General features: G+C 40.9%; 1 long non-coding RNA gene across 1 annotated transcript; it reads right to left on the reverse strand.

Annotated features, from left to right (window-relative positions):
* Positions 1-31,233: 31,233 nt before the first annotated feature.
* On the reverse strand, positions 31,234-54,118 carry LOC118685840 (uncharacterized). Its single transcript, XR_004980050.2, has 4 exons — positions 54,003-54,118; positions 34,845-35,002; positions 32,409-32,607; positions 31,234-31,609 (listed from the first exon to the last, which is right to left on the reverse strand). It is a non-coding gene; the product is annotated as an uncharacterized LOC118685840 (long non-coding RNA).
* Between the last annotated feature and the right edge of the window lie 17,971 nt (positions 54,119-72,089).

Here is a 72,089-nt window from a genome sequence, read left to right on the forward strand (position 1 = left end):
ATTTTACACAAGAGGGTTTACACATCTTGAGAAAATACTCACCACCAAGTGTCAGCAAGACTGCGAATCCTGTTTGACTATTGAAAATCTAACTCTAAGGCACAAAATAATGGGAAAGCAGATACCAATATTGTGTTGCTCATGTGTTCTTTAAATAAGATTTGGAACAAATCAGGCACCCACTGAAATGAAAAGTGAGTGAATGAAAACCTTCAAAACCTGAAAGGGCTCCAAGAGAGCCAGAGAGGGGCTGTTGACAAGGGCAAGGGGGAATGGCTTTATACTGAGAGTGTAGATGTAGATGAGAAATTAGGAAGAAATTCTTTACTGTGAGGCCCTGGAACAGAAGCTGTGGATGCTCCAGCCCTGGAAGTGTTCAAGGTCAGGTTGGATGAGGCTTTGAGCAATTTGGTCGTGTGGGTGGCATCTCTGCCCACGGCAGAAGGGTTGGAAATGGATGATCTTTGAAGTCCCTTCCAAGCCAAACCATTCTGTGATTCTGTGAATAAGTCACAGGGCTGTAGATTTGCAGCATAAGTTATTGGGTAGCAGATTTTCCACTCTCTGTTTTCCATTTTTATACCCCAATTTCTGTGCTGTGTTCTGGAGTGTTGGTTAAAAGAACACAGACAGTGCAATTAAACCTATGATGAGTATTGATTTTTCAATTTGCTGCCTGAAGTGGAAATTAAAAAGGAAAATTGTCCCAGTCTGACCTGAAATGAAAACATATTAATTTTTCTCATGGAAAAGAAACCAACCACTGTGCCTGCTGCACCCCTGCTAAAACAAAGTACCTCCAGCCTAAACAGAAGAATTCCATTCAGAGTGGAATTTTTTTAGTCTGCAATTGCCTGTTTGAGCTGTTGGTGAGACATACATTTAAGAAACCTGAACCTTTCTATGCTCCCTAGATTTTAGTATTCTTGTCCAATTGATCAAAAGAAAAGGAATTAGTGCAATCTCTGGTTATTCTGTGTATGGATAATAACATGCTGCCATTTTGCTTTTTTTTTGTTTATTGAAGAAACAAAGGTTCAGGGATCGTCCAGGACTGTGTGATAATGTGGGCATTTAAGTCCTTTCGAGGTCATTTGTCTGCAACCAAAAGGAGTAGAAACAGAGCTCTGTGTCATGAAAATAGCTGTCCCACAGGGGATGTGACAGAGGGACAGACTGCAATGTGAGCACGTTCTTTTACATTTTACACAACAGGGTTTACACATCTTGAGAAAATACTCACCGCCAAGTGTCAGCAAGACTGGTGAAATCTGTGTGACAATTGAAAATCCAACTCTAAGGCACAAAATAATGGGAAAGCAGATACCAATGTTGTGTTGCTCATGGAATGTGTTCTTTAAATAAGATTAGGAAGAAATTTGTTGGTTTTGCTTGATTCTTGGAGAATGGCAACACTTGACTGATGGAGAATTGTTCACTGGTTATGCTATCCTCTGGTGATGATAAATCTTTAAATTATTACCTATTTTCCTATTTGTTTCTTAAAGGATGGTTTCAGAAATAGTCTGGGATCTCTATGAAAGTAAAAGGCAAGGAAAATCAGATTAAATCTCCATGTTACAAAGTCACAGTACAATCTAGGTTGGAGGTCTGCATGGATTAAATCAGTAAGTTAATGAAAACATTGATACCTTTCTCTCTAGAAAAATGATGCATTATCAGCAGTTAATATATTAATAGTAAATGCATATCTCACTGCTAAGGGTTTCAGATGTCTCTTTATCAGGTAAGATTTCACATCCAGTGAAGGGACCTTTGAGTTTTTTCTTTTTCAGGAGAATGGAAATGTATATAAATATCTGACTAAATATTTCCTTTCTAGACTTGGGGGAAAAAAAAGGAAAATTTCCCACAAAACCAAAGTATGTCTTTGATAATTGTGTTTATACAGAGTCTGAACAGTAGTTTTGTAAGAGAGATTTTCTTTTACTGGACTTTTTCTGTCTTGCACATTTTCTCCTTTTATGAAGTGTGTTTCTTTTAGACATCCTGGTCTCATAAAAGCAGCTTATTTAGAACAGACCTGGCCATCTGGGACTGCTTTGCTATAGGCTAAGCTTAACTTATTAGGTATTGTCATCCAAAGAAAAACAAAGAGGCTACTAATGCATTTTTCATCTGTTCTGTGTATTTTATATTCTCTGAGCAAGAAGGAAGGAAGGAAGGAAGGAAGGAAGGAAGGAAGGAAGGAAGGAAGGAAGGAAGGAAGGAAGGAAGGAAGGAAGGAAGGAAGGAAGGAAGGAAGGAAGGAAGGAAGGAAGGAAGGAAGGAAGGAAGGAAGGAAGGAAGGAAGGAAGGAAGGAAGGAAGGAAGGAAGGAAGGAAGGAAGGAAGGAAGGAAGGAAGGAAGGAAGGAAGGAAGGAAGGAAGGAAGGAAGGACATAAAATGAGTTGTCTGGAATTTTCTCACTTCAGGATGAGCTAAATTCAGTCAGCTTCATTTGCCTGCTGAGGGGGAAGAGGAGAGGGGGTACAAAATGTAAAGTGTCTGCTGAAAGCTCACCCAAAAATGTGTTGCCTGTGAGAACCAAAAGGGTGAGATACCACACCTGCTGGGGCATGTTTGACTTGAGGAATACTTGCCAGCATCTGGAGCAGTAATGGCTGTTGGAAGGAAGCTGTGATGTCAGTTTCAGACAGAAAGCAAATTCTCTTCGGTGCTGCAGCATTTGGATGACATGGAAAAGTGATTGCTACTGGAGCTTAAGCAGCACTTTCCTGGGTATTAGTGTGATTCTGGGGGAGCTGGCTGTTTTTTATGAGTGGTTGCTTTCCATCACCTTGTCCTCTCTGCAAGATAACTCAAAGCGATTTAAAACCCAAATACCCAGGAAAGCACCAATGTGATTTTTCCTAGAGATCATGAGCATTCCCTACAGACCCTGCTGGCAAAGCCACAGGCAGAACTGGGGACCAACCACATCAGTTCATTTTTTCTTCTCTTCTTTGCAGGACAATAGTTGTAGCCATCTTTCTCAATGTACAAGAAATATTTTAAACAACCTATCCTCTAGAAACACAGTTATTTCAAAGTAGGAAGAAATAAAGCAGGAAGTATCAGGTTATTCAAGTGGGATTTGAGTAAATGTCACTGACCCGCGCTGGCTGGGCCTGATGCCCTGGTTGTCCTGCACATGCTGTGGGATCACATCCAGATCTGCCCCATGACCTTTCCTGGCACACTGAGGTCACACTGACAGGCCTGTAGCTCCCAGATCCTCCTCCAGGCCCTGCTGGTAGATGAGTGCCACATTTGGTGACCTGGGACCTCCCCAGAGAACCAGGACTGCTGGTAAATGCCAGAGTGGCTCAGTGAGCCCATCCATGACTCCCTCGGTCCTCCTGGGTGGATCCTACGCAGCCCCACAGACCTGTGTGGGTCCAAGTGATGCAGCAGATCTCTGACCATTTCCCCTTGGATTATGGGGGCTTCATTCTGCTCCCCATCCCTGTCTCCCACCTCAAGGGGCCGAGCACCCAGAGAACAACTGTTAAGGACTGAGGCAAAGAAGGCGCTAAATACCTCACCCTTTTCTTCATCCTGTTTCACTGGGACTCTCACCCCATGCAATAAAGGATGGAGATTCTTCTTAACTCTTCTTTTCTTGCTGATGTATTTATAGAATTAGGCTTTTTTGATGTCTTATTGCACACAGGTGATCTGCTTATTGCAAGAGTTTTTTTCCTCTCCTGAAACAGCCAGTAGTTTCTTAGATTAAACCTGTGAGACTTTAGAGCTTTTTATTTTTTATATTTTTTGCTAACAAAATGGCCTAAGTGTATATTGTTCAGCAAGCCACCCAACTTGTCCAACTCTTTACTTTATAACCGACTTTTGGCCTTTGATGTGCTGAAATCAATTATAATTCACACTAGTGACATGGCAGACATTTTTAAAAGTGTAAAATTTAATGTATTTATAAGGCTATCTGCATTCAGGCACTTTGTAGAAACATGGGTGTGAGAATCCAGTCTGAAATATATTTTCCCCTGAATCTTATCAGGATCTCAGACATAAAATTCCTTCATTTCTACTGGGACTTCTCGCTGCTCTCCCACATTCCCTGGAATCATTTCCCAGCAGTTCAGAAATAAGGTACCATTTCCTGCAAAACTGACCTTGGTAAAAAATATCTTTTGAGAAAAAATTAATTGCTTGTCCCTGATGAACCCCCTGGTCTGAACATTCATTGCCTTTAGGAAGTGGGAGGATTGTGGAAGGAAAGTATCTGCTGTTGGATGCAGCTGAACATGCTATGCCTGAAATAAAACACCGAGGGAAGATTTCTTTCTGCTTTCTCACTGGGGAGGAGAAGTTTTTGAGAAGGCTAAAGACAATACTGAGATTAGGCTGCTGTTGTTTCAGCTCAGTGGCAGACGTTGAAGCTTTGGCTGAGAGCCTTCAACAGGACCAGATGTTTTAGTCCTGCACTTCCTTTGCAATGGGAAATAATGAAAACTGAGCCTTGCAAACGAAACAGGACTTTGCTGGTTTAATTAATTTGTTGTGTCGTTGTGATTCATATCATTAGAAAATCTCCTGGCCAGGGCTTCAGACCAGCAAAACAGGAGCTCGTGAGGGAGCTGCTAATGGAGGTTCACAGGTGCCCTCTCATCTTGTTTTCAGTTCTCCAATGTCATCTTTAGTAGCTCTTACCCTGAGAAACCTATGGGAATCCATCAATTTTCCAAAGGTAATTGCTTTCTGGGAGTTCTTTTGGTGTGGTGTGTGACCCTTCCATTTTACAGACCAGTCTATAAGAGCTCACAGAGGACTGGAAGTCAAGGCACAATGCTCAGAGAAGCTCTGAGCTCAGAGCTCTGCCCTGGGTGTGACGAGGAACATCACTGTGCTATCTGGGGGACCTGGGTCAGTCTTCACAGGTTTTAGCTACCAGAGCATCCTTTGTGCAAAGCGCAGAGAAAGATGCCTCCAGGTGTGACTTAGATGTTTTTTGTAGGGAAATCCTCTTTTGGAAGTGTCTCTCTCTGTGTTGGCTGTGTACAGAGTGTGGGCAGCTCAGACCATAACCACAGAGTGGGATGAACTCGGGGACAACCCTTCTCAACAAAACACAAGCATTCTTTTTTCCCCTGTTCTGCCCTGCACCTGAATATAAATAGCTTTCTTCCTCTGGCAGACTGTGCTTTCGCACACTGGATTTTTTCATTGAGTGACCTCAAGGATGAGAAGTTGTGCAGTGGGTTTAAGCACCTTTCTTTTCAAACACAACCAAACCAAGGAGGTACCTGAGATAGTTGGAAACAGAGATGGCAGTGCAAAAATTCCTGAATTTCTCCCTCAGAGCAATGTTTGTAATTTGTCATGACTTCCTGAGCTTTGTTGAAGCTACAACTAGAAAGAGCCATCACAAGCACCTGGTTGGATCCCTCTGCTCTCAGTTTTGTCCAGAATTTTTGTTTCTGCTCTGAAACATTTCCCTGCTGGGAGCATCAGCAGTGCTGCTTCCATGGACCAGAACCTTGGTCCCACCAGCCTGAGCCTGCCTGTGATCACCAGTGCTGATGCTCTCCACAAGCCCATAAATTCAGCACAAAAACCTTGTGCACCCTGGAGCAATAGCAGCAAAAGCAGCAGAGATGGGGCCATTGTGAATAACTGAAAGGTAACATAAAAGAAATAGATGACAGAAACTTTGTACTGTGCAGAAGGCAAGTAAATTTCCTGTAAAAAGTCAACGTTGGACACAAGATGAAATTATATATATTGCTTTATCTCTGCAAAAGATGACTTGTATTTTTTTTTGTTTGATGTTTTAATGACCCATTTGTAGTTTCACCTCTATTTCACTGTGTAGTAAAACCATCTTAACAACAATACATTCCTTAGAAAGCCAGACTTCTGCAGGTTGTATTCTCATAACAGAATAAAAAAATACAGCATTTCACTCCTATTAAACATAGTTAGAAATATGTATCTATTTCATGAAGTCAAGTAACATGCTAAAAATATGCCTCAGAATATCCAAATTGCTAAAATCTTGAAATAGAGGCAATAAAATGTAACAGATTTGAAAGAGGGAAAAGGCTGTAAATGAAAACCAGAGAAGGCCTGCAGTAGGAGTATATGAGCACCCCCAAAGCCAAACTCTGGCAAATGTTAACCAGTTCAGTCTAACAGGCTGTCTCTTGTGATCCTAAGCTCAGTACTCTGGTTAGGGTCTGTTTTGTGGCAAATATGAAGAATGGGATTTCTAGCAGTCCTTTAGCTCCCTTCCTTGAAACCTTCAGCTGGCTTCAGTAGCTGCAGCATTCAGTGGAGACTGAGGCTTTTGTTCTCTGCACATACTTGGTCACAATGGATATTTTTAAGGTGAGGATGCTAAGGACAATCAGTTATTGAGGCTTTGGAGCTCCCCTATTCTACATATAACAGGGGGACAGGTTCACATTAAATACAGAAAATAGTCCATAGGGTAAAAGGAGGGTGGGATGCAAATTCTTCAATTAGCTCTGCGTGTGATGATTATATCACTCGTTTTATTTGCCCGCTTTCCTGAACACTTATTTCTGCTTGGAATTTGCTTGTGGGACACTCAGATTCTCTGTGGCATCCCATGAGGTCCAGTAACAAGTAACACATTGGAAGAAGGCTTTTGTCCTGGATGTGAACACAGGGGCCCATAGACAGAAGCAATTTGGTTGTGTAAAGATTATATTGTGTCCTGCCCTTTAGGCACTAACATAATAAAAATTCAGTAATAATAAACAGCAGTGTAGAGTTTGGTAAATCAGCATTGACAATTTCCCAGGGTATTTAGGGGAAGGAGGGTGGAGAACAAAGATTGATCAGCCTTGCACTTATGTATTTTAAGGGGATAAGGATCGAGATTTGTTTCTCTTCTGTCCTTTGTTGTGACAGAGCAATCATGTTAGACTGAGTAACTTCTACACACATCCAAGTGCCTTGTTTCTCTGAAGATTGCAACATCTGGTGGACTCTTCAGGACTTGGGAACCCACCATTTACTTTTGCAATTCTTTTACTCAGACTCACCCACTCTGTTAAATAATTGTGACATATTTCTTGTTGGGATGTCTTTATCTAACTTTCAGTCATTCTGTGTTACGTTAAAAAGTCTTTTGATATCTGATATACTGTCTTTGAAGAAAAAGTGTAGTCTTTTTGACACTGAAACCACATCCCCACCTTGATCTTTTTGAGGACTTCAGAAGAGTGAGTGCCTGACATTTCTCTGCAAGGCACATTTTCCCAGCTCTCAACCATCAAGACTTGTGTGTGCATCCATGCTCTGAAATTTTGTGAGTGTGGTGTTGAAAATATGTGTCCAAGATTTGGTATTACATTTTGTACAAAAATTGTGTTTCCGTCCATGCATAGGTAGAAAAATAAGAAGCTCAGATACAATATGTGTTAGGGACATGAAGACAAAAGGAACATATTTGTGCCTGTTATACATTAACTCTTTAATCTTAGAAGATTTTTTTCCCCACCTAAATTTTGTAGCACTAGATAAAAAGGCATCAGTCACTGTTCATTTTTAAAGAAGAATACTTTTTTACATTCTTTTCCCACAAAAGTTTTGATGTTTTATGACTTGCATCTTTCCACTCTTTTTTCCCCCCAAGCAATTTGCTTAAACGATGTTTTGGCAGCTTGTGGTATAATCAATGTTTTATTCGGATGGCTGACAAACAGTTGGGAGAAAATGGGCCACTGTGAAATACTTTACATGGTAATGTTTTCCTGAAGAGCTGGGCACCTGCCTGCTGGAGCCCTCTGTGATTCCCAGGAGAAGGCCACAGAAACAGGAGTCAGACTGCTGATTAAGCAGCATTTAAATAACAGAAGTAAAAGCCTCACATTTTCACATTGCATTTCAAAGAAATAAAGAAGGCCATAAAACTGCCCTCATGGCAGTGAGCTAGCCCCATGTGTGGGAACATTACAGTGCTTACACACAATTTGGGTCAGAACATTACTGAAAATTGCAAAGCCATTTACATCCTGTCTGGCAAAAAAAGAAAAAAAAAGAAGAAAAAAGAAAAGCTGCATTTTTCTACTTAATGTAATCCAAAACATTCCAAACCACAGACAAATATAATGGCAACACTGACAAGAATTTACTGACAGTGTCACTGGGACATCATTGATGATTTAGCTGCAGCTAGAAGTGATTAAATATGCTGCTTCTAATAATTTCTCAAGGTATGGTGGCTCTATAATATTGCACACAGGGACATTTCAGCATGTGTAAAATCTTATCCCTACTAAGGGCATGTCAAGGTGAAAGTGATTTTTTCTATACAGAGCTATAAGAGATGTGATTCTCCTTGGCAAACAGGAGCAGCAAGACTGAGTGGGGGATGTGACTTTACCTCCATTAAATGCTTTAATTAGAAAGACCCTGGAATGCTGTGTCTGTACTATCCATGTTTTAGTAGAGATATTAGGAGATGGGTGAGAGGTCAAGGGGGAAAAAATAGAAAAGGTTTTATTGCAGCAAAATGTTTTTCACAGCCAAAGAAAATAATTTGTAATGAGAGATTTATGAAGCAAGTTCTTAGGTTATCAGAAGAGGCCTGAACACAAAGGTCAAGAGATGAAATAATTTCAGTCTCTATGTTCTTTCACACAGAAAAGTACTGAGACCAATCATACTTCCAATCTTATGGACAGAGACATGGCCCAGTTGAAGCCAGGCATATTTTTACAGAAGGACAATTAACCTTTGTGAAAATTTCCCATGCAAAATGACTGCTTTCTCCACCTCCTGCCATTCCTGGGAAGTGACTGAAGCCAGGGCCTGCTGGAAGACCTGCAGTGAGCAAAGACATCACTGGACCCACCAGTGGGACAAGAGAGCAAGTGTCTGTGTCATATGGACGCACTGATGCAACAATGTTCTCCTCTCAAAGCCCACAAATGAAAAATGAACCGCAAACTTTCTGCCTCTGCAGAGATCCAACATTTTTCAAGTCATGAGGGTGACTCCAATGTGGTGGTCAAACCCACCATAGGTCTCGGTCCTTTCCCTTTTGGGAGGAACCCCATGTGTTTCTCATCACTGCAATGGAATCCAACATTTTAATACGGAGACCAAATGAATCTCAAGAGAACTTTTCTGAATGCAAAAACTTACACATGTATCCCACTCTTCATGCATTTATGGATTAACTTCAACATGGGGCAAAGGTGCTACATTTCATTTGTCACTTCTTTACTGATCAAGAGCAGTCCCCACACCCAAGGACTATGACTTAATTCTTGACCTAAGGACTTCTGCAGTGGCTGAGGCAATGGAAGAGAGAAATCCATAATGACCTGTTTGTTCAGTAGAAGAACAGTAGTTTCTTTCTGTCTGCAACAGAAACAGAAAATCTTTGTAAGTATACACGTATACAAGGCAACTGCTTCCAACCAAACAGCTTGAGTGCCAATATTTAGAGATGGGACACAGGGCTGCCTTTTATTAGTCTGTTAGAACACCAATGCAGCTCCTAAATAAGACTGTTATTTTGGCTGTGAGATCTAACCAGAGAAATTGCCTGCGCAATGAATACGAAACTCATCCAATTTCTACATGTGAATAGGGAGTAACTATAGCTCAGAAGGAAAACATCCATGTAAGTGTCTGAACTTTGCAAGTGCCTATTTTATTTAAATATTTATAGTACTTTGAAAAGTGTTAGACCAGTGTCACACAACCAGTTTTTCATGTGTCTGCCTGGGATGTTTCTGGACTTCACAATGTCAAGCAAACAAAGAACACTGAAAACTAGATCCTTATTCACTTTCCCTTCTGCTGAAAAAAATATTAAATAATCTGAAGCAGACTTTTAAATGACAAATGAGATCTTCTCAGGGGAACTGTAATAGCTCCTTTACCATGTTCCAGTCTGAAATCAACAGAAGCTTCTTGGCTCTAGAAGAACATATTGCTTGTACCACAAGCACACCAGCAAGACACCAAAATGTGCAGCTGCTATGTTGGATTTTCAAATTAGAAGGTAAGACAAGCTGTTTGGAGAGGAGTGTTAACTTTGTGTTTAATGGGTGAGAACTGAGACACTGAGAATGGTTTGTCCCAGTTTTTGGCAAAAGGCTGTGGCCAATCTGGGATGCAAACACAAACCAGAGCTGGGTGCCTGCAGTGTGAGCCTTGTGGGCTTCTCGCCTTGTCTCCCTGCAGGCTCCATCTGTGAATGTGTGAAAGTGTTGTCAGGTTTGTTGGGTAAGGTCTGTCACTCTCCTCCCCTCCTCTCATCCCACCCCACCACTGGAGGTGGGCAGCTCACCCAGTGTGAGGGATTAAGGTGTACTCCATCCAGTGCCTTCTCTTAAGGTCATATTTAGCATTTTCTGGGTCCCAAATCACAGGGTATCCATGGTGCAGTACTGTACAGCGTGGAGCTCCAGGGCAGGAGAAGGTTTGCATGGATCCACACAGAGTTAGCATTGACTGTGCCTTGCACAGCTGTGCTGGTATGACACTGAGAAATGGTTGGACAAGTCATTTTATCACTGTGGAGAGATGTCCTGGAGCAGGGATAGCTTGGAGGTGTTGCCCTGTGATCCAGACTCAGCCTACATTTGCTCTGACGTGGTGTGAAGGAGGGAAAACACTCAGTTAAATTGCCTTAAAGCCTCACAAGTCCTTAAAAGGACTCATTTTAATTTGAAATACTTTGTGGAATTAGGAATTGAGCTTAATGTTGGCATTCAAACACTGTGCACATCGGTGTTATTCATGCGCAGTGATCCTGAGTTTGGGGTGGAAAGTTGCACAAATATATTCTTATTACAAATTTGATATGCACTGCAGCCACAGCAAAAAATACACAGCTTGAGAGACTCTTTGAAAACGTGGGCACGTGTGTATAACTTGGCTGAAAGATCACGAAGGTGTTGGTACAATAACTACTATAAATATTTGAAAGGTGTCAACATCAAGGTCTTGATTTTACACACAGATGTCAGCACAATGTTTCCATTGATTAGCTGTTCTGTAATATAAGCCTGTGTATGGAAAACGTATGCTAAAAAGAGTCTCATACAGATCATGCCAGGATTTCACTTCCCCTGCTTTTGTTGTATCAGTCTACTAAACCCACTAGAAGTTTACAGATATTTTTATTGCAAGTTAAAATCAGGAGCTTACTGTGAAAAAAAAAAAAAGAAAATAAAAAGTTATGGACTGACTGAGGCTCAGAACATGATCATTATTTGAGGCCATTATTTCCTGGATAATACTCACTTCTGATTAACAAGTCAGCAAGCAGCTTTAACTAACCCAACACTATTCAGGGTGTTAATAGGCCTTGTATGTGGATCCTGGAGTCTGTTCTGTCTAGAGAGCTACTTGCATTGTGTGGGTGTGCTCAGACCTCTTAGGAACACTTAGAAATTCCAAATCTTGGTTATTCCTCATGCTTTTGAGCTTCATTTGATGCTGTTTGTCTCTGTAACACCCGTAGGTACGAAAAAACCACCTGTCACATTTATGGCCAAGGCAGGAGCACAGATCAGATCTGAGACTGGGTTCTTGTGTTGCAGCTCAGTAAAGCAGTTGACACGTGCTGCCTCGTTTGGTGGTGGAAAAGGTCCTGTTAGTCCCATTAACTTTGTGAAGTTCTCTGTTTGAAGTGAGCCAAGTGCCATATCTAATGCTGTCCCTAATAGAAACAGGTCTTCAGCTGTGCTGTTAGTTATTTTTACCCTGTGATGCTCACACACATCCTCACCATCAATAAAAAGCATTTTTAATGGGAAACACTTTCCACATGCCTGTAATTAGTGTTCCCTTTGTTATAAAAGGATTGGTCTGAGAAATCTGGAAGGAAAAAATTAGGTTGAAAAAGATGCAAGAATTAGTGCATTTCATGAAGGGTGATCAATTATTTGCCTATCAGAAAAAAATCATTAAAATATTGCAAAATAATTAAAACTTTCCATTTGTACATTTAGAAATTGAGCCCACTTTCCTTCTACTTTGAACCATCTTCAGATTTCTAGTTTTTTTACTTTGTGTATGAGTAGTCTTTAAAAGTTGAAATTAAATGAAGTTTTCTAAAAAATATTTTGGTCAAAAAGAAAGGTAATTTTTGAGATAATTTTTTGCTCATGTAAAATCTTGCAATATTTGAGGGTTTGCTCTGATTTGGGCAGAAGCATGTCTGGAATTTCCAAACTGCTTCACAAAGTGGAAGTTTGGCGCTTCTGTTTCCATTCTGCTTTATTACAAAATTACTTAGTAAAGCCCAGAGAGAGGAACCAATGCATTTTTCGGTTCAGTTTCCACTTGAATTGAGCCATGACTGAAGCTGTTCCAGGACAAATTGAAGAGAACTTCATAATAATGGTTTTAGTTAAGGAAAAAAAAAAAAGAATTAGAGATTCAAACTTTTTATAAGTCCTATCCTTAAAAGACAAAAAAAACCCTTTACTAGTAATTTAGTGCTATCAGTCAACAATGATCTCCATCTAGTGTTATGAAACTGTAGATGAGGTTGAAGTAAATTCAGTCAGACAGTTTAATTTATTCAGCACTGAAATTATGTCCTTAAAATGAAATATTAAAGAACAAGTTATTTTGGATTGGGTTTTCTTTTCTTTTCTTTTATTTTATCTAACAGTAGTTAATACACCCACAGATTTGTACCCAACAGAAATAGTATCCAGGTTTTACCCATGCAGGGGAAATATTCCATAAAGGCATTTAATTAAGTTGCAAATAGTCCAAGGGTTGTTAATATTTACCCTGTAGAAGATGGGCTTCCTTTGTTTGCAGACCTTGATGTGAAAATTATTTTGACCTCACTGGGAATAATGGGGGTGATATTTGGTTAGTGGTGCTGGCACAGGGATATAACACAGGTGCCCTTTTGCTGAGCTGGTGCCTGGCAGGGTGACGTGCTGAGGGTGACAGGGTCTGACTTGTCCTGAAGAGCATCAGGCTCTGTGTGAGGGATGAGGAATCCAGGGACAGCCACAGGCAGATGCTTTGCAGCTGCAGGCTGCAAAACTGCTTGGATCACAGTAGCAGGCTTGAATTTAATGGACTCTTTTGAGGAATGTTATTTGTCTGTTAGCAAGAACATTCTCAGCTGGCCTCCAGGTGAGACCATGTTGGGCTACAGCAGAGAAAACCCCAGGTAGGTCCCCAGTGGCCTCTGTATTTTGAGGTGCAGAAGACAAACTGAATTTGGCATTTTTATGTGTGCTGTGTGTTCTTTCAGGTTGTTTTATTACTCTTGGAAGTGCCTCACCTTCCCATAAAAAGCGGAACTCCCTGGGCTTTGTGCATGTGTTGAAGGAGAGCGAGAGTATCACCCATCAGGCACTTCTGCAGCCTCCATGCCCAGCAAGGGGTTCCTCCCAAAGCTGTGAGCTCTCACAGCAAGGAGGACCATGCTCCTGGTCCCAGCACGCCACCATGCCCTGGGGGACTGTCCTGCCACACTCCTGGGGCTGTGGATTCAGTGGGGTCCAAGGCAGTGTTGTAGCCAATGATGGATGTGTGTACTCTGAGATGTGTGGAGAGAGGTACCAACCTCTTGGGTTCAGTCCAAAAGAAGCTGAAGACCTTTCCTGGTCATCAGAGCAATGAGAATATCCTTCCAGTCAGGGTAAAATAGGTAAAACAGTCTGCAAACAAGGCACAAGGGATAGTGGAAGATACTGTGCATGGCTTGGACCTGTGTCCAGAGATGAATGGATAAATTCTTCTTATTTTGTGCAAGATGAGGATAACCAGGTGGATAACCAGAATAACCAGATGAGGATAAGCATGTCTCTGATATGGCTGGCTGAAAGGACAGAAATCTCTGGTGGTGAAGCTGAGATGATTCCACATCTAACCATGGCTGAGTACAAACCCAAATGTGGAACTAGCATTTGCTTTCTTGTATTTTTGGTTAGTTTTTTATGGTTTTTTTTCAATGCAGTATGAATGCAGTAATTCAAGTTTCCTTCTGAATCTTCAAGATTGCTTTCTAAATCTCTGCAAACTGCAGCAAGTACCTGAAAATGGTGCCAGTCACCATAAAATATATGTAGCATTTGCTCCATCTGAATCTGCTCAGAGCTTAGCCATTAGGCAACCCAGATCTTAGAAACACCTTCAGAGAAGAATATTAGCCCCTTTCCAAGATTAAATGTGCACTTAAAATGCTGTTTTCAGATGGTATTTTGGTCTGGGGTTGAACTCCACAGCTAAATGTGGTGTATTCTCTAAATAAGCATAAAGACTGGACAAACTTGTTCTGAGGAGTGATAAATCCTGGCAATAAATACCATTCCTGAGGAGAAACCGAGACCTTGCTGTTCTCCAAAGGAACAGAAATGGCAGGTCACTGGAAAATGTAGTAGAAGAAAATACATGGGCTGCCTTGGGAGAGGGGGGAAGGTGGCCCCTTAAATCCCTTCCTACTCTTTACTTCTGTGACTCATCCAGACCTGCCTGTAATGGGCTGTTGCATCGCCACATTGTTAGTTTAACTTCTTTGTATCCTGAACAGCCAGTGGGTCGGTAAAAGAAGTTCTTTGTGCCTTCAGTGGGAGAGAATGGCACGAGGGTTGTTCTTGGAACCAGCCCAGGGAAAGTGTGGGGGGAGGCGGGAGAAAGGAGTAAAAAACTCCCCAGTAAGGGGAAAAGAAGGAAAAGTAAAAAAAAGGTGTCTGTTTCACAAACCCTGACCTTCGGCAGAACTGCCATTTCCTGAGACTGCACAAAGCATCCTGTTCTCAGGGCTGGCACAGAGGGATGGAGCCAGACCCTGGCAGTGCCCCAGAGCTGCCTGCCCCAGAGCCAGGGAAAGGCTGAGGGGTCAGTGAGTACCTGAGATGTGTCGAGAGATGGTACCAACCTCTTGTGCTCAGTCCTAAAGAAGCTGAAGACCTTTCCTGGTCATCAGAGCCATAAGAATACCCATCCAGTCAGGGTAAAATAGGTTAAAAAGTCTGCAAATGAGGCACAAGGGATAGTGGAAGATACTGTTCATGGCTTGGACCTGTGTCCAGAGAATTTAATGGTCCTGCCACACCACCTGAGCAGCAGTGCTTGGCTTGGCTGGGAGTGAAAGGAGGAGCTGCAGTAACCATGGCCTTTCACGTGGCAGCTGGAAAGGGCAGCAATTACAGAAGCTGTGCTGTCTTTGAACCATGTTACAAACTGGCATGAACAGCAACAGGACCTGAGGGATGGTGTGAAGTTGTGCAGGGAAGGTTTAAGTTGGATATCAGGAAAAGGTTCTTTACCCAGAGAGTGGCTAGGCACTGGATAGGCTCCTCAGAGCAGTGGTCACAGCCTGAGGGAGCACAAGGAGTATTTCAACAATACTTTCAGGCACATGATGGAATTTTTGGGATTTTCCTGTGCAGGGCCAGGAGTTGGACTTAATGATCCTTTTGTCCCTTCTAGCTTGGGATGTTCTATGTTTCTGGGATTCTTTGGTGCTCCATGGGTGAATCTGCTGCAGAGAGAAGGAAAAAGGTTAAACTACTTGGAGTATAGAGAAGATCTGGGGCTATTCCAAGAGGAGCAGCCAAGTCAGATGGGGACCATCTTTCTGGTAACAGAGTCCAAGCAGTGAATAGTCAGGGAGGAGCCTTATCAGTTCAGAACAACTTCATTCTCCCTGCCTGGGGGAACAATGCATTTATTTGGGTCAGCAGTGATAGTGCTGACACTGGGAAGGAAAGGTGGGAGGGAATGGCTACATGCCATGTTCCAACAGCCCTTCTTCAGTGCCAACAATGGACAATAGTGAGTTTTTATCACCAACACTTTTCCCAGAAAACTTCAAGGGATGTATTTCATCCTAAATGAGTCTTGAAGTGTTATAGAAATTGAAAGCTTTGTGGCTAAGAGGGAATTGGGGTTATAATTATGGAACAAGCTTTATCCCCAGAAAGACAATGGAGCCAGGAGCTGTTGCACCTTGAGGGCAGCTGGGTCTATCTTTTGTCCTTCAATCACTGGGTGAAATAATGTGCTTGAATGAGAAAATGAGTGGAATATCATCAGGAAGATCTTTCTTTCTCTGACTGTTTCACAGAAAAGTGATTCTTTTCTACAGGAAAGCAGGAGATTTCTTTGAGGGATGGACACAGGCCTTGTCTTCCCTTGTGCCTGGAGATTCTGGATAGTGAGATCCTTCCAGAACGTGAGGTGTCTCTGTTCCGGTTCCAGCTCTGACTCAGAAAAACAAATTCCTCATTGCTTGCAAGGCAAAGCAAACAGAGAATAGTTCAGATGTCTTCCATGTTCCATATTTTTTCTTTTAGTGTGAAACTTGCATTTTTCCATGGCTCAAATTAATGGTGAACATCTGCTTGGCTAACTTATCTGAAACACTGCAAGAGAGAGGGAAACATCTTGAGAGGTGTCATAATCTACATCCATCATGTATGCAGTGTTGCTATGTTGTAGTTTCATAGTTTTTGCCAAGCTTTTCACCAAAACCCTGAACTGACTGGATACACCCAACGGCGGGATCCTTTCCCAACTTCTGGATCTTAGGCTGCAGTTACCACGTCCTCATTATGCACTAAAAAGAGACATGTCTGATTGTCTGCCCAGGTCTCTGGATGAGGGTAACATGGATAACAAGGCAACTCAGTATGGCAAAATGCTGTGGAGCTCACCCTCCCTGCAGCTGAGACACATCCAAAGTCAGCACAGACAGAGACTTGCAAATCGTCATTGGCACAGATTTGCTGATTGTTAGGAGCAGCAAAAAGTGGCTATGTCTGTAAATGCCAGATGGGAATTTGCCTGATCCTTCCTCTATTCCTCTCCTCAATTAGAGAGACTTTTCTCCTCATTAAAAGCCTCAATAAGCTGTTTCTTGAGGGGAAAGGCTCTGTGTGTGTGGATCTTTTTTTTTGCATGACTCCAGGGCATCTGGACAAAGGAAGTTTGGTGAAAGCCAAGCTTATTTTGCTATTTGTTTTCTAAGTGTGTTGAGTTGTTAGTGCTGTGTTAGCAGCACGTTGGTTCAATCAGTCTGGGTGTCTTGGCTTTAGTCTGTCTGAAGAGTTCTGCAGCTAGTAAGTCATGTCTCAAGGGAGTGTTTTGACCAAAGCCATTAGTGGGTTGAGATATGTCTGGGAGAATGACTGAGGAAGGTGTGCAGTAACCTACAGCAGTGCACTCACATGGGATAGGGAAGACCTGGTCTCCAGACCTTATTCTCTCCTTTGGCCATATAACTCTTGCCTGACAGGTTTATTGCAGCACAGGTTCAACAGGACAGATAGACCATGATCTCTTTTTTCCTATCAGCCAGGCTATTCTGTGTCTTGATAGCTCCTGCCAAAAGGAAAATAAATGATGGCTTGAGTTAATAAGTTTAGTGAGAAAACAAAATTTCATACAATAAAGCACGCATGGGCTCGGTGGTGGCTTTTTCTTAGACATGTTCAGGTGCTCACCTGGAGTGGTGCTCGTGGCTTTGATCCTAAGTCAGCAGAGATCACCCAGACTTTCAGCAAACAGGGAGAGGCAGGAATCTAAACATGTGAGTGTATTAAGAATCTTCTAGGTTTCTTCCTGCTCTGCACGTCAGTCTTTTGGGATTCTAAATCCAAAGACACCAATGATTTTACTTGGAACTGATCAGTGACACCCCACAGTTCATTAACAGGGTTTCCATTATCCAAGTTTGAGTTTTCATATCCCTGGTCTGCCATGCAAGCTCATGTCACAGTTCCTGTTCTGCTCAGGTACACACACAGGTCCTCTGAGCTGTGTTTTTGTCACTGCAGCCTGTGCTTCCCTTGCCCAAACTGCATTTCAGCTGACACTGATGCCAGCTAAACCAGAACAGAAACATTCAGCTGAGTATCCTGGCTCTTAGTTTGGTCCTTGGCACTCTTCTGCAATTGCACACTAAGAAGAACCAGAGGGTGGGCAGGGCTGATCCATCCTCATGCAGCTCAGTCTGCTCTCACCAGTTTGCCCTGCTGGCTCAACAGCCATATCAGAAATCACATATTGGTGCCTCTTTCATCTCCAAAAACACATCATGATCATTAATCATAACATCCCTGTTAAGTACCATTAGGTTCAATGGTCAAAATGGAATAACTTGCAGACACTCTGTTATCCAAGACAGCAGTTTCCCACTGTGAAGAGCTGAAAATAACCTGGCACATAGTGGTAATATGTGTTATATCAGTGTCACCTTAAGAGACAGATCCTGACCAATATCTTAGGATATGCATCAGTTTGGTGTCAGCATCCAGAATTATGTTTCATGTCCAGAGTATTAAGACCAGGTGCTTGAGTATTTGAGAGCTGAATTGGTGGGAAGACCATAATGAAAAAAAGATATTTTTTAAAACTATACAGATAGAATAGATATTGCTCTTAATTTAACTAGGAATAACACACTGATTACATGATTTCATGCAGTCTTACATGTGGAGAGTTGTTGCTCAGGACCAGAGGAAAGCTGTAACACCAGAAGGGTGAATGTAGCTGAGTATCAGTGCTCAGCCTGGTCCTCCTGGGAGGCTGAAGTCTGATCTAAGCCAGCTCAGGTCACTGCAGCACCATGTGCAGCAATATTCTTCAGTGAGGGAGAGACCAGGGACTCCTCTGAAGCTAAAATAGACTCTTGATGCAACATGTCAAAACCCATCCTGAACAAAACTCCACAAAAAAGGGGTTCAACACTTGCTGAACTGCAAAACGTTCGCCAGCTGGATTTAGCTCACTTTGGGCTGGCTGCTTTGAAAATCAAAAATCATTTTCTTTGATCCCAGTCCGAGCAATTCTGTTGGACCTCTGCTGTACAATGAGCTCGAGGTCAGTAAAACATTTTTCAGTTGTGGTGGAAGCATTTAAGTTGGAATTTGTTAAATCAGGGGCACAATTCCATGGGTAGAAATTGAACTCTACGTGTGACATTTCTCTTCTTATTACACTTTAAAGTATTAAATGGTGCAGGTTTTTACTTCCATTAAAAACAAGTTGCCAGATTTAGCATTTTGTTACTTTGAAGTCCCTCTTTTATTCTTCCCCAAAGGGCTTTAACTTTCAGACATGGTTATCCTTAAAAATATATTTTAAATGTTGGTTTTGAAACCTTACAAAGGATATGGCATTGGAGAAATTCAGGACGGAATGACTTTCCAGGGGCAACAGTCAGGGAACAGCAAAATATCTCAATTTTTCTTCCACCCCCACATTTCCCTTCAGTTTCCAGTATATTTAATTTGCTGTCAGCTCTTTCTAACTCCTGTACAGAGTTTAATGCTGAACTTTTAGATAAGCTTTTCTTAGGATTAGTTTCTACTGAAACTGGTTCCAGAGGATTTGCCCATTCCCAGCAGCAATCTGAGTTTCTGCTCCTTCACGAACAAAACCATGATTCATATGTTAGAGCAATGTTCCTAAAATATTGAAAAACAATCCAAACTCTTATAGATCAAAGTGTGATTTGTGATGGATAAGAGGAGTGCAGGCTCACTGTAAGTGCAGAGAAATGTAAAGGACACTGCTACACCTGATTTGCAGGACTGTTCTCCTCTGCCCCAGCCACAGAGTGCCCTTGAATCTTATTCCAGCTTCTTCTACATGTTAGGAGGACACAAGACCAGTGATGATCCTCATCTTGCTTGCATTACCCTCCCTCTTCAGAGAAGTCAGAAATCCTTCACTCTGTTTTTCTTACAGATTATCCTGGCTTAGCCCCAGCCTTCTTGCTTCTGCTGGAAGTGTGAATATAACTTTTGTGGAAATGACTACCTCAAAAACCAACTGGAATATGTGTGTTTGTGAGCCAAGACATTCTACACAGTCTGAAAATCTCAAGTGCCTTCAATGACATGGCCATAAAGGCAGTCAGAGAAGGCTGGAAGTGCCATGCACTCCTGGAATGTTTCACAGTGATCAGCTGCAGGCAGAGATTTCCCTTGCAGGGACCTCAGTGCATGTTCCCACTGGAAGATGACCTGGTAGAAAACTTTACTGGAAAATTCTTACCATCACCTTTCTTCCCATATCCCTTTTCCCACAGCCCTTAAATCTTTGGGGGAAATAGAAAACTTTGGAATTATTTACTCAGTGACAGGTAAAACATTGTCTCTTTGCAGCTACCAGTATCATTTTCTGTTCAATATTTATGAAAAAATCGAACAAAAAACCACAACAACCAAAAACCCCAAATAGTTTCTGATTACACCAAAACAGGAGAAGAAACATTTATAGAATCATGGAATGGTTTGGAGCTGTGGATGCTATAGATAGAGTTAATTTATATTTCTTTTAAGATAAAATAAGGTTCTAGAGGTACATAATTTTAATTATTTTAAACTCCCCCAAGTAACATAGAGAAGGGAATTAGCCTGCTTGTTGCCATTCTCACTTGTGAAATGTCTTTGCAGACTTACAGCGTATTACAATATTTTTGTTGTTTCAAAACTGATATTTTCCACTAGTTGAAACTAACCCCCAATTCAGAGAGCAACATCTCTTCTGCTCAGAGTTGCCAAATCAAATTCCTTTTGCAAACTCAAAAGAATTATGTAATCTCCTTCTATATCCAATTTTCCTTCCTCCTGCTAACATCCTCAGTGAGGCTCTAACAATGAGCCTTTCAGTGTCAGCATTGTTTGACATGCACAATGTGGCACATGCAGAACTGTCCCTCTTGCCTTGGCAGTCCTTCAAAGCCTGGGCTCTTCCCTGACTTCATGTAAAGTTTAAGGCAAAAGTAAATAGGCCACTAAGTGTGCCTCACCTGATGGGCACCTTTTTGGGGAGTGGAATTGTCTTTCTCATGATGTTTTCTCCTGATTTATCTCTGCTTCTGAGATGTCACAGATCCTAGGAGCCTCACTTAAATTTGAGTCTTTGACTTTGGCAAGCTCACTGTGATACTGAAGATGGCAAGAAATGTTAAAGGAAGATTCACATTAAAACTGTGCAGAAGTAGTTCAGAAAACAATATAACATTTTTCAGATTGTGCTTTGTACAAAGTCCCTTTACTGCTTTCATAGGGAAGATGTGATTATTAGCAACATTTTGCCTTGCTTGAATATCTGCAATGCATCTCTTCTGTTCAAGACAGCTTTTTACATATGCAGGAAGTGGAGAAGTTGCTGAGCTCCTGGTTTGCTCACATGCCTATTCTGGTGACAAATATTCTGGTCTGTCCTTGGTCTTTTTTAATTGATCCACCACAACTGTGCAAGTGCCTGAAATGAGATTTTCATGCTTAAGCAAGGATTTTGAGTTACTGAGTGATGTGGAAAATGAGAAGAGTAAGAGAACTGAGTAACATGGGGGGTGTACAAAAGCATGAACAAGAGGCAAAAGGTGAAATGGCTTTTCAGAGGTGAGAGGGCAAACAGAGAGCCCGAGGAAGAGTAACAAACATCAGAATTTTGCACTTGGAAGAGAAGATAAAAAAACCCCATGGGAAGAAGTAAAGGAAGGAGATAGAGTTAGGGAAAGGTTAATTTTGCCTGAAGAGTCGGAAGAGTTGTCCCAGAAGCAGACAGAGTCTTGGCCAAGCCAAAGGTTCTTGTACCAAATCAAAAGAGAAGGCTCCTGTCAAGTACTAGGGACAGTCTATACTTCTTTAGAGACAATATGATGCCATCCCAGAGCAGAGCTGAAGATGTGCTGTCCCTACTCTGAGAATGTCTCCTGCATATGAACACATATGAAGAGTATTCTTCAACAAAACTGATCTTTGCCTGCTGCCCAAGGTGGTCAGGGGACTTACAGAAGTGTTGAATGAGTGTCCCTGACAGGAAAAGTAAATGCAGTTATTGTTATGAAGAATTGCACCAGGGTCCAACTGCAGTTGTCCAGCCTCAAGGAAACATCTTTGAATAAGGTCAGGGTTTGCAGAATGACATGCTGCTCCTTATCATTCAGGATATTTTCATCAGCCAAGGAAATACCAAGATCTTTTATCTTCTTCTTATAGACTCAGAAGTTATGATTGTGTTGTTTGGATGATTATCTAAGGAGCAACAGTCAAGATTTCTTCTGCTCCCTGAGACTCAATCAACAAAGAATTACTCCTGTAAATTTACATGATGGTTGTGGAAAAAAAAAAATTCACCCCCTACTTAATTTAACTTTGTCCATTCTAGAGGCTCTGCATGCTTAAATACAGGCTCAGAACAACTGACTTAAAATGAAATTGCTCATGCTAAGCCTTTGACCATGTAAGTCTGCCACTGGCTGGAAGCATGGAAATGGCAATGCTGACGTTTTTCTTCCCTGTGTCCTCAACTACCATAATCTGCCATGCAGGGGGAATTCCATTTGCAGTTGCTGAGAACAGTCCCCATCAGATAGCAACAACTGGCTAATGAGCTATTTCATAATCTCCTCGTTCCCAGACACCATCCCAGAGAGTGTGAGGAAATGCTTCTGATAAATTTTCCTCCTCAAATGCATTGTTGATGAACACCTAATGGTACCTTGACACAAGACAGTTGATAAATGACAGTGGGTACTTTCAGATGCTATTTCCATTTTTCAACATGGTACTTCTGCACTTTTTCAAAGGAGCAACCAGGGACTTGTTAACCTTTGAAATGAAAAATACGGATACAGCAAAGTGGTGGGTTTAACCTCTGAGCAAGTATGTGTTAATTTCAGTTCCTGAAAGTGTGCTGCATTAAACTGTTCTTGACAGATTTTAACAGGAATTTTGGACATTGTACTTTAATAAATAAGTATAACCTTTGTTATTTTAAGTGAAGTGGTTTTCCTTAGTCGAGAAAGCCTGGCGTTTTCATTTGATTTATATGATGCTATGTTAAAAAAAGGTAGTAATGATACGTGTGTTATTCGTGTACTTGGAAGTCTCAAAGGATTTTAAATATATCTTGACATGTATGCTTATAAATTCTATCTAAGGTAGACATTTTGGCAAACTGGATATGGAATTAATGTTCCTGAGACTTCCAAACACCATTGATCAAAAATACTTTCAAAATTCTCCAGAATGCCAAACTGATTTCTTTTGAACCCGTTTGTGTGGTCAATGCACCATCTATCAAATTGTCTTCAGCTTGGAGTCGTGGTCTGTGGGCCCAGACTGCATTTCATTGCAAATTCTTCACACCACAAAGGCTGGATTCCATCAGTTTGAGACGGAGCAGTTGAGTGTGAGTGTCTAATGAAGAAGTGAAACGTGAGTACAGAGCTCGTTGTTCCAAATGTGCATCTGTTTATGAGTTTCTCAGGGGGGAGTTTTTACACTCAATCCAAAGTGTGAAATGTAAAAGCTTTTTCAAACAGTGTGTTTACTTTCACCAGTGAGCCGCTTGGTCTTTGTGGGGTGGATTTGGGAGTCTGTTTGGGAGAGACAGAATCAAACACAGCAGTGAGCTGAGAGCAGGATTTTGGGTTTGCTTCCCCTTCTGTGTATGGTCTTAACTCCTCTGGGACTTTTGGTACAAATCTCCCACAACTGTTAATACTAGAGACTGCTTTGGGCACAAAGATTAATTTCTCCTTACTATCTCTGTGTGCTGACAGCTCCAAACGTGGCCTGCAGGTGAGGGTGTAATTCCAATAAACATTGCTGCATTCTGGTCCACACAGCTGGCTCAAGTGGGGGCCACGAAGGTCATTTACCTCAGGAAAAACAGATGACAACCTAATATTTCTTTGGCAGAAAGAATTACTCTGGATGCAGCAATAACAAACAGAAGTCCTTGCCAGGCCTTTCTCCCTCCCAAAATGTGCCCTTGATATCTCTCCGGGTGTGCTGCAAGGGCTTCTTCACCTGCTGCCTTTTTGATGCTCTCTGCAGCTTTTTGAGACCACAAGCTGTTACTAGCCCTGGTTGCTCACGTCCATACCATAGCATGTTCCCTCTGTAATTTAGGGATGATAGAGATTTAAATATTTATATTAGGGTTTACTCAGACACACCCCCGTCCCCCAAGGCCATTCTAGTGTCCACTGATCTGGCCAAATATCATTCAAACTTTCTTCTTGCCTGATTATCTTTTCAACATGTGGAATGGGTCTTTCTGTCTCTGGTGGATCTCCTTTGTTTCTCCAAAATCTGTTCATTTTGGTTCCTGGAGCTAGTTTCTTTCCAGTAAAACTGTTTCAGTTTCTGAAATGATACTCTTGGCTCCTGTGGCAGAAACCTGAAATAGTGCTGTGACACTTTTTTGGGTGACCCCACAGCATTCAGAGCCATCTTCCAAACTTTATTCAGCCTGTTCTTCCTCATAACTCTGCCCACACCAAGCAAAATACCTCTTCTAAAAGTTCACTGTTTGCATGTGTGAGAAACCTTCTATAAACTGAAAATTTCTTCTTCAGCAGAAATGAGCATTTTTTCAGTTTTGCCATGTAGAAGGCTTGTTCAAGATCCACACTTCTGTGTTTCTTTTCAGGAACCACATATGAGAATTTATGAAGGACCTGAGTTTACCCAGCACTTTGGAAAGTGTTGTGATATATTTTACTGTCTTTTTAGAGTGTTGTTTTGGGTTTTTTTCTATTCCAAGGAATGGAATATACTGTTCCCAGTATTTTTTGGGAGGCTTGATGCACGTAACCAGATGAACTGCTATTGAACCTTACTATTACACGATCAGTTTGCTGGTACAGAGGCAAGCATGGAAATTCTAGATATACAGAATTTAATAAAACCGATGAAGCACTTAGAATTCAAAGTTTAAAAGGCTCAGGGGCCATCTCCACTATTAGTGTACCTGTGTTTGCCTGTTTCTTTACAGAAGTACACGTGCTAGTGCTTACAGTGAGAGGACAGCATTAACATATGAACAGAAAGGACTGGGAACAGAATTTGATTTTTTTCTGGGAATAAATTTCTCAAGGAGAACTTGTTACTTTACCAGGCAGTGCCAAAGTTTGTATCACATTTTCTTTATGATTTGTATGTAAAGTCAAAAACCTGTGTAAGCAAAAAACTCCACAGAAAACTGTGTGTTGAAAAACATTTGTAGAGGTGAATCTTCTATAGAACCTTTTTTTTTTCTTTCTGTAAGAGGAGATTTTTTCTTCCCAATGGGTTTCTTAGCAAATACCTGTTTAACCTAACTCACACTTCTTTGCTCTCAATTTCCTATTGACAGCACACTTGCTTGGCCATCAGAAAGCAGCAATGAAAATACAGCAATGAAAATACAAAATGTCTTCTTCTCAAAGACATTAGAGAGTTTTGTGGTGTTATCTGGATTTCAAAAAAATATCCTAATGCTGGGAGCCTTAGCCATCCAAACCTGATCCATGGGTCTCACAGATGGGACATGCTCCTTTCCCCAGGGTTAAAAGTTTTCACTTTATTTTACTACAGCTCTTGTTCTGGTGTATTTTCCCCTTGTTTGGGGCATTTTCTATTTTTAAGACCAGCACAATACAACAGACAAGGTGTCCCACGTTCCCAAAAGTGAACAGGAATCCCTTAGGTGGACTGTCTGTCCTTCAGGCTGAGTTGAACTGTGATGCCTTTTCAAGCCAGCTCCTTCCTGAAATTTTCTTTTCCTCTGTCCAGCTCCCTGGGTAGAAGAGAAGCTTCTGCTGAAGACACATGATGCTTTGTCTGGCCAGCCGGAGATATATAATGGTCTTGGCCATTAAACAAAGAAATTTCACAACAATAACTTTTATCTGGTCCGTTGTCTAAATTTGCTGCACTTGCCAGTTTTTCTCTTCTCTTCTCTCCTTCAATTTCTCACTTAAGAAAAGGAAAAAAATAACAGAACTGAGCAGAACTGAGTTTCATTGTTTCCCTGTTAGCTCAGAAGAGCTGTGAGCCAAGTTTGAATCCCTTTGCTGCAGACATTCCAGGGATGGAGCATCAGGGCTCATGGATACCATCTTCCAGCCTCTCTGCTTTCTCCTCCCACTAAGGGGCTGTTAACTGGAAAGCAGGAGCACCACAGCAACTTATTCCATGTCCTGAGGTGTCCTGGGCCTTTTTTCTGATTTAAGAGACATGTTTGAGTTTGGGCAAGCATCCCTATGTCAGTGTTTGTATCTTAGTCTGAATCCAAGCCCGTGTAAACTGAGATTGCACAAGACTCCTTGGACATCCATCCTGTTACTCAAGGTCTTCTCTCATGCTCCCCACCCAGCTGTAGCCCCTTACCTATCTTTTACCTCAAACAGATTGAGATGAATTTACAGGTAAAAACAGTCACTGTATGCAGCAGCTTTCAAAGTGGGATGCTCAGGATGATTCTGTTCAGAGATAAACCCCAATCAGTCTTTTGGGATGTGAGGTTGGCTGAGGTGTGTGTGCCTCCAGAAAAGTCTGACCCAGAGCTGACACATGCCTTCTGTCTCATTTGATCTTCACAAATAGAAGCTGGAGTAGGAAGAGCCACCAGTATTGAGAGGACTTTCTGAGTGAAAGTCCTTGGGATAACATGAGTCTGTGTTTCACTTATTTAGAAAGCTGTTTTTTAATTTTTTTGTTGTTTATTTCCAGGTCCTTGAGCCCATGTGTCAGCTGAAATACATTAAAGATTCCAGTGGAAAAAGGTCTCCCAATTTTAATGAGAAGCTTTGTGATCCATCATCTTTTGTTGCTCAGTGTTATGTCAATTCAAATTCCCTCCACAGCTGAGTGCCAGAATCTATGGCAGCCCAGCAGAGGTGGAAGAATCATCTTACAGGGTTTTTTTTTTTACTCTTCTGCCCTAAACTTCTAATATTTGCTATAGTTTAAAAAGGATGAAATTTTACATTAATTATTATTTTGTCTCAGCGCAGTTTTCTGCAGTTTTTTCTTCATATGCAGATCAAAATTGTATTTATGTTAGCAGGGTTTTTCAATCTGCTCAGACACACTTCATTCTGCCCCCAAAGACATGGTCATATTTCTGCCTTTTCTGGGAAGCTACGGAATTTTGACTCAGATTCTTTATAGAGGGCTCCAGCAATTGTTTAGATCTTGTTTTAATTATTTTCTGGCCATTGTTGAGCTTTGTGAGTACCTCCATTGTTTGTTCCAGTTTGATTGCAGATATCAGCTTATCTTTTCTCTTCTGGGAAATTTGATTCCTCTGGTGATATTTGCCTGCCTCATAGCCAGTATTTCTGGTGTGCTAGATTGTTTTCACTGGAAGGAGAGATTGGTGACCTGCATTTCTCCAATGCAATCATGTGGCCTCGTGGAGAATGTTTGCAGAGACCTGCAGCAATGATGTAGGAGGCATTGTCTTTGTTCACAAAGCCACATTCCTTCTTGAGTAATTCCACCCCTTTTTGGTGTTTTTGTATCATAGATGTTCTTTGTGGTGTTTTCTGCCTGCCACTGGTTGTTTCTGTCACTTTTGTAGACACATCCAGGTCTGCCGTGCCATTAGCAAAATTTTAAAGTTTTAATTCAGTTCCCAGCCAAACCACCAAAGACAGATCTATAGGACATGTAGATTAGTTACACAAACAGTAGCTTTTGTTGTTAAACAAAAGAACTTTTTTTTTTCTCTCCCATTTATCTTTAATAAAATGTTGCTACAAACCCATCCTTTTCAGAGAGGTTTGGAAATATCCATATAACCAAAGATAGTACCCTTTGAGACTGAATCTTTTAGCTAAATAATGAGATATTTTGACTCCCTCACAAGCCTTTATATAAACCTATTGGGTGGCTGATAGCGCCCAAGGCTTAATATGCCTGATTTTTCCCACTTGGAGAAACTGAAATAACAGTAATTAATTATTCAACAGTCATAAAACTACAGGTAATAGTGTCTATGAGGTGTATTTGGGTCTTTCACTGTAGTTAATTCAAACTGCAAAACTAAATTAATGAATCAGAATGGTGACAGGCACACTTTTTAGGTTATAAACAAATATAGGCCTTTTTTTTCATTTTATTTGAAATGGAGGAGACACTGCAGACTTCAGTGGTGGCCTCTTTCTGAGCCTTCAAGTCTTTCCTCATTGAGCTTGTGGGAAATCTGTTTGTCCATATCTCTCCTCCATCTGGAAGAGAAATATTCGAGGAAATCAGATTTTGGGGACTGGACCTTGCATGTGTTCCTCCCTTCCATAATGAGCAGGTCTGCTCTGTTCAGGATATGCAGGATAATTATGCAGCTATCAAAGAGGAATTAGCTAAAACTTAGCCAGGCAACAGGTGAACAACAGTGTCATTAAACAACTGGGGAAGTTTAGAATTTTAAAGTAACACCTTTCTTTTAGTGAAAATGTGAGTCTCTGTGAGGTAGGAAAACCAGGGGTGCTCCCTCAATAGTGTTTTCTCATATGCCAGCAAGAATAAAAATAATTAATATATGGCTTATTTTCTAATGGCAATAGGAGTTATATAAAGCTCTACATCTCTGTGCTGACCTGAGGGCTTGGACAGCTGTCTGCTGGTCCTTGGCAGATCCTTGATTTTGCAGAAAAGCTGTGGTGTGACTTCCCACCAGGTGGGTGGAGTGTCCATTGAGAATGCTCACTGAGGTCAGCATGACCTGGGCCATGGCAGCTGCTGCACAATCCCTGCCCAATGGCCCTAGACAGGCTCTTTGTCACTACAGCTGGTGGGGTTTGTGCTTTTACATGACAGGTCCTTGTCATGGTGAAGGTCTTTAATCTTGACCCTTGTTTTTTGTCCAATCTGAACAGACATTTTTTGCTCAGCTAGAGAAATATGGAGGATGCTGTTTTGCCTCCAGTTCATTGATAGCTCTGGTGCCACCCTAATGCTCTTCTTGAGGCTCTAAACTTCTTCTCTAACCTCTCTCCTCTCTCCTGTGAATATTTTAGATATACTTCCACTTATTTTTGTCCCAGATTTTCAGCTTTATGTTTTTTCCCTTTTCTAGGATGCTCTTTTTCACTGATCTGAAAACCCCATCTTTGCCTCTACTATTCTCTGTTGCTTCTTCAATCCCACTCACTCACTTATCTGTTACTGGGATGTCTCTGAAAAATCCTTCTTTCTCCAGAATTATCTTTGAAACAAACTGCCTCTGAACTATCACTGTCTTTTCCCAAGGGGCCAGGATATATCCTTGAATTTCAGTCCATTTATTTCTCTCTCTTTCAGCGACATTTTTTGTGGTAACGTCTCCCAAAACACAGATAAGTTTTTCTAAACTGCCTTCCCTAATTGTTTTCAGATATAAATTATCCATCTTAAAACTCACAAGTCATTATTAATTGAAGGAACTTTTGGCATGTAAAATATGATGTTTAAATGCTGAGAGGAATCTGGCAGAACATTACTGCCCTACCTTTCCAAATGTTGCAAGATATTCTTGGCTTATAGCATATTATATAACAGAGCCTTTAAACACAGATTATCTTTAGAAACAGAGTCAGTGATTATTGTCAAACCACAGTGATGAATTAGCTGAAGCTGATGAGATGCATTTGCAAAAGGAGCCGACCAAGAGTAGTGAGAAGCAGTCAACCTGCTTGGGGAATAACAATGTTCCTAAAGATAAGTAAACAATGCATGTGGTCCCTCATTTATTGTTCTCTTGGAATGAATTTTCTGACTTCAGAGTAAATAAAAACTCTATTTACATTATGGCTGTCTGCTTTTCGTAGGGCTAACTGAGGACTTCTGCCTGTCAGTATAGCAAAGCAATTGGCCCAAAATGGGCAAGATAAAATCACCTTTCTATTGGAAGTCCTGCCATACAAACAATTTCTGACTAGTGGAATGAGTGTTGCTCATGTTTTTCTAGGACTCTTACTGGCATCAGAAGACCTGTCCTGTAAGCAAAGTTAGAGGAACAGACTTTTTATGCCTTGGTTTGCTCATGTATTTTAAATAGATGCTATCTCTGAGCACTAAGATTTTAGACTTCAAAACCATAAAGAATGTGTCTTGGATGAACATTCTCATGCTCTTGTAGGGATTTTGTGCACCTTAATCGGACTGATTCAAACCTGTTAATATTTTCCCCAGTTTCTTACTTTACTTATCATTACAGTCTCATGATTTCTGGAAGAAGTAAACTACAACCCACTTCTCCTATGAATATTTAATAATTCTACATTTTGTGAATATTTAATCTGCTGATTAAATATGATTCCAGACAAAACTCCCATTCCTGTTGGTGAGATTTTGCCCTATTTGTAACTAGCAGCTTGCCAAAGAATGTGGTGGATTCTCAGTTGCTTATAGTCTTTAAATCAGACTGAATGTCTTTCCGAGAAAGATGCCCTGAGTCAACCACAATTTATTGGAAATAATTTAGGAATTGCTGGGCAGCCTCCTCTGGGGTATGCTCTGCAGATGTCAGAGAAGGTGACTGCAAAGTTTCCATATGATCTTAAAATCTACAAATATATGGCTGATATTTGAAATACCATGGTCTTAAAGAAGTTTTTCTTTTTTTCATCTGGGATGTTTTAAGATCTTTGATGTGCTAATGATCCAAGTTGTCTGGCTAGATGATAAATCTCAGATGAAAGAAGTAGATGGTGAGTTAAGACTTCTTTCTCACCTCTGCCTGGGAGCCATGGCACATCTTAGTAACTTCCTCAATAAACAGTATGTGTTTTCAAGGGATTGGGCATGATTTTAATTGCAGCTCTGTTAGAAACTGTTTTTCTATTTCATGAAAGCTCTCTTGATTTTTCAAAATGTTCTCCTCTCCACATGGCTAAATTGTACCCACCTCACGCCCCCTCCCAACATAAAGCTGAAGGTTTGAGGTCTGGGATTATAATGTCATGTCCTTGTTTTGGGTTAACAGAGCAGGAGACTTATCTTTTGTCTTCTGAGATGTTCTGAAAGAGTTGGGCTGGGGACTGTGGAGTCTTCCCTGGAAAAATCCATCTTCATCTTGTTTTGAATAGCAGTTCAATCCTGGACCATGAAATTTTCCCTGGAGAAACTGGCCAGTGCTTTCTGGTGAAAATGTCACATCTGACAATTTGATATTTCTTGTCAGATAACTTTCTTCCCAAATATTAAAATACATTGTTAGAAAATTCATGCTAAATCTACTAGCAATGATCATGAATAAAGCTATGCTGGGATATAGAGATCACTGAAAGCCATGGTGCTTCAAGAATCTCAGAAGCTTTGTGGACCACCAGATGATAACAACTCTGAAGGCCAAGATGAAAACACTACCAAATAGAACACAAATTGTGTCTTCCCCTTTAAGTGTTCAGCAGTTTTTTAATGAGTATGTTTATATAATTTGAAATAAGGATTTTCTGTCAATGCTAGTGTATACACAGGAGGGAAAAAAAGGGAAAAAGAACAAAACTTTTTCTTCTCAAAATCAGATTTATTAAGTGTAAACAAATTTCGTTCCCAGTCTGTCTGAAGCTGGCAGTGCTAAATTTTACCTTTGCAGAAAGTATTTAATATAGTGTGTGTAAATATTATGTTAAAGGATTCATGTCCTGTTTTAAACAGTGGCAAAAAAATTTCCTTTCAGCCTTTAGGTTTTCCACTAATTTATTTCATATTAAATCAGAGCAGGCTAAAAAACTGCTGATCAGATCTTTACTGAGCTTTATTGTAATGTAGTTTAAGTGGATGCAGACGGCTGGTTTTTCTTTTTCTTTATTTCTTCTTTTTTTCCCCCCCTCCATGTCTGAAATATTATACAGTAGACTGAAGTTCTTGTGGCATTAACATGAGAGTCTCAAAACGGGCTGAAAAATAAATATTATAAAAATATGTCATCCAAATCAAATACTGTGTGAATAAGGGAAATTGGAGAGGTTACAATTGTGGTTCAAGGTTTAACATGCAAGGTACCTCAAAAGTTAGCTAAATACATTTCAGATGGATGTGAAATGCACAGGAAATGTGTTAAGTGTCTTCTCTTGGTGAGATCTTGAGCATGGCTCAAATAACACCCTCAGAGGTCAAGTTCCCACATGGCAACCTATGGGGTGATGGGAATGGGCTCAGATCCCCCTCTTCCTTAATCAGCAGCATCCCCCTGGTAAAAAGGCCTGACAGTGCCCCATGATCATCCTCATGCTCATCAGCAATCAAAACCCCAAGGGTGCACAGGAGCAATATGTGGAGCCTTTGGGTTTCCTTACACTAGGGCAAAAACTTTGGCTACTGACTGCTCATGGTGCTTAACTGTGTAATTGTCTTAATTATGCTAAATTGCACTGTGTAGTCCCTTAACAATTATGTGGGTTGGCAACAGTATTAAATGACAAAAATGACATTCATGTAGTCACAGCATTGCCCTGCAGAAGCATAAAAGTCAGAGAATGCAGGAGTCTGTGCAGGTTTTCCTTGAGGAGCCACCCTCACCACTGCCCACTCTGGCAGCTGCAGGAGACTTTAGCATTGGGGATGATCATAATATCACTAATTTTGTAAAAAATCTTAGCTTATGGGACACCTCTAGCAAAATGCTGACTTTGAAATGTTCACTAAACATGAATGAATGTGAATGTTTGGGCAAAAAATTCTTATCCCATGGTTCACCTCAAAGGGCTGACGTTGGCTATCAGAACTTGAGTGAAGGGGCTTCAGCTAGTTTGGAGTATAACTTTGAAATCTTCCCATGACCGTCACAGAGCTGATCCAATCCAATATTCCAGGACAGTTTCCATGAGCAGATTGCTTTCAGGGTGCAGTTCTGGTCATCCATTTGTCCACATTCCTTTGCCATGGACACAGACCCCTGAAACAAGTCTCTACTGTGAAAACTGAGGAAGAACTTGTTCAGTAATAATGTAAGAAATGTAAATTTACTGTTTCTACAGACGTTATTATTATTATTATTATTAATAATAATAATAATAATAATAATAATAATAATAATAGAATATAATCACATTTGGGCAGCAAGCTGTGAACTGCAAATGTGGATTCTCTGTCATCCACAACTTTCCATAGGACTTATCAGAAACCAGCATCGTACAACCTTCATGGAGCTTACAGGGAGTTACAGAACCAAGAGCTATCTTTTGTTTGAAGTAAATAAGTGTTTGAAGTAAAAAAAAGCCAAACCAGCAAAAAACAACAACAACAAAAAAAAACAAAAAAATCCCCCAAAAAACCCACAAAACAAATAAAAAAGCTGCACATGGAGTTTTTAAATATTTGACAAGCTTCAGTGTGAAATAATATCAGGAATGAATAGAAAAGAGCTTGTTTTGATGGAGTTTTCATGTTCACGTTCTTTAAGGGGTTATGCAGGATCCTCTGCAGCTAGAAAGCTTATTGAATGTCTATTTTTAAAAAAGATGCTTTTAAGTTATGTGTATGAAATAGCACAGCCACATCAATGAATCCCATCTTAAATATTAGTGAAGCATTTATGCTTGTTGTCCTAAAGTGCTGCTAAAATCCAGAGCAAGGCCCTTCTTGATTGACTACATCTGCCACTGAACCCATTTGTAGAAGCCAGGAGTAATTTATATTATCTCAAAGTAATAACAACTGGCGGAGAAATATTTTTTCACATAACCATCTGTGGAAAAACCCATGCATTCCTCTTTTTGTACTCTGGACTAACCTATAAATTAATTCCTTAGGTATTTATAAGGATAGCTCAGTGTGTGTGGGATTTGCTAATAAACCCTCCTGAGTTCTAGTTTGGGTTTCCTCTGGTGAGGTGAGCAGGCATATCCCAACTAAGCCATCTGGACAGACCCTGCTCAGTCTGAAGAATCTGACACTCCTGTAAGGTTTAAGCGTTCCTAGAAAATTTTGGATTCCCTTACAAATTGTATTTACATTTTTTAATAGTGTGAGTGTAGCCAAGATGGGCTCTATCTGGAAGAGGTCTCCCATTTATCAACTGAATACTTACTCTTTGAGCAGTGAAGAGGGCAAACCCTAGAAAAGCAAAGAAAATCTGTTTGAAAGGAGGAAAGAGTGGTATTTTCTTAAGCTGGCATGCCTTCTTGCATTTGAAGTCATATCTTATAAAATATATGGCCAAAGTTCAACATGATGTGGTTTGAGCTTGGCTCCCTTTGGTAAATAAGAATATGTATTCAGTGGATGAACTTTAATTTCAAATTCAGACCCAAATTCCCTCCAGAGTCTGGGGAATTGTCCTCCCAGGGTTATGACCAATAAAAGGAAAAAGGGGAGACCTGTATGCAAAGCTCCAGGATCTGAGATTTTGGCTTAAGGACTTCTCTATCATGGACAAATCATTCCATATACAAACTCCAGAGCCACAATCGACAAAGACTTACAAAAAATGTATTGCAAAAAGGAATGCTCTTGTTTTATCTAGGAGTTAGCATTCTAAAAATAACCCCAGTCTGTCCTCCTGGGCTGACACTCAGTAGTGCTTCAAAATGCACTTAAATAAAACTTTGCAGTTAAAGAAATGTCTTCTCAGCCAGAATTATCTATAAGAAACTTGAGGAATTTTCTTGTGAATAAAATATTGCACTGTAAATATTTGGTCTGCTTTAACTTGGCACTGCTCCTGCTCTGAATCTATTCACAACCTGGGGGAAAAGACACATTATCATTTTGAGCTGTGTCTCAGTATTCCTGATCTAGTTTCTTCACAGAATATGTTACAGCAGCAATTATCTATAAAATTGCATGTGATATTTTGATAGAAGTGTAACAGTGTGTCAGCTCTATTTCCTTTCAAAGTACCTTTGATGTGGACATAGAACTTAGTAAGTGCAGCTCATTTAAAGTCAGAAACCTTTCTCTGGTTCCAGCATTATTCAGCTTCCATATTTAATGTGTCCACCCTGACAATTACTGCTGTCCAAAATGAAATTATAATTAAAAAGTGAAGTTACTTGTTGAGAAAATGGTTTACATCAAAGAACACATTCCTGCAGTGCATTGTAGCTATGGGTGGGGGGGGAGTGTGTTTGGGGAGCCTTGCCAGGGTCCCAAGCAAATCATCTCCATGCCTCATCTCACCTGCAGTTTTACCTGTTTGTGTTCCTTGTTTTGGGTGTCTCCTGCAGGCTGTGGTTCCCTCTGGGCTCCTGGCAGCTTCAGAAGGATCAGTTATGGTCAGCCTCAACACTTGGGGCAGTGGGTAGTGAGGTGCACTTTGTTTTTTCCCTCTGGAAGGAACAACCTTCAGCCTAAAAGAGAGCAGAGGTTTACAGTCTGTGCTCTCTCTTGCCCTACCACTCTCAAACTGTAATTTCAAAGGGTTCAAAGTTTAATTTATTTGTTTACAAGAGAATTCCCTTAAGAGAATGGGCTGGGTTCATATCTCACATCCATGCAAATGTGGAATAATGGCTTTTGTCTTGGAAATCAGTTTATGCTGCTGCAATAAACCAGGAGTTGGCTACTGGGTTCTTTCCTATCATCATTTTAATTCCACTACATACTCATATGTGCTCTGCAGTAAAATTAGATAAAAAAACATCTGGCAAACAAAACCATTACCAAACAAATGTTGCCCATTGGCCCTGAATTCACACTCAGGATATTGAAAACAAATGTTCTGGTGCTATTGAGATCTTGACATGTTTGTGTTTAGCTTGTTGGGTCAGCTGAAATTGCTCGTGTTCACTGTGATCCCTGATGAGAGATACTTTGAGTCACAGATTATTTAGACTATTCTCAGTATGGGGTACAACTCAAAGCTCCTTAACAGCATGACTTTCATAACAATGATATAACCCAACTGCAGGTCCTCTGACCTGACAACATGCCCCCCACTTCCAGGGAATCCGTGTAGCTAAACAAAATATTTGTGAACTAGTGGGAAAACAGGAGTCACCTGTCATGAATCTGTCTTTATTTAAGGACAGACAGCACTCTGTGGCCTGTTTTGGTTTCCTGGCCTATTGTATTAGGGATTTCACAGAGTTGCTCAGAATCACAGAATATCCTGAGTTGAAAAGGATCATCCAGTCCAGCTGCTGGCCCTGCACAGCCCCATCCCCAGGAGTCACCCCCTGTGCCCCAGAGCATTGTCCAGACACCCCCTGAGCTCTGCCAGGCTGGTGCTGTGACCACTGCCCTGGGGAGCCTGCTCAGTGCCCAGCCACCCTCTGGGGGCAGAACCTTTTCCTGATATCCCACACAAACCTCCCCTGACACAGCTTCAGGCCATTCCCTGGCTCCTGTCCCTGTCACCAGAGAGCAGAGATCAGTGTCTGTCCCTCCTGTTCCCCTCACGAGGAATTTGTAACTGCACTGAGGTCTCCTCTCTGTCCCCTCCAGGCTGAACAGACCAAGCGCCCTCAGCCTCTCCTCACACGGCTTCCCCTCACGGCCCTTCACCATCCTCGTGCCCTCCTTTGGGCCCTCTCTGACAGTTTCATGTTTTTGTTATCTTGTGGCACCCAAAGCTGCCCCAGCACTCGAGGTGAGGCCGCCCCAGCCCCGAGCAGAGCGGGACAATCCCTCCCTTGCCCGGCTGGCCATGCTGGGCCCGATGTCCCCGGGACAGGGATGTCCCTCCTGGCTGCCAGGGCACTGCTGGCTCACCTTCAACTTCCCACTGCCCAGGAGCCCTGCAGATGTTCTTCAGTATCTTCCAGAATAATCTTCTCCATAACTTTACCAGGCATTGAAGTGACACAAACAGGCCTGTAGATTCTGGGGTTCCTTTCTTTGCCTTTCTTTCACCAGCTTCCCATCAGTCAGAACTCTTATTCTTCATATACTTCTTTGTCTCCAGACAATCCACCTTTTCCTTCATCTCTATCCTTTATGTGGTGCTTTGGAATTCCAAACACACTGCCTAAAGTTGTCTGTACTCATTAATATCTGACTCTGTATTGGATTTTTACCAGACACCTCTCACCTTTCTGGATGAGAGTCACAACAATTCTGGGTGTTGTTTGGTTTGGAGTTTTTGTCTTTATTAGAATAATTTCTCTATTCAGGAAAGACTAAGTCAGTCTCAGTAGACTTGTAGGGGCCTTAATCCAAAAAAGAAAAACATGCAGCCTCAACCACTCATAATCAGTTTAATGGATCCATTATTCTACCAGTACATGCAAATTTGGTCAAAATGAAACACTTTAGAAAATGTATTGATTTTGTCAGCACTTTAGTTTAAGAAAATAAAAAGGGGAAAGAATTTCCGTCCTGTTGAATGTTCTGTTTTTAAAATACTGCTATTTTGGGCTTGGTTTTGTTTCTGAGAAACTTTTCTTTGGCATTTTAGCATTGTCTTGTTGGGTGTTTTTTTAACAAAATCAAAGTAAAAATCAGAAAATAAATGGTTTTTTTGAATTCTGAAACCTGCAGGTTTAATTTAGAAGGAAAATAATGCATATCTAGTTCAGCAGCAATCAGAACTTGTTTCAGCAGAGATCTACTCTAAGCCAAAAAGCTTAAGTAACATCCTTACCATCTCCCATCATCCAGCTCTGTCTGGGGAAAGTGGGACTGCAGGGGATTCAAATAACAAATTAACATGGAATCATTATGAGTAATTTAACTTTTGAAATGAGATCTTTCTGCATGAACAATAGATCCATCTTGAGCCCCTTCTTTCCCACAACTGTCAAACATGCTTGTTTTTATGAGGCCTGGGATAAAACTCAGTTTGACTTCTCGATTAACATCTTCTTTGTATCAAAGCAAGTGAATGTATTCTGAAAAATTACTATGTACATGCAAAACCCAAATGGATTTTTATGCCACATTTTTGCTTTCTCTATGAATTTCTCTTTTCCTCCCCTCTTATATCAAGATTTGAAGATTTTCAGGGTAAAGGATTTTATCTGGAAAACTCCTATCAAAGAAAACATGAGGGTTTTTTTAATTAAAATCTGTTGATGTTGACAACATTTGATGACTTCTGACTGATCATTCCTAAGTGATCAGTTGTAATTAAAGCATTTGATCATTTTTTTCAGACTCCACTGGGCCAAGTAGGCAGTCATATCAGCAATAATGGAAAGCACATATCTAATTTCTTCTTATGCCAACACAATAAAATCAGTCATTAATTATAATGTTAGAGCAAGATAGTTTTATTATTCTTAGTAACATGACAGAGCGTGGGAAGCTAAAGGACAAAAAAAATTACTATATGAGAAGAGTTTGGTGTCCCTAAAAATCAGAAATGTCATAATTAGGAAAGTCCAGCAAGAACAAGGTGGTTTGTGTTATCCCATTAATGAGCAATTAAAGTGTAATCACATGGATGTAAATTAATATGATTAGGAGTGAAAACTTACCGTGCCCCAGAAAGAATTTTGTTTCAATTCATAAAGGAACTGGTTGTTTAATTATGAACACACAGAGGATCAGCGTTACAATCAGATTCACTATGTATTTTAATTCATGAATCAAGCTTTTGTGTAACTGAAAAAAAGAAGTTGTGATTTAATTAGTGGCATGAGAGTTGGACAACCCGATCTCATTAGGACTAATCACTTTCCAGGAAGCGCCGGGCGCCGTCTCGCACAGCATCTCCCAGAAATGATCACTATTCTGCAGGACTGAGCTGTGTTTAATGCCACTGTTGCAGGAAGCTGTCATTAGCTGTGTTAGGGAGGACAAAATGGGGACAGAAGGCTGCTATTCTCAATATGAGTGCAGCAATACAGCCTCTCACAGGTTCCTCTTGCTCATTAATCTCAAGATTTGCCATCTCCTCCAGTACAGGCTCGAAGAACAAACTGGATTTTGTTAAGAAGGGAAATAACAGAGGATAACTCCAAACAAACAAGGAAGTTGGGCAGGAAGGAGTCAGATTTGGAGAAGGTGATGCACAGATGTTTTTAGGAGTTAATATATCCACGTGGGAACGGCCATCAAAAGAACGATGCAGGGCAACAGAGGGTGCCATTGTGCCATTGTGCTACTGGTGTAAGCCATGGTGGGAATGGTTTCCCTCCCAGAGCTAGTAGATAAAAAACAATATATAAACATTTATTTATTTATATGATATTAATATAATATATTTATTTATAAATATTTCAATTTTTTTTTCATGGCAATACAGGCAGAAGGGCATCACATGTTTTCACATAAATATATGTAAATATATTTGTATATATGTACAAATAAATAAATATATTTTGAGGGGGTGAATAAATATAAAAAAAGCTCAAGTCCTAGGTAGGCTATGATAAATGTCTTCAGAACACATTCTTTCCTAGCTTCATCTGCAATCCACCCTCTAATTTCTTGATCTGGCAACACATAGGCTCCCAGCTGAGCCCTGTCCCTTCCCCTCTCACAAGTGCTTTGTCATTGGAATTATTTCCCCACAAATCTACTCTGGCTCGTGGTCTATCAGATCAAAGTACTCAGTCATTGACAGCATTTGTTTATAGTAAAAAATGCCATAGCTTCATATCCAGATTTAGCCCCTGTCTCTCAGTGCTGTCAAAAAGGGACATTTTTAGATATCAATGCTCATTCCTGGTTCTCAAGTTATCAGAATTTACAGTTGTAATGTTCTTATGAACTGAGTAGGCTATTTTTGGTCAGAATGATAGACCAAAGCAATTAGGGCCCCTTACTTTATTAACAGGATGGTAAAAAATAGTCCTAATTAAATATTTTTCAGCTCTCCTAAACATTCCTAAAATAGCCCTTTCTGCAAGGGAAGGGGCATAAGCAGAGGGTGTGAGAGGGCGGTGCGGGTCTCATGGCACTCCTCTGGCTGTCTGCATAATTCATAGCACTTGTTATGTGCCCTGCCCAACATTCATCTGATAAAACCCTCTCCCCCCTGCCGTGTGCTCCTTACCCATGTCCCAGACAGGCACTTGCACACTCCGTGTGGGATTTGCTTCACGCGGCAGGAGACGCTCGGGGAGTAAAATCACCAATGCCCTTTAGATCTCTGCAAAGCAGGTCAAGGTCTTAAAAGCTTAAGGGGAGAAGCTGAGCCGTGCAAATGTTGGTGTAAAAGCTCCATTGTACAAACAAGAGCCGCGTTCCAAGGATGCTGTCACCTTGGATTTCACTAAAAACCACACCCCCCTGCTCCTTTACAACTGCTGAACTATTTAGACTGTGAATCCTCAGGACTGGCAACCTTTATTTTGAACCTGGGGATCCTCCGGGCTCACAATCCCTTCTCCTACCAGGGCACAGACTTAGGTACATGTTGTGTTGTTGAAATTGCAGATCTCAACACAAGTTTTGGCTTCTCTCTGCGTTTGAAAGACAATAAAGACCCAGCAAATGACAGGTCCCAGTTGTTGTTTATGGAATATATATATATATATATATATATATATATATATATATATATATATATATTCAAATATATATATTCAATATAGTTTTTTGAGCTTTCAGAGGGAACAGCAATGAGGTCAGCTAAGCCCTAAAGTAGTTTAGGAGCACTGAAGTTTTGACCCTGGAAGTTTTGGTTTTTTTTAGAAGGCATGTTTTAGGAACAAAACCATGCAAGTTATTCTTGCTCTAAAAAGGGTATCTCATCACAGTGCCATCAATTACAATGGACAGAAAACTCTGCTCAGTATTTCAGTGAAAATCAACATGAAAACCCTTATGGCAGAAAAATAACATGACTTTTTGTATAGACTGATTTGGAATGACTTCTTTTTCTTGAGTTTTGCTTTGAAGGTGAAGAGGATCAGTTCTGCAATAAAAATGTTTCATGGAAAGAGAAGTAGAATTTATCAGTTTGAAAAGGTTCAAAATATATATAAGAAGGACCCCAAAATGTCAGTGGTTTGGAGGTAGAGGGGAACACTTCTTCTCCTATGGTGAATGTCCTAAAGAGGACTGAAAAGCTTTCAAACTTGAAAAATACAGAGTTTTTTGAATACAAATAAGAGTGATTAACTTCTAAGCAGCAAAAATCTCAATGTGACTGGGGAAGCCAGAAGAGAAAGAGCAAGGCTTCTTTTCCCACCATATGCCAAACATCAGTATCTGGAAGATGAACAATAAACCCAAACCCTAAACTCCTGTGGAACAGTCTCTGATGGCCAGGACAAAAGAGAAAGCAGCATTTGGCTGCAAAGCCCTCCATGGAATTGTTCAAAGCCAGGTTGGAAGGGGCTTTGAGCAACCACAAGGTGTGGCTGTGGGTGTGGAACTAGATGGTCTTTAAGGTCCCTTCCAACAAAAACCATTCTGTGATCCCTTGAAGTTGGTTGTGGAGGATATTCACCCGCGTTGTTTTCTTTGCCAGCAAGCAGTGGTGTGTTGGGCCAATCAACAAACTGACCACTGCCACAACACCACTGGGCTGCCAACATAACCTACAGTATGAAGGAGTAACTGTGGGGCTTTGTCTGTCTTGAATAAAATTTGTGTTGGTGCAGGGGAGGCATGAACCTCCACCTACTGTAAATACCTAGGACCTGTCATGATCAGCCACATTTTTCTTTGGAACAAAGGAAATTCCCCTTTTGAGACCTTTATAAGTTACTCTGGTGTCTAATGTTGCCACTCTTGCCCTTCCTGTCCCCTCCCCACCTACCTTTGATGGTGAGCCAGGTATTGTTTGAATGACTTTTACACCGAGGTCTGTTAATTCCCCATTGAAATCAGCCACAACAGGTCACCTCCTTCTTTACCTGAGCACATTGTGTGCATGAGGACTGATAAACTTGCTCATTTTCCATAAGCTCCGTGGAATTTATGTTCACAAATGCTCTCTGAAAACGAATCAGTAACCAAGAGTGACCATGGTCCCTCTGAGCTAGCAGCAGGGACAGTCAGTGCAAGAGAGAAACGTGGCATCTCTTGGACATGTGCCCTTGAAAGAGACCTGAGCAACTCTTAAGGTTTCCCCTTGCACTTAAAAATTACTTGAGGACTAAATTGCCTGGATTTATTCTTTATGAGTGTTTAAGTTCTATTTTGCTATAACTTTTAATCTTCATTTCTCTCTTAGTGCCAAGTCAAAACTGGAGACTCTGTCCCATGGAAAATTTTGCCATTTCAGATTCTGTTTCCATTCTCAATCAGAATTAAAAGAATGTGTTTAGAAATTTCAGCTTAGGGAAAAAAACTCATCCCCGTTCCCTATCACCTGAGCCAACCACATTTAAGTATAGCTGAAATATTTCTGCCAAACTGCTTTTATTTCCTCTTTCTATAATAGATAAAAAAGTTTTAGAAGTTTCTATAATCTTCTTAAACAAGTTAAATTTAGCAGAAGAATTTTTGTTTTGACAGAAGTATTATTCTAACAAAAGTTACTAGTTACAACAGTTATAAGCTATATAAATATAAGTCATAATCTAAGTCTAGTCTTTTCCTTCCCTCTGCCAAGTTCATGAGAACACAAGAGACATGGAGGAGACCCACACTCTTCTTGCTAAAGATCTTTTTCCCTCAGCAAAATCTTTTGCCACAAAAATCTTTTGCTGTGAATGAGGCCATTCAATGATTTGATCTTAACTCTCTGCCCCAGCAAAAATAGAGTCCATAGAGAGCTGTTTCCAATCAAAGGAGTTTGTAGAGTTTGGGAAACAGCTGGCTGTGGCCAAGATGCTCAGACTTTCTTACCTAGACAATTGCACCTTGACTTGAAACTCTAGCACTTAACACTGCACTTAGTCTGCCATGCTACATCCATCCTATGATCTGGAATACCACAAAAACCCAAAGTGCTGTGTTGCCTCTTCTGTAAGAAATGCTGTGCAATCACTTCCCAGAAAGGGCTGCTGTCATTCTGTGCAGAAGCACAGCATGTTGTTTTCTTAATGCCAGAGGTACTCCTGCCCCTGCCCTCCCATGACTGGAGGAGAGTGGTCAGGAGAAACAGAGGCTATGGCATGAAAAAATTGCACAGCACTGCACTTATAATTTTCAGATGGGATAACAGTAAATGACATGAACAACGTACTAAAATTGCAAAACTGCAGTTACCACTGATTTTTGTATTGGCACACTTCACCCCTGAATATACATCTGAAATATACCCAGATCATGATGCCATTTCCTATTAGCACAATGATTTGGCCTTTTTGCTCCTAGAGTTGAGAGAGAAGGCTTTATCCTAACTAAAAAGGGAGGGGAAGATCCAGATAATTTTTCTAAAGAGAAAGGTACTTAGGAAATCCTCTACTAGCCATAATCACAAAATTTTTCCAGGACATTCAGATTAAATATTAGACAGCTGCCATCACTATTGAATAGATAGGGAAAATTGTAGTTGACCCTGATGCATCCATGTGCATTTCCCACTGATGATCCTGGAGTTTATAGGGTGCTGAAGTGATACCAATGTGCTGTTCTGGGTGCTCCCCTGGAAAATGGGCCTCTGGTGGTGAACCTTGCAGGCCAACCCCTATCACACACACTTAGCCAGAGGTTCAAACATGATGTGACCAGAGCATGGGGACACCGAAACACCTCCATGAGTCTGACAGGCCTTTAGACAATTATCTGTTAGATTTTGAAACTTTCAAATCCCCTGGGGCTGCCATGCTACAGGAAGGTGGGTACCCTTCCCATCCCATCTTTCGGCAGCGGATCCATGTACTTTCTCTGGAAGATTATCCACATGCCGCTGTCCATCCCTGCATTAATCACATGCCGTTATCTAGCTGCCATTGGCTGGAGTCCTGTCTCCAGGGTTTTTTGGTGGGAAAGGCCCCAAATGACCTAGGTCAGGATCCAATCTTAGTGTAAGAAGGAGGCTTCTCTCAACTCCTCTTGTTTCAGGCGTAGTCCCTCATTTGACACACATGGAAGATATTTTAATAGTAATTATCATCTCCTGATGCCAAAGTTTGCTCTATAAATTTCTCAAAACCAGCTTTTTAGCACACTTTCTCTTCAGCCCTCTCTCTATATGTATATTTGCATGCACACACACACAATTACAAGCAGAATGAGACCACACACTGCCTAAACAAAGCCGTGTTGTGTTTTCGCCAGGTAATACAGTAAGAGCTAATCTCATCCTTCAAAACTCAGCACTTCATCCAACTTTCTGTCCTGCACAATTGCTAAGTGACTTCCTGAGCTGTGGGATCAGCCTCAGTGTTACACCATGGGGCTCCCAGGTACAGCTCCCAGGCCTAGGGCAGGGGTAATCACTGCTTGCTCTGTGGCATCTGTCAGCATATTGCCACAAGCTTTCATTCTATATTTATGAAAAGGTGCTGAGGCACAGCAGGCATTATGCATGATCTTTGCCATAAAAAAGGATCATGCCCTTATCAGTTTTCTGCAGTAATTTGCTAAATGTCATTGGTGTTACCCAGGTCTCATTCTGCAGAGCCCTGGCACGCTGGGGTGCTGATGAAATGTGGTGCTGTCCTCACACTCATGTGAGTGTTTGCTCTGTCATGAGATCTCCCAAATGCTGGATGTTTGATAGACCAGTTAGCTGCCTGAATAAATATTTTCACTTTCTTTTAGTCAACACTAAAGACAAAAATTCAACTGAAAATAGCTTGGGGTAAGCATTGTTGATTTAAAATTAATTTTGTAATAGATTTTGTTTGTAGAATCATTGATTAGTGTTCCTGTGTTGGATTTTAAAACACAGCTTAGAATATTGCAGCGAAATAACATTTTTACCACTAGAAGTATTATATTTTGGTTGTGTCTATTTTTGGAAGGCTATCCGAAACTGCTCATGGAAAAGTAAAACAAAACATTCTAGCTCAAAACCAGAGATATATACCACTAATAGAGATGTGATTGTTTTTCCTTAATGGCCTATTTTAGTTACCTACAGTTAGTGTAGTTACCTACCTATTTAGCTACTTAAATTTTCTGAAGCCTAAAGGCATTGTAAATTAAAAGAAAAAATGAAAAAAAGGAAAAGAAAAGAATAAACTTCACCAGCTGCAGATTTAAGGAGAATATTTAAAACCTCAGTAAGGGTTTTAAAAATAAATAACAAAAAGGTAAGATCCTAGTTTGGACAGTGAGTTATTTTTGACATTATTTGATACAAGAACTCAACATGGATATTTTTGAAGTATGGTTCTCATTAACATTTGGATAGAGTACATTTCCTTTTCTTGATTCAATCATGAAAAAATTCACTTACAGATAGTCCATACAATAGTGCAACCTCTTTCACACATTACTACATCATAATCCATTTGGCTGCACTTGCTTCAAACAGGTCCACTCTACCCATATGGCCTGGCTTCAGTATTTCTTGCTCCCATCTGGTTTAAGTTATCTTCTTTGGGCTGTGTTTTACTGAGAGATGCTCTTCAGCCACATGCAGAAAGGCTGTTTCTGAGAGAAAATGTGAACAACAGGGGACTTTTCTGCTCTCACATCTGTGGGAGTTCATTGGAGTTGACTGAGCCTACTGCTGTAGATTTTGGCTCTGCAGAGTCTGTTAAAGCCCATTTTGTCTGCGTGGTCTAAGTTTTCATTGCAAAACCCTAGAGGCCTGGTTTGGAAATCCTTGATTTGTGTGAATATTCCTGCTGAAGAGCAGTCTTGCAAAAAGATATCTTTTATTTTCCTTTTCCCATTCACCTCTTTCCCTGTAGGACCACGTCCTACATCCTGGAGAAGCAGAAGAACAGTCTTTGCCCCAAGGCTTTTTCATCCTCAGCAGACAAATTAAGTCAAAATCTACTAGAGATTTCTACTGTCTTTCCCAGCCTTTGATGAGTCTCAGGTTGGGCTGGGAAGCCAGGAGGAGCAAACCCATCTCACAAGACCTTCCCCTACCCTCCAGCCTCACTGCATGCTCATGGAGTGGTGGGACCATGGAAGTCCCTGCCTTGTTAGGAAGTCCACAATCTTCTCCTTTCTTGTTCTGTCCTGAAACTCGATGTTCCTGACACAGTGATGCCACTTGACATTACTGATCCCTCCTAAACACCTGCTATCAAATGCATCAAATCTTTTCTTGTCAGCTTGCGTAATGCCCCAGGTCTTTGCAGCATCGAGCAAAACTGATACCACACAGCTGTTGTAGAGCCTTATTTTTTGTTTTGCAGACATGTCACTGCCCCATGCTTTTGCCCTTGAATTTATTTGCATTGATATTCACCTTATACTGGTCAGGCTTGAAAGGACACTGGATGAAATCCAGGCAGAGTGGTCCAGAGTACTGGAAATGGGGATAAAATATGAGCCCTACTATGACTGTGACTGACCTCAGAGAGGAAGGACAAAGCCACTATTTCCTTTCCTCAATAGACACAAAGCCATTATTTAATCAAGAGCTTTGATGTTTATTTCTAGTGAAAGCTTCTATTTTTAGGATTTTTCTTTTAAGGTGATCACTGGCCTTTGGTGTCACCAAAGATGAGCCAGAGGATTTTCAATTCTTGTTAATAGCTGGTCATATATTTATGAATACCTTGAGGAAAGGGGGACAGAATGCATTGGATCTTAAATAATGTATTAAGAATGAGATATGGATTTTCATTTTCAGAAGTGAAAATCTGTGATTTTACTGAATTTATTGATGTTCTGCACCAAAATTTAGAAAGAAAATAACACGGAGAAAAAAAATTGGAATTAAAACTCTGTGCATAATTGTTTTCATTTCTCCAGAGGTAGTAAGACCATTTATCACAATTTTTAAAATACTTTCTAACTTTAAAAAAGTTACCTAAAGAATGCAAAAGATAAACCAACATAGCTCAATCCTCTTGATTTTTAAATTAACCTTTCCTGATTTATTTTGTCTGCTGTTAAATCTTTCTTTGTCTGAGTAAGTGTGAAACAATAGAAAGGTGTGTGTACATTCCTTCATAATGTTGAAATAATTTGTAACAAATGTAAAAAATAAATCTGAAAAAGGCTAGAGCTGTGTAGAGTGTATGTTTATTTTTCTTTTATGCAAGTTCAGGAAACCTCCACGTGGCATACAACCCGACTATTCCAGCCCATGTAGGGTATCACATATATTTAGTAGAGGTAACATTATGTGAGAAAATAAAGAAAAGTCCTTTCCTAAAATTATAGAATTTTATGAAAAAAATATTAATGATATATGACTTGGACATAGAAACCTATAGTAAGCAGAGGCCACAAAAAAATTAACCTATTCCTCAAAATTAAAGAGGATAATAATAATAATATGAAAATATAAGTTAAAATAATATTTAAAATATAGATATTAAAAGTAGAAAAATATTGAAAAAGTAATAAGCAATTTAAACACAATTTTGTGGTTACATTTTATATATATAACATGTTGTTGTGATAATATATATTTAATAATACTCTTCTTCTGATATAATAGAATAATATAATATTTTTCTTATATATTAATATAATAATTATAATAATAAATCAATAATATACTTTAAAAATATTGGAACAAGTATATAAAAATAACTTTCTGTAAGTAGTTCTATGTTGCTAATTTTAAATTATAACATTTTTACATAGTATAATAGTGCATACATTATATATAATATTGTTAGCTATTAAATGTAGGAATAGATTCTACATTTGGCACTGTCACATTTCTGGTGATTATCATAAGGCTGTATAAAACTTGGATGTAGTTTAATTTTTTTCCTGCTTATTAAAAGTCATGTGAATATAAAACTATCCTGTATCAGATTATAATTTATAATTTTCACCTAACTTTTATTAATTTAGACCAGGTTCAACTTTATGAGAATCCTGAAATATTTTTATCTTCCACAGGAATAACCTTAGCATGAAAGTAAGGCACAAAATAATTAATACATGGAACAGTTCAACATGTGAACCTTTACTGTGACCATTTTTCACTTTGCTTGTTTGGTTGTTTGCTTGCCTTTATATTTTACAAATCTAAAATATATATAAATGGAATTAAATATAAAAAACACATTTGAGAAGTTATTCCTTAATTGCTAGGTAATTAAATGAATTTAGGTTGAAAATAATTCCAGTCTGATCTACAAAACCTCTGTAGAGCAAAGATTTCCATTCAGAGGGGCAGATATCATAACTTTATTGCTGTTTCTAGGTTTTAGTCCCAATGAAGACAGAAGAAATAGATTCATCATGACTGTAGGAATAAAATCTGACCATAATCAGATATCAGTTCTTGTATTTTTTTTTCTGGAAAACTGTCTTATCTAAAGATTCAAAATATTTACTTCTTTAAAGTTAATACCTTAAAAAAAAAAAGATCAGAATTTTAAAAGTTGTTCAGCCACTTGATTTGCAATTTTAAGTAGCATTTGTTCGAGGGAAAATATTAGTTTTGCCCCAAGGAATAAATAATATGACTTACCAGTACTGCAACTCTGATTTGCAAATAAGTACACATTTTTCCTCTGTAAACCTTGTGCTTTTTAAAATAAAAGTCACATTAATATTTCACCTCTACCATGTTTTCTTTACAAAATGGAACTCTTGTTAATTAATTCTGTAATTCTTAAATCCCACCTTAGCTGAATTTGCTTTGAACCCAACAGTAGCACTGTAATGACAAAGAACATTTTAAAAGCTTTAAAACGTGGGCTGGATACTGTACAGAACGTGTCCCTTAATAGCAGCAGTGACAGGAGATAGAGGTGCCTTTCAACTGTCTTTTCATTTTGCCAAGACCATGTCAAATGAACTGAAAGGGGACAAAATGACAATGGGCCGTTGTGTGTCTGAGGCCACCATTTCTGGGCAATGAGCAAACAAATTCTGAGCAGGAGTCACCTGTGTAAAGAGCAATAACCCAGGTGATTTTAACTGCAGCTTCATAACATGCAACATGATATTTCTTCACTGTAAATCATGAGGAATTTTCTGTTTGGATTTTTTCCCCTCTGCTTTATTTTTTTTAAATTTGAGGACTGTTGGGTATGGCCAGAAAGAACAGCACATTTCTGGCCCAGTCTGGATGCCATGACCACCCTTAGTCTGGAAAGAGGTGTTTGCATCCAGCAGGGCTGGGGACTAACTCAGCCTAGAGAAGACAGCAGATAAACAAGATAAATCCCACCCCAAAATGAGGGAGCAGCACAGTGAAAATGGTACAGTGGGTCAATGAAAAGACATCTCAGTCTCCACTTCTGGAGGATGACTGAGCTGCAGTAACTGCTCCACCAGTGAGATGAAGATGTTGGATTTGGGAACATGAGGCTTCATGAGCCCAAGACTGGGCAAACCTCACTGCCATCAGGCAAACTTTGATTTCTTGCAGAAATGAGTTTGGAAACACATAGACATATGGACACGGTGAGTATAGTGAAAAATTTGATCTAGAATAACACCAAAAGAATATTTCTGTGTGGGGAATGCAATGTTGTCTGGTTGAATTGTTCCCCAGGGCACAGTGAGTATGGACAGAGCATGGACAGAGCTCCTCTGTAGGAGCTGCTGACCATAAGGGTGGTTGGCTGGATCACTGCCCTCCTCCTCATGGGGTGCCCTGCCAGCTTTGATCTTTGGATCCAATGCTCCTGTGGCTGAGCAGCTGCTCACAGGGAATTTTCCAAGAGGGCTCTTGTCTCTGAGCTCGTTAGCCCTTCTGAGCTCGTTAGCCCTTCCTTTTGGCCTGAAGCAGCCAAGCCCCAGTGACATTTACTGCTGGTGGAAAAACCCCATTCATTACTTGGCTCTTATAGTGGAGGATGAGATTAAGAAAAATTCATGGCATAATACAGACTTGTGGTGACTATGGATGGATAGCTGGAGTAACTTGGGGAATAATGCCATGTGTGACAATTTTGACTTTGCACTTTGCACAAGAGGCCTGGTGAGCAAGAGGCAGATAAATGGGGTTATCAGCTATGACACGAAACTTGGTCCTAAAGTTGTTATATTTCCATGTGAATAAGGCCATAACACATGCCCAGGGCAGGTATCCCCCACTAAAGCAAAATATAAAGCCTCACTATCTTTCAGACTGCTCAAACTTTGTCTTCTCTCCACCCCAAATAGGAATATTTTAATGTAGTTTTCTAGTTCTTTTTAAAAATTTATTTACCTGGGAGCCCCAAAGGGAGCTGCTATGGAACAGGCAAACATGGCTGATGGATTGCAAAGAAATGCCATAAAAATAGGTCCTAAGGTACTGTAGCAGAGGAAAGGTCAACGAAAATTTAACTGAAGGAATCGGAACAGAAGTTGTCAATGCAGAAAAAAAATGCCATCAAGATAAAGCAGCTCAGTACACCTTTACTCACTGCTACACCATGGATTAAGCTAGATAGAAATATGGAACTCCAGCTCCATATCCAAACTCTTCTTTCCCTATTCAGTATCCCACAGCCCCATACCCACCAGTGTCCTCTCCCTGTACCAAAGATGTCAGCAAGAGCTGAACCTTGGCTTTACTCCATTTCAAAAATCCCATGGGACTTAGAGACGAACAGAAACTGGCTACTGTTCTGGATTGAGAAGAAAGCTCTGAGGTCTAAAGGAGCAGATTTTGTGCTGTTGCTCTTAAATGCTAGAGACACCAGGGTCAGACTCTGGAGACATGGTAGAGGAATTATGTTCTGTGAGTTCTGCCCTGCAGAGCTTACTTAGGTGGACAGACTCATTAACAATTAACATCCCATTTCCAGGCAAGGCTTGTAAAAGTACCAAGGTACTCACTGACTCAAAGCTGAAGTAACATTTAAAAATCAGTTTTCCTGCACATCCAAGCTAAACAAACCAGATTTGAGTGTCTGCAGACACTCAGTAGTCTCATGTGCTGTTTCTGGGCAACAGGGAGGCTGTTACACAAACAGCCTTGCTACAGCTTCCAGTGGGCTGAAAACAGGCTTTTTCAAACCATTGCTGAATGCCTCCCAATTGCATTTTGCCTCCCTGCTTATTTATTGTTTTGCATTAGGTGACCCTGTTAGCAGTGCACCATCGCATGGAGAACATCAAAAGGAGGGTCAGAAGTTATCCCAGCTCTTATCTCATGGCCAACATCATTTCCCAACCACTGCACATCTGCCTTGCATTTTGTGAATTTTAGCAGGTTGAAATCATTATGGCTCAGAAAAGCTTTCCTGCAGCCTGCTTGGTTGGTTTACACTCAGATCACTGCTGGTTCATGTCCTGCTCTCCACGAGCTCCAGTACTTGAGTTACTTTGCACATCTGAGCAGTGCCATTGACACAGGGGGAGTGTCTGCAAGCCCCAGACCCTAAAGCTGAAGTGAGGCTGAAAAGCACCAGCCAAAAGGGGTCAGAGAGAAGGAAGGATAGGACAAAACACACTAAGTAGTGAACAAGTTCAGGCTGTGAAATCTGGTTAATTTAACTTCTTATAATAAAACAGTAAGGAACTATTTGCAGAACAGGTAAGAGAAAAGACAGAAGGAAATATCAGCCTTGAATCAAATGACATAATTCTCTCCTGATTGCAACAAGTAATCTGTGGTGGAAATTAATAAAAATGCAACAAGGGAACTAAGCAAGGAAAAATATAGTTACAGTGATGGGACAATTCTGCAGCATTGACTAGACGATGTTGCTAAACTGGTTGACGCTGATTTTAGACACTCACTACCACCTACAGCAGGTTAAAAATAAAATATTACAAAGTTTGGTTTTTGGAGAGAAAGCAGTGGCAGCTAAGACACGGCAGTTTGTACACATGAGGTTGGAAGGCAGTTTGGGGCAGGGATTTGTGTTGTGATATATTTCTACACCTGAAGCCTATTACCAAGAAATATTATTAAGTCATGAAAAGCTGGTTAAAATAAATAAAATCAATTTTTTGTAAATAATTCTGTTGAAGACCTGCATGCTCAGGAGTACTGTTGCTCATTCAGAGTCTAATTTGAGTTTCCAGGATCAGAGACAGAACAAAATAAGCCCTTCCATAACCTCAGGCAGCCTGCAGTGAAATGCAAGGGTGACTTGCTTTTGACCTGCTGGTCTCGATTTTGGCGTCATGCCCTGATTTGAGTGACTCACTTGTATTCTACAAAAATACAGTTTCTGGTTGTTGGGTGATTAACTGTTTGTCCTGCTGCAGTCCTTCCTACTCTCCCTCAGTCCCACACTCCAGGGTGGCAGGAGGCACGAACTGTAAATTTGTTGGAACAACACGGCCAGCAAACCCAGCACTCTGTGACTTGCATATCCTAAAACCACAGTGTACTTTAAATTAAAACCCCACACTTTCTCTTTCAATCTGAATGATTGCCATAATAGGGACACTGAGGAGTTAATGCTGAATGTGGCTCTGGATGGTGTCAGAGCCTTTGATATCCCATCCTGTGTCACTTTGGGTGTTTCTGAGTCCCCCATTAGAGAGCCCATGGGGCTGTAGCTGATGAGCACAACCAGACTCTCGGCTCCTGGCATCAGCAACTGCCAGAGAGACCCAGTGAGATGGCAACAGGGAGAGAAGCAGTCTTCCAGAGGGGAAAACGCCTGTTTGTCCCAGCTGAAATGCTTTGCAGCAGCTCTCAGACTTTGACAGCCACCTTGGGAAGGGGGGATCGACTTCACCTCTCTTCTGACCCCAAATAGCCACTGATGTGTTTGGGCATAACAGCCCAAACGAGCCCACTGCAATCCTGTGAGGTTTTTTCCAAGAGCAGCAGTAATCTTGGTGGCTCCATGCTCTGGGGATCGCTTCTGGATGCCCCAAGGGACTGAACATCAAATCTTTGACTAATCAGGGCTCAGCAGAGCCAAGCGAATTCAAATCCTTTCTCTTGTTTGTTTGGAGGGTTCCCCATTAGCACAGATCCATGACACTGCCTGGTTTAGGTGAGAAACTGCCAGTTTCTGTGCAGGGACATAGACCTTCAAGACCTTATCAACATCCCCAAAATTAGATATTCTCTTACTATCTATTATTTTCTTTCCACTCTGTGGGGTTTTTCTAATCCCATAGTTTGTTTTGTTTCTGAAAATCATACAGTTATTTAACTATTTAAAATTGCTATGTACCCATGAATGCAAATCTCTTATCTATTTCCATATTATCTGAGGTATTTCATAAGTTTATAATCTTAAATTATTTATTACTTTGTCAGCACATCATTTCAAACATGACTGAATAGCTGAAATACAGCATTTAAAGTTAGGACACTTCAGGGTTTTTTGCCCCCTGTCTGGAGCTCTCTTTCTCATTTAGATAAGGTGCCAGGCAGGTTGCTAAAACTTTTTTCACTTCTTTTTTTTTTAAATTTGTTTTGCAGAACTTCAATAATTTATTTCTTAAAATGTTAGTGTGCAGCTTAATTTGTTAACTTTCCTTTGGGTGATGGAACACAAACTGTGATCTCTTACTGAGCCTGGTAATCAAATATAATTTGAATATAATGTGGCCTCAAAATTAATAGCCCTGAAACAAATAAGAATAACAGACTTTAAAAAATTACCAGAATAGGAGCCCAGCAGGCTCTCTTTAAATGTGTCTTTAAAAAAATTGCATACTAATAATCCTATTATTCAATGGGGAAAAAAAGTATCTTTCTATTTATTATATGCTCTGGAAAAGCCACAGCCTTTTACAATGCTGCTTCTCACAAATCGCTTCAGTTTAATGATGTTACTGTACATTTCATCTCACATTTGAGTAAATATGTTTATTTCATACTGGAGAGAGATTTTATTTTAACTTCAAGACTATAATTTCTTAGAAGTCTGCCACAGAACAACATGAGCTCTGCCAAATGGAAATACATACCCACCCCCCTGTCGTATGTTTAAAATTTAAGGATTTTTTCCTCCAGCGCAGAAAAATACTTATTTATTCTGACAAAGAAGCGAAGGACAGCTATCAGAGAGACTAAAGTTAACTGCTGCCTGAAGTCATAAACATCTGGTGGCTATTTTAATTGTATTGTGAACTAACCACCAAATCCTCCAGCAAAGAATAAAAATATTTCCCCTGTGAAATACTGTATTTTAGAATTCTTCTCTTCTGAATCAATGTCAGACCTGATTACAGCACAATGAAATCTGTGTTTCATGCCTGCATCTTCTTGAAAACACCACACATTCTTATTACTATTGCAGGTTTACTCAAAGCATCTCATACAGACAAATTTTTCAGGTTACTTTTGCAAACACTGACTTAGAGATAAAATATAATGCTTAAATCCCTGTGGTTTGTTTGCAAATACGTTAGACAGATCAGCACGTCTGCATAAAAATTAGAACATTAGAAAGCACACAGATAAACACACAAGCACACAGATTCGTGTATATGAGATATGTGTGTGTACATATATGCATACACACACACAAAAAATGCAGATATTCATACTTATACATGCATATACATGTATATATAAGAGGAATTTAAGTAAGTAGTAATACCACCTACCTAAATGTGAACAGAAATTGTTGTTAATAAAATACTTGCATGAGTTGTACGGGGACCTTCTAAATGTCTGTGCTTCCTGGGGAGACTAAATGACCTCTTTTTTACAGATACCAAGATCAAAGCTCTTGGTTTAGATACTCCAGCTGTCCCTCTCGTTGGCATTTGACATGCTACCCGGTCCATTTAAAATCAGGGGGCATGTAAACATTTTAACCCTTGGCAGCAGTATCTGAGAAAGATGCTGGCAATAAATGGTCGTAACTGCCTGGGCCAAATCACATTTGGTGTCCTCCCTTTGAAGTCCATGCAGGCACTGTACCCTATGGTTTTGACAAAGAGCCAAGTCCAAAAAAAGGATGTAGGCTCTGAAGCTGTCCGGATGTGGACTTTGGGATCCAGAGTGGCTCCGTGCTGCTGAACAGTTGCCTCCAAGCTCACTGCAGAACTCCCTGCCTGACCTTGGAGGCTTTTTGCCTTGGCTCTGCTCTGGTGCACTCCCTGCATTGCCCCAGAACTCAAATCCCAACGTTTTTGTACAAGCAGAGGGGCACCTTCATCCCTCATGAAGCTTCCTTTGGTGGGTGCACGCAGAGGTAACACATGCTGATAGGATTAGACCCTGCTCTGAATTTAGTCACAGCTATTTATTTTATTTTTTTTAAACCATTGCCACAGGAGGGTGCCACTTTTCTGTTTAAGCTCCAGTTGAGGCACGGAGTTCAAATAGTCTGGATCCATCATACCCCAGAAGAGCAGGAGATGATGGATGTGAGCCCAGGACAGGTGTCCTTGCATGCCCACACCCTTCCCACCAAAGCCAAGTCAGGTCCATGGAGATGGATAAACAAACAGCATCAACAAGATCCTATGGGTAAAAGTGTTATTCCTGGTCCTCACCAACAGGTTGTTTTCTGTCACATTTTTAGAAAAGAGAGATAGCAATTGAAAACCAGGATCCTTCTCCTCTGCAGCCATGCTTTGAAAGAGTGAGTCTTTTCTCTCTCTCTCTTTCCAGTCTTTGGAGAAACAGTGGTGAACCTCATCCTATTTGACTCCAGAAGGTACTTGGCTGCTGCACTAGGTACCCATGGTCTGGAGAAAGGATGAGCTCCACACCCAGATAAAGTGTGTGTGGCCTGAATTCCATTCTCCCATGCTGAGAGTCCAGTTGCTTGATCCACCTTCATTTTGGGTTCAGGTACTTAAATACATTGTCCCTTGAAATGCCAAAGTGTTTAAAGTGCCCCAGGGCAGCTGTGCAGCAGCCAGCTGTGGTGCAGAGACAGTGAGGCAGGCTGATGTGATGCTGGTTATTAGAATTTAGAGCAGACCTGGCACACAGATGCCTCATAAGGTGATGCAGAACTTGTTCAACACCACATATTGCCATGGGGAAGAGGAGGAGGGCACTGCAGGTGGAGGTACATCCCTCCCAGAGACACCTTCATGGTAAGGAGGGTGCTGAGAAGCAAGCCCTGGTGCTTGCTGTCTGGCAGCAGAGTGGGAAGCTGGATGAGTCCACAGGAACTGGTCCTCAGGGGAAAACCTGAGAACTCATTTCCTTCTTGAAGAACAGTTGATGTAGTCAGCTGAAATGGCAGAAATAATGCCAGGGGCAGAACCCCGGGATTTTTCCTTCTCTAACTACCAAACAGTTTCTGCTGCATCCACTCATTTGGTTTCTCCAAACATCTCCAGATATTCTCTCTCCTGAACATCTGAGTTTCAGACCCATCCCCCTCCCTGCTCCTCCTGGTGCCATTTTCCTTGTGGACAGCCACTTCCATGAAGGATTTGCCTCCTCAGTGCCTGGGCAGCAAAGATCCCAGTTCATCTGTCCCTGCACTGCCCCCTTACCCCCCAGCTCTCTGTGTGAAGCAGTCACCATCCTCAGGAGCATCCCTGTGCCTGAGACCTGACATCTATGGACAAATTCAGGAGCAATCCCTGAATCTCAGAGCAAACAAGGCCAGCTGCTCTGTGCCCATGCTGCTCTCCTTCCAGTTCTTATTCTCAGGGATTCATCCAAGGTGGAAGCTGCTTCAGCCCTGGACATGGCTTCCCATGACATGCTCACAACTGCTCAGGCTCTGGTGGCTCCTCCAGTATTAAGTACACAAAACTACACCCAGAAATGAATTAGCAATATTTAAGTCAAACGGACTGCAAGTGACTTATAGCACATTTGAGTATTTAAAGGCAGTGGCAGGTACTATGCACAGCAAATAAAGATATTCATGCCATTCTAAGTAGTGGAGAACACATTTGCATTCAGCATCTATTGTCAGTAATCATGTGAGCATTTTATAACAACAGAGATCTCAGCAAATGTGATCTAAGGGGGTCATTGAAAGGGGAAACTATAAAATAATGATAAGCCCTGAAGTTTTTTCCCCAATTATTCTTTCTTACAGAACAGCAGCTATTAAAGTTTCTTGTTAAATATGTGGCCTTTAAGTAACCACCCTCTTACTCTGGGTTTAATATTAAAATTTACTCTGGCTTAATATTCTTTTAAAGTTAGGTTTCTACAAAGAGGTAAAACAATCTAACTACACTGTTTCAGAGTTTTAAAAAATTGACTTGGAGCTGTAGTGGCATTATTTTGTTGTTAGTAACTGATTGTAATTGTGTCAGTGCATTTATTTACACTTCCAGATGATGTTACAGAAAACTATTGGGGAAGGATTTCCTAATAGTGCAAGCATAGATGGAAAAGTTGAAATAAACAATGTCCAGAATTTCTATAATTAATACAGAGTTGACTGTATGTGTTTGTAGTCAAGGAATTGAAGAAATCAATGCATTTTCTTGAATATTGGTGCTGTTTGAGAATCACTACCACACCAGAAAGGCTGAAACTGGATTCCAAGCGTACCAATCCTGCACTCCCTATCAGTTGCTGATATGGATCACTGGTCACAGCTCTAATTGACTAATTACACAAAAGCTCTTTGCAAAATCAAGACTAAGCCTCTGCAAAGTAGGAGCTGCAGTTCCTAGTGACTGGCTCCAACCAGAGCTTCAAAGTTCATGTAGAGTCACCAAAATTGAATTTGCAGCCTGAAAAGCAAAACTTGAGGGATTTGTCCTGTGCATTTATAGGGTCTGAAGGAATAATTAATAGGACTTGAACAGTCAGATGAAACATTAATAGCCGGGGTGTAAATTGAGCAGCAGTGTTTAAGAATATATTTTTTGTCTGGCTTCAAGTAAAAAAAGGATTTAGATCAGAATTTTTGTTAAGTTTGGAAGATCAGCTTTTGATTTGCTGATAACAAAATTCAGATGAGTTTCAGAAAAAATAATAGCATGGAGTAGCACGCCTCTGGAATATTATTTCAGTGATGGGGCTGTAAGCTTGTTTTCCTTTTACCTCTTTCAAAACCAATTAAATTAACTGGTGCTGTAGCTCCTTGCACCATAATCTCAAATTTAATTCTGCAATTTGCCTTGAGAAATCCTTTCATCTGTTGCCTTGAAAACAGGAAGAAAAGTAGAGGCAGAGAAAGGGAAGTGTAATCAAAATTCCTGGTAGCAACTGAGGATCTGAATATCAAACTCTTCATTGTCATAATTATTTAGAAACAAGTCATCTCACTTCCAGTATGTGCTATGATCTCATGTGGCAAAGGATGGAATATCAGATCAGGAGAACAGAATGTATGTAATAAATTAGAATGTATGTAATAAATTAGTCACATCAAGCACAGTAAGATTTTGTGTTCTATTTATTTTTAACCCTATTTCAAGAGAGCTAAGGTATGTTGGAAAAGATCCTCAGAGTTTTCATGGACATTTCAGCAGACCAAGAACAGAAGCCATTATAGCACTGCATCCTAATAAATTCTACCAAACCAATGGGTTTCTCCTTCTCCTTCTCCTTCTCCTTCTCCTTCTCCTTCTCCTTCTCCTTCTCCTTCTCCTTCTCCTTCTCCTTCTTTTTAAATTCAGAGAGAAGATAAGTGAGTTAAAGTAACAAGGAATAAAATTACCTTCCTGTAAAACTTTGACAATTTCTAGTTTATGGAAAAAGACAAATGTAATTTGGGACAGCAGATTTGTATTAAAACTTGACCCTTTACAACTGGAATGTCCACAATGGGTGGCAGCTGAAAGATCTGTTTTATAACCCCAACACTTCTTTAACAGCCTTGCATGCAATAATTTCTGCATTCAATTTCCTGTACACGTGTACAACAGCTTGCCCAAGGGAACTGGGCTCCCCTACAATCCTTCTTCTTTTCCTGAGCATTTGCAATTTCTGGTTACTGGAGGATAAAAAAGGAAGAAAACAAATCCCATTAAAAAAACCCTCACTGTAACACTTACTGTATTTATGAAGCAATGAACAAGTTTGCATTTCTTGCTTCCAGGGAAATGGAAAAGATCACAGCAAGATCTCACCAGGCTGTTCCACAGCTCCAATGGCTGGAGGACAAGCCTTCCTCATTGTGAGAGCAAAGCTCTCCCTCACAAAGGTGTACTCCCCTTTCATCTCTTCCAGTTGAGAATGAAAGAGGAAGGGGAAAAACAAGAGTTAAACTCAGCCTTGCACCTACTGGGGATAGTCCTGAGCCAGCTTTGACAAGAAATGGTGAAGATGTCATTTGGTTTTTATATTTATCTTCTTTGCCATAGTACTGGTCTGTCATGGCACACACTGTATAACTTAGAATTTATTATTTGGCATGGGAAATCATAAGGAAATCCTTTACTTAACAATGGAAAGTGTTTTCAGCCCATTTAATAACTGACACTTCCTTGTCTATTGTTGCTGGGTTTGATGTGGGAACTGCTGGAGGGAATCAGTGGCCCTGGCTTTGCCCAGAGGACTGACCAGACAACTGATAAATCTCCTCTAGCTGGGTAGCTCTTCAGAGCTTAAAAATAAATCAGCTACTGAACTAAATAAGGAAATTTTATGCACTTGGTTATCTCTGTTAACTAAAGCTCCAAGCTTTTGGAGCTGGCTTTTGGCAGACAAGGAGCTTTAGTGCTTTCAGGAAAATCATTTATGCCCTGCTCTAGGCAGGAGCCTCAGCCTCGCCAGGGCTTTGAAGGGACATGTCATGCAGGGCTCATGGGCTTGAGGTCATCTCTCTTGGGTGATAGTGCTCCCAGCCAGGCACTGCCAGCAGATGGGATGGGAGTCACTCCATGGATGGAGGTCATCTATATTTAAAGTCTGTGTGTGCATATAGCTCCCTATCTATATGTATGAAACCCATAACATTCAACAGCTCCTCAGCCTGAAGTGTAATACAGGTGTTAAAGCTTTGAGATAAGACTGGATCCATTTTTGGGTCTGTAACAGACATCGCCTCTGGTTTTGGAACAGTCACATTCTCCTGGAGCAACTTAAAGACCCTTTGCCCCCTTTGGAATGAGGTTGGTCTCCTGGATGGGTTAGCATTGCACTGCAAGGGACTTGCAGGTGCAATTGTGGCATAGATGGTGGTGATAACTCCAGAAAATTAAACCCACTTTTTTTTTTTCACTTTTCTTCCTATTCTTTCAACAGACAATAGCCACCTTAAAAATCATTTTATCAGGAAATCCTGCTCACTGCACCCAAATACAATAAGAAGTCCAACAAAGCACTCAAGATATTAATCAATTTTCCAATTCATTTAAAAAACCTTTAGGTCATGTGGCAAAATAAACTCCCATCTGGATAATTTCTGTTGACACAATAGTGTACATTGTGTAGAGAAGCTGCCTTCTTTGATTTGTTTCATCCAGCAGCAAGACAAATGGTTCTTACCTCTCCAGCTGCATTATCAGGGAGAGCATTAGCATGGCTCCTGTGCCTTTTATCTCCTGTGCCTCCTGACATGTCCCTTGTCCTGCTGTCACAACAGATATTTCTGCAGCTGGAAACACTCTGCAGTGAGCACAGCAGCCCAGAGCAGGTACCTCTACTGCAAGAGGGCACTGGGAGGCCTTGCACATCCTGAAAATGTAAAAGGTTGTTTCTCCTTTACTTCCTAAGAAAGGAAGAGCACATTCACAGCACCCTTTATGTCACAGAAACTGCTTGTGCACCCAGGAAGGTCACTGCTCAAACTCTCCTCATCAGTCTGAGCCAGAAGACCAGGAGCAGTATTATGCATGACTTTTTAAAATTATTTTTTCAGCATTTTGGCAGCTGTAAAGCCACATAAGCCTTCTAGTCAGTTACAGAATCACAAACTGATTGAGGGTGGAAAGGACCTCAGTAGATCATCTTGTCTGAATTCCTTGCTTGAGAAGCAGCACTTAGAAGTGGTTGGTCAGGATTGTGTCCAGACAACTTTTGAGCATCTCCAAGGTTGGAGACATCACAGTGTCCCTGGGCAACATGTGCCAGTCACCCTCACAGTAAAAAAAGTGTTTCCTGATGTTCAGAGGAGCCCTTCTGTGTTTCAGCTTGTGCCTGATGCCTCTCACTCCTTTACCACTAAAAGAATCCCATCTGTCTTCTTTGTACCCTCTCTTTGGTTATTTATTTATGTATTGATAAGGACCCGCAATCTTATCTTCTTTAGGCTGAACAGTCCCATCTCTCTCAGCCTTCCTTCAGGAGAGACACTCCAGCCCCTCCAGGCTTTTCATGGCCCTTCCAGCATGTCCATGTCTCTCTTTCACTGAGGAGCCCAGAACTGGACCCAGTTTTCCATGTGTGACCTCCCCAGCACTGAGCAGAGAAAAAGACCTTTAAGAACCAGATGGCCCTTTCTTCCCTTTCTTTATGCAGGCTTTCATTTGGTGCACTGCAATAGTAGAAAGGCCTTAGAGTGCCAAAAACTTCTCTGTCCATAACACTTGCAAGTTGTCAGTCCTCTTGCTATGAGCTTGTTTTTCTTGTCAAGGACAGCACTGACCACTTGTGCTGGCTAAAGAACTGCAGCACTTGGTACCAGAGGCAAACCTGCAACTGGATTAGTTACAGCTGTTGAGCTTTAACACCAAAAATCTCCCTTTGCAGGGGCACTGGAATACAGCACACACCCCTCCATTCTGCCCTATCACACCATCACACAGGTCTGCATTTTCATGGTGGTATCCATGCAATCAGTGTCAGTCCTCTGTGTAATTGGGCTCAGCTTCACCAAAGCCCTCCCAAGCCCTTACAGCAGGGTCAGCATCCAAGCTTGGGCAAGATGGATTTTTTTTTTCACTTTATTTTGCTATCCAAAATGTGTTAATTGAAAGCTACATTCAACAAGCACATTTCCTAGGATGGATGTGTAGGTAGTACAGGAGCAGAGCTGGCTGCTCTCTCCACCTCACCTGGAGCCACCAGAGCACAGAGGCTGCAATTCCATGAGAATCCATGAGAATCCATGAGAATCCATGAGAATCCATGAGAATCCAACTGCTGTCTCTACAGTTCTCACAACTTAAAGTGCACAGATTTGCCATACGACCCTATAGATAGAAGATGTCAAGGTCTCAACCACCAATTTTATGTCACCAGCCAGGCAGTGTAGCACTGAGAGAGACTGGGCACATATTTACACGTAGGTTACAGGTAGATTAAAAAGCAAAGGCAAAAAAACCCACCCTATCTTGATAAAATTATTTATTTTTTATTTATTTCTGACTTTAAAAACCAGTATTCTCAGCACTATTGAGCAGACTAGGTCCTGCTTAGGAAAGCAGCAAGAATTAAAAGGCCTGAGTAAGTGACAGGCACAAAGCATCCTTTTGGTCCCAGGCCTAAAATGCTGTTGTTACAGGAGACTGACAGCAGACTTATCCTGGGAAACTATTTCTTTAGTTATTCTGAAGTGTTACATTTTGTTCTGGTTGTGGATGCATCAGTGAAATCAGAAAGGACAACCTGCTTTTTCCACCATAAACTAAACCCTAATGTCCTTTATAAAGCAATAGGGAGGGATGGTGCAGGATTTAGCACAGTTGGGTTTATTTCACATTCCTACTCAAATTCTTTATATATTTATGAGCAAATCATCTTATTAGTGTGAGATTTTATTGCCTAAAATATAAAAATACTTCCTGTCTCTGCAATCCTTTGTGTCTCTCGTATGTTCAGCTTGTAAATTTTCTCTGTGTAAATGCAGTGTGTAGCACCATTACCAGGACTCCCATATTAGATGGCAATTTGAGCACTCCTGCAACAATAATGTAGCCAGCTCACATTAAATCACCGTATATTTGGTGTGGAAATGACAGTTTCAGTGGAATTAGGAGAGAAATTTATCCAAGAGTCTTTAGCAGTGGTTTAGACATGAATGCCCTTTTTATGTAAAGCGATAGTTGGAAGGATTAAGATTGGGAGGTTAATCTTTCCTAACGGCCAACTCATTGTTTTCTCATGATTCCAAAATTCTTTGGTGAGAGACACGGTCTGCACAGCTCACCATTAGCAATTTTGGAATGGAACGCTAACCGCAGAACAGTCAGAGCTGGATGTCTTGCAAAACTCACTCAAATACTGATTTCCTTCTGAGTCTTTTCTTCTGAGGATGCCAGACACATTCCTATCCATGTCCAACAGCTCTGTTTTCTGAGGCAGGAAAGCTTACACACACACACATCTCTGAGCAGAGACACACACACACTCAGAAGAGGCAACTCAAAGCCCCTGCCAAAGAGCACGTATGCTGGAAAATATAGTGATTAAATAACTTGTTTTCTTATCACAGGCTAAGAATGCTCCTCCTTTGTGAGAAAGGCTTCTGCTCATAGGGGAGGCTAACATCAAAGTTAATATTGATTAATGAGAAACTTTAATGATTTTTCTTTTTTCCTTTGGTTTCTGAAATGGGAGGTCATTCCAACAAATATTTGGGAAAGAAGGCAATTGTGCTGCTAGGCCCTCCCAGAAGGAGAAATACTTTCTGTCAGAAAACTGGTGGAAAGCAAAGAGGGAAGATGCTGTGAACACTTTTTGACTTAAATCCCAATGTCTGGAATTTAAAATGAAATCTCTTGGTGTTCTGCTCATCCATACTCAGTTCAAATTTGCTTCCAAACCCTGTTTTAAAATATTATTGTTAAATCCAGCTATGGAACAAGTTAACAAAACATTTTTATTTCCATCAGATTTCTCCTTGGTCCTTCTGAAACAAGTCTGTGGTTTAATTTTGCGTCCATCTGATACCCTGTACATCTATACTTCCTCTGACACTTTAGTTATGGTCTTGCCATTTGGTGGTTTCGTGGCTGTGAACTCAGGGGATCCTGGTCCAGCCAGAGTAAACCTTCTGTCATGAAGGTCCAAGCACTTATAGTCAAATATAGAGAAGTCTGTGTTTTTTAGGGGGTAAATCTTCCATATATTGGCTCTAATGACTTCAGGGCATCTTGTGTTCAGGAGTGACCCAGCATAGCAAAGGCTGCTCCCCTGTTCACATGATCAGCTCAAACCAAACATTGAGGGGCAGAGTCTACCAAACAGCCTTGCTTTAGGCAAAATCTGCCCCAAAAAAATCTTCTATCTGGTCATATCTGTGGGGTACAGCACATAAATGCACCAGTGGTAGGCCAGAGAAGGGCAGTCTTGGAAAACTGCCAGGCTACAGAGCTGTGGGATGACATTTCTCAGTCATGCTCCAAATTCTCATATTCTTCCAACCCTGTAAGAAGTGAAAGTTCTGTTACTTGGAAATTATTAGTTAGGCTTCCAGATTCTAAACAATTTTAAAAGGGCTATCTTGTGTTATTTATGGCACAGCTGCAATTAGAAATAAACGGCTATAAAAGTGTCATTGTTGGTATCTGGTTCAGGAGCAGCTTTCTTCTCTCTGTTGTTTTTTTTTCCTTCTCTCTGTTGTTGGGGAGTTTCAGCCTCTCAAGCTCAGCTGGGGAGCTGAGATTTAAATGGGGTAATTTCTGGCTCAATAACCATTAGCAGTACTGAACTTTCCACCAGATAGAATCCTCCATCTAGACACAGATTTATATTGGTGGGATCAGAGCCTCCAGCATATAAATTCTTTCAAGGCCAGTACTGCCTATATTTATGTTTTTAAAGTATCTCACTAAAAGGGGCCTTGGAGCCACATTATGTTGGAATTAAATGTTATTTTTAAATCAATGTGTTCCTGAATCTTTTATGCCATTTTGGCCAACCCTAGGCATTACTCTTGATAGAAAAACAACAATTTAATTTTACTGGTTAAATCATTCCTGACACCTTTCAATGAGGCAGTGACCAGAGATAGAGAAAATACAGCAATGAATAGTGTTTGAAACTTCAACTAGGAAGTCCAAATTAGGAGGAGTGGATTTTGTGCCATACAAATTTGGTTACTACAAGTTTGGGACTGAACTGTATCATTATATTTTATAGTACTATAAAATGAAAAACTGTTTCTAATGAATCCAGTCCTAGCTGTCCCTTTTGGCTTGTCCAGTCCAAGTGTGCTGTGCACAGGATATAATTAGCTTGATGCACAAACTAGTGAAATAAATGGCCTTTTAATGAAGCTCAGGGTGTGCAATGAAAATAGTAGCCAAGCAAAAAAAAAATTACCAAAAAAATCCCAAAAAACAAACAAAACCATAGAACGGGAAGTCAAATAAATTTTCTTCTTGCAAATGGCTTTTTGGCACTTTTTTCCCCCCTCATTTTGTCTCTGGGTGTTTCTTTTTTATTCCCCTCCTTTTTCCTTGATTGTTCATCTCTTTCAGGAAGGCAAACATGCTGCAGGCACAAACTTCCCTGGTGGGGTGAACTTTCCCTCATGTCCCAAATGGCTGCCATTTCCTATCAATGGAAATGGCATTTTTCCCTCAAAAGAAACAGCCCTGCCAGCTCCCCCTGGCCCACAGGCTTGCACCCTGGACTGTTTGAGAGGGTGTCTGTTGGCCAAGTGGGCTCCAGGCTGAGCAGGCTGAGCCTCAAGATGGGAGTCAGGACCTCTGAGCTGCCCCCTCTTCACTGTGCAGTAATGTCAGTCCATTTCCTGCCTTCCTTTTTCCTTGGAAGTGAAAAAAACTCCTCCAGATCCTGCTGACTTCTGATTCTGGCTCTTTCTCTCCAAGAAAGTGCAAGTTCAGTCCTGAACTTCACAATCCATTTCCTCAGGAACTGTCATTTCAAGAACTTGTCTGGCTTTAAGTGACTTCAGTTCTTAAGTGCATATAATTTGTAAAGAGCACAAGTCTCATGCTGACTGCACACATCCTGTGGTTGTTCCTATTGAAAGGCCTTTCTCCTTCCACAATGTACTGAAAAAGGAAATCAATCACAAAACACCATGAGTCTCCATGAGTTGGGCAGGGTGCAAGTGTCTCCTTTGCTCAAAGAAGCTCTGGGCTCTGAGCCCTGGATCATTTGAGCTCATGGCATCTCTTCCACTGCCTCCAGCAGCACTGAGTTTGGCCTTTGGACATTTATGATGTTACATGGAACTAAGAATCCTGGGTGAGCCAGGAGAAGGGTCCCCTCCAGCCCACAGGGTCACGGGGTCTGATTCTCACTTAGTCAAACACACAAAACAACAGCATCAAAAGCTCATAAAAGAGACAAAGGCTGGAGGTTAAAAGAACTGTCTGCCTGTTTCACAGAAATCCAAAAGCAGTTGTGCAATTGCAAACACATTAAAGTGTGAGTCAGCCCAGCACTTGGAGGGAAAACAAATCCCGTGGTGGACAGATACAGTGAGTAGATGGATCACACGGCCCACTGCCAACCTGTATCGCTTCTGGTTTAGGTCTCTTCTATTATATCATTTGTAAAACCACCTATTCAAACCAACTCTTGTGCCATGAAGTGGGCTGTAACTTCCCTGTATGTTGGGGGTTTGCCCCAGAGCTCATTACTTCTCCTGCTTATTTCTTCTCCTTATTTCTCACAGTTTTTTACGTTTCTATGATTCAGCTCCCATTTTTATTAACACTGCCTACTTTTCCTCTCTTAAGGTTCCTCTTCCTCCCTGCTCACACCTCAATCCCAATGTTTGCAGTCACTCTCATTACTTTCCCACCAGTTGGCATCCTTCTGACCAGTCAAACAAGACACTTAGGAGCTCTGTTGCTTTCTTCTCACACGATCCCACACTCCATGTTTCTTTGACTCAGTGCCAGTATCTGTATTCAATTATTTGTGTTATTAACTGGTCTAATCTATGTTCATATTTATGTAGGTTTTTTCCCCAGTTCAATCACTACCCTCATCCACCCAGTCTGATGAACTCCTCCTTTGCTTTTTCTAAGGAGCATCTTTGTTAAATGCTCTTTGCTTAACACATTTGTGGAAAATTCATCCTGGTGGAAGCTCAGCTGCTAAAAACCTGCTTTCTTCATTGGAAAAATGAAGGTGAGTCAAGGCACTGATGAAAGATTGCTTTAAAGACAGCATTTGACCATTCACCTTCTACTAACAGGTGAAGTCAGTATCCCCTTCCTCACCTTGTTACACGCAGCTTGTGGCAACATTTACAGTATGTGGGAGGAACACAATTTCAGCTCGAGAATTTTACACACTGCAGTTATGAACTGTGAAACTATGGCAGGCTTCCACCCAGAAACAGCTGGACTTGCCTGTGGATGAAGCAAGTCCTGTATTTTACATTTATACTTGTCTTATCTACCATAAGGTAAGGAATTCTGGAAAATGAATCAGTCACTGCACTAATACACAAAAGCCTGCTGCTATCCTCACAAGAAGTGTCATAGAAAGTCATGAAATTATCACACGTATCCCATGATACATTTGCACGCAGATTTTCAAACCCTTGGCATGTTTTCTTGTAAAATGTGAGGTTTCAGGTGAACGAGCCATTTAGTTGTTAAAATATTGCCTTTTCGCAGAGCAGGATTAAATGTGTCTTGGATGCCAATCAGCTCACTCAGTGAAGAGAAAGAGCAGACCAAGCTCTTGGAGTGTTAAAAATCTCCTTAGCTGCTATCCACCTTCCTGCTTTCCCTAAGCAGCCAGCCTGGTGGGGAGCTGCCTTTTCTCTCCCTGCAAAGACACTTGGACATGTGCAGTGAATGGCTTGAGCAAAGCAGCTTGCAGCAGGAGCCTGTGGCTTCTTCCATGGGAGCAGGACTAAACTCAGTGTAGGCAGAAATGAAAAATGAAAGGTTAATATTTTGGCTCCAAAGCCTTTCTGGCAGACTTGAGATTGGCTTTGGATGTGTCAAGAAAAGTTTTCAGGACAAACCTCAGAGCCAAGCATTTCTTAGCAGTTTTTGGGAAACTCAGCTGTGCAGTGTCCAGCTTGAGAAAGAGGGATCTGATAGTTCACCTTGTGAGAATTCAGGTCCCTTTGCAGGGATGGAAGGAGTTAACTCAGTACCCCACTTCCTACACATAGGAGCAATGAGCAAATCCTTTTCAAAGTATTTCTCCCCAGCAAGATATCTCAGCAAGACAATTCTCATTACAGCAAGAACGTCTGGGCCACGTTATCATTTGAGATGTTTTTGTGTTTCTGCTATTGAGCTCTAATTGCTTTCAGTGAAATCACTCCCAGTGGAAAATCAGCGAAAATTTTGTCACTTACTTCAGTTGCACTGAGATTTTTCACATGTGAGAGCTTAGATGTTAGCCTGCCTCTTCAGAAAGGCCTGGGAAACCACTGACATGAGGACACATCGCGCTTGAACATGTGTTCATCAGTCAGACCTCAAAGCTGGCTTCATTCAGGTTAAAACTATTCTCTTTTCCCTGTAGGGAAAATGAGTTCCTCACTGAAATCTGTGGGGTAAATAACAGAAGAGAAAATCTGTCAAAAAAATCAGCCTTTAAAGTGTATTCTGATTTTATAGACATTAGCTCAGATCTGGAGTGTGCTGAAGACAAAGACTCTGCAGCTTAGAGATTGCACTTAAAATGTGAAGGGAGATCTTGGTAGTATGGGACATAAATCTGAAAAAAAAGCAAATTAAACATTGCCATGCAGTTAGGTACACAACTCAGCTGTCAATCCTCTGCTACTCTGTCTTCAAGGCTGGTCTACCTTTCCTCCAACCCTCTCATCTAGCGATAGGTTGAAAACACACACCTGAAATGTAGGAGATTGAACCCAAGATTCGACAACAATATTCCACCTCCAGCTCACCCCTCCTTTTGTCCACCAGCCTGATGGGTGTTTGACTGTGTACAGAAAGTGATAGGAATTCAATAGGGTGTATCTCTTCAATAACCAAAAGTTTATCTGACCTCACATACAAAGCATGAACTGATAGTCCAGCCTCAGATGAGCTGGAGGGGAGGTTCTCTGCAAGGACACATGTCTGCAGCTGATTGCAAAGGACCATGTCCCAGTTATCTGAACATCCCTTTGGTCCATAGGTAGGAGTGGGAGAGGAATGGCTCTTCTGGGAATCCCATGAGGTCCATGCATGTCTCCAGGTATCTGAGCTCTGCCAGGTCTTGGCAGGTTTGTTTAGACTTTCTAGCAGAAAATTAGGCACCTGCTATGTCAGATAGCAGCTGAGAAGAAGTCCAGAGCCTGTGTGCAAAATTCAGGCACCTCATCATCCAGACCATTTCCCAAGGCCTATCTGGAATTTAATCCCTTCATTTTCCTGAAATGCTGCTCTGAGCTCAGACTTGCAAAGAGGCAGAGCACAGCTTCAGATGGTAAAGCCTCAGGGAACTCTGCTGCACCAACACATCTCCAAGTGCTGTGGTCCAGAGGTGTCCAGCATCCAGATGTGCAAGATTCACACTTCTTCAAGCTGGCTGTGGTCTGCCCAGCACTGTGTGAGTTAATTGCACTTTTTTTCTCTGGAAAACATTCCTTCCACTTGCTAATCAGGGCAGGGATAGCTGCATCTGTTGATTAAGGAGAAACCTGTGATTAATTGATCCTTTGTGGATGGATCAGGGCAATAGCAACTCGGTTGTTGAAGGAACACACCAGCTTCAGACACCAAGTTGGCTACCTCCCACTTCTACTACACCCTCGACACTCAGCCTGTGAGAGCCTTTTTTCACCCCCAGACTTTGGCAAAATAGCAATGGAAAACAGAACATTTTCAGCATGTAGGAGTGTTTACTCTTGTCATGACACAATTTGGGATTTTCCATTTGAGCTTGAAAAACAAACCCTTAACAGAATTTATTAGGAAAATAGGAGCTATGAGGTAAACTTGCATCAATGAACGCCAAGAGGTCAAAGAGACGACACATGACATTTTGGTTGAATATTCTGTGTGTTCCTAGAAGCAGTGTGAAAACTGTCTCACAAAGTATTTGCTGGAACATTATAGTGACTGGGGAATAGGGTGAGTTCAGAAAGTTCCTGAAAGCAAAGCCTTATTCTGCTCACTTATTACAGAGGCCTTTTCTTTATCCAGCAACACTGAGTGCTCCACATGCCAAGGCTGGAGATTGCCAGGGGATGCAGACACGAGCATGGCTAAATTGCCAGCAGGAACCAGGACAGGCTGGTGTTGCAGACATCCCTGCTCCAGCCTGGGTGGAGAATAACTCTGATTTTTCCCATGCTGCTCCCAAATTAAGCAGTCATAATTCCTCCTGAAAGCAGCCCTAAACACCCTGCCAATGCAGAGTCACTTCTGGTGAAGGTGGTCTGTTCCCATGGGGGCAGAAATCCACTCAGCCAGCAAAAGGGGAAGCAAAACTGATGGTGAAAGCTGAATATGAGGAAGAGGAGGGTAACCATCCTTCCTTGCTTCAAGTAAATTTCTGTCAAAATCACAGAATCATAGAATCATTAAGGTTGGAAAGGACCTCTAAGATCATAGAGTCCAACCATTAAACTGTTAACTGATTGTTGCTCTCTGTAATTATGAACCTTTACAGTGCATATCCCTCATCTTTACATCATACTCATTTTTACTCTTGCCTTGTTTTTTAAACTCCATGAGTTCTGTGCTTAAGAAGAATTTCACATGTCATGAGATTCCTAATGAAGATTACAAATCAGACAATTCCTTTACTTAGACAGCAGCTGGAGACTGGATAAATCCTGTGTTGTCAGAGCTCTGCATTACTGGGTTACTTAGCTGTCCACCAGAATCTTGCTGTTGTCCATCTACAGGATGCCTTGGCATCTTCTGAATAGAAATATTAAATACATAAAGTATCATACATAACTATATGTTTTAATAGTTACTCTGGTTTAACACATTCCAGTAACTCTTCAAAATTTATATGTATTGTTATGTCCCCTTTCTTCCAATTCTGCTTATTGTGTTAATAATGCCATTTCCAGATCTGCATTTCCAGAAATTATTCTCCCTGGTTTACATTGTAGTACAGAGTGTTTGCAGATAATGACTGAAATGTACTGAGATTATGAGAAGGGAATTTGAAGAAAGTCACCAACTGAGACCAATAGGGCAAATTATCATCTCTATTATCACTAGAGCACTCCAAAAATATTAATATTGTGTAGAACTATTTCGAAAAGAGGGAAAACACTACAATGTGCCCTCTCCCTTCAGTAAATAGGGAAAATACTCCTTCAAACACAAGCTTTTCATAGACAATGGGTTGAAACCCAGTGATTTAGGAGAACTTGCATACCAGGATTGAGTGTGCTGGTTTTCGTGGCTGTGATAACCACACTGGGATAACCAACAGGTCTCTTTGTAAGCTGCAAATGCTACAGAACCCTGAGGTGTGCACAGGGGCCCCTGGAGGACATAACAACATGATTCAACATTTTTCTGTGAATCTCTCATATGAGATTCAAATTCACATGCTTTATGAGATTTAATTTACAATGCCAGGAAACAGGAAAATAAGTAACACCAGAGAGAATGAGAAAGGTGGCAAAGAGAAGATGTTCCAAATGATAGAAAAAATTTCAAGCTGCATCCGAATGACCTTGGAGGGTAAAGCCACAACTCTATCAGCACATTTCCATGGCCTGGACTGTAAACAGATGATCAGGTGTACAGACCACAGGTCACATCATGATGGCTGACTGGGAATGTTCTGGTGTGACTGATAACCCCAGCTGCTTGGACTGACCTCACACGTTAGCACAGGTAAGAACATTTATCCAGAGTCAGAGGTGAAATGAAGCAATTCCCCTGCTTCACTCTGCCATGCTCTAAATCTCAATTTACAAATCTCAAGTAATTCTGAAAAATAGGAGTTTGGAGAATTTATAGTCATTTTTTCTTTGCAAAATCTGTGATAACTTAAGACATCCAGTAAGATTTCAAAGTTGAAATCCTGTCAGGATCAGAGTGTATTTGAGCATCCAGACTCCAAAAAGAACACAGGTGTTCAAGTCCCCTTATGTGCAAAATTTAGGCACACTGAGTGCTTCAGATGTAACCCTAATCTTTTCCCCTGAACATTTTGACTGGTACTGTCAGCTACATTTCTAACAGCAGCCTTTCTACCAAGCAATAAAATCAAACTGAAACCTAGGTTCAGGGTGAAGCACTGAAGTCTTGTCTGAGCAGAGGTCCAGTGGGAAGTTCCAGCGCTCAGACCAGTGGGGATGCAAAGGTAAAACTGGCTTCCCCTGATATCCCAGTGGCTGGAGAATAATCTTCTACAAGAGAATAAAAAGCTTAAGTCCTGGGCTCTGGTAAGGTTTTCCACATATGTATGTCATACAGATTGACATGTCAGGATCTCCAGACTTTTGATAAACACTTAACTGAGATGCTTCAATTGCTGGGCTATCACTACCCCACATTTCAGGAGGTGCAAAATTGCAAGCACAGGCCCATATTTAGCCTTCCCTTGGGTTAATTAGGAGGGCTCCCCATAGGTTGACTGGTTCACACCCTTTCTTAAGTGGTCTGTGAAGTGCAGATCCAGACCCAAATCACAGGTCTGGATCTCTTTCTAGAAATTAAGCATCTCAGGCTGAGCATCTAAGTGTCTGACCTTTTTCAATCGAAATCCTTTATTAGTTCTAGCTCTGAACCTCCAAATACACCTTTGATAATTAGAGTCAGGGAAAATCTTATTCCATCCCTGTGAAGAGCCACATCTGCACCTCTGCAAGGCCAACAGCAAATAAGTGCCTGGTTGAGGCATCTGTCAGTGGCAGAATCTGACACCCAGATGTTAGATGTTTGTGATGAGGACTCAGTTTTAACTGCAGGGCTTTAAAATGTCGATTTTGAACAACTAGGTCTAGCCACTGCTGACACAGGGGAGCATGGAGTTCTAGGACTGAGATA

The sequence above is a fragment of the Molothrus ater genome, chromosome 4 (genome assembly GCF_012460135.2).
Source record: "Molothrus ater isolate BHLD 08-10-18 breed brown headed cowbird chromosome 4, BPBGC_Mater_1.1, whole genome shotgun sequence".
In the NCBI taxonomy this organism is placed as follows: Eukaryota; Metazoa; Chordata; class Aves; order Passeriformes; family Icteridae; genus Molothrus; species Molothrus ater.